Here is a 72089-nt window from a genome sequence, read left to right as displayed (position 1 = left end):
AGCCCATATCTCCTATGTCTTCTGCATTGGCAGGCAGATTCTTTACCACTGAGCCAGCTCCATGCACACATAAACTTGTAAATAAAACAAAGTGAATTTTGGAGAAAAAAAGATGATTTAAAGCATTAATGGAAAAATGACACATCTATTCATTCTCTTAGCAAAGTTTTAGGTGCCAGTAGGTTTTAGGTGCCAAAAATACAGTGAAGAATAAGAGAGAGAACCTATTCTCCTGGAAATTGGCATTGTAATGACAGTGATGTCTAAAAAAAATTGAGGTACACACACTTAGATGAATAGTTAAGATGCCTAAGGGTGCTTCCATGCTGGAGGGCAGAATTACATTAAAATCCTTTCTGTTCTTATTTTGGTGCTTTGAATAAGCTGTGGGTTTTTCGCTGTGGGTTTTAGAGGGATGGTATGGGGAGGGAGGAGGGAGGAGGGTTCAGGATGGGGAACACATGTATACCTGTGGTGGATTCATTTTGATATTTGGCAAAACTAATACAATTATGTAAAGTTTAAAAATAAAATAAAATTTAAAAAAAAGATAAATATCAACTAATAAACTAAAACACTATATTTTCTGTCTTTAGATTTATAAAGCTTACATATAGGAAGCACACATGACAAATGTTACAATCAGAACGTTTTCAGATAGTTTTTATGTTCATATGTGTAGCCATGATTTTAATCTGATAAAAAGTGTAAGGTCTAGCATAATGACAATAACCTGTTGATAGCTGAAAGTAAAGATGTGAAATGGGTACTAGAAATATAGAAGGTACTTATAAAAGGGCTAGTGATTTAAATGCAGATGTGATGCCTGGATGGCAGCAGCCATTTGTGACCACGTGGCAACAGTACTGATTTTAAAAAAAGGAAACGTGATGAGAACAGTGGAAATAAATGCAATTAACCCTTGAACACTGTTTGGGCTTGGGTGCCAGTCCTTCAGTGCAGTTGAAAATCCAGGTAACTCATAGTTTACCCTTATTGCTGTTGCTGTTGCTAAGTCGCTTCAGTTGTGTCCGACTCTGTGCGATCCCATAGGCGGCAGCCCACCAGGCTCCCCCGACCCTGGGACTGGCCTTCTCCAAAGTTTACCCTAAATAGATGTAATTCCTCTATATCTGATGTTCTGAAACTGGATTCAACCAACCTGGATCCTGTAGTACTGTAGTATTTACTATTGAAAAAAAATCATATAACTGAACCTGAGCAGTTAGAGTGTCAACTGTAGTCTCGTTTGTTCAGGGAACAGCCAGTATTTTCTTATTTGTAGATGAAGGCATTGGCTCTTCAGTATTACAGTTACCACGGGTGAAAAGCAAGGTTTGGATTAAGAGTTTTTCATACATTAACTTGGAGGGTGTTTAACATGATGATCCCCTGGAGGAGGAAATGGCAACCCACTCCACTATTCTTGCCTGGCAAATCCCAAGGACAGAGGAGCCTGGTGTGCTGCAGTCCATGGGGTCACAAATAGTCAGGCATGGCTTAGTGACTAAACAACAACACACCTACACTGGAGTCATGGTTTGACTGAATGAGAAGAACCTCCTACCAGTCCTATGGGAGAGAATCAGACTAGGATGCAGAGATAAGCAGCAGGCACAGAAAATAATGAGTGAGTTTTGCATGCAGAGTGAAAATGGCAATTCACTGTGGTAAAGGAAGTTCAGAGAAAGTCTCGCCTCTGATGAAAGTTTAAACATATGGGAAAAGGACAAATCCTTTGGCAGTGGTAATTCTTAAATTCCTGTTTCATTTCTATGCTCTGTACATCCAGTTAGGTGGCTAATCAAGTTTTCCTTTCCCTTATGTGTATTCATTTCTTCCTGGTATTAATTCATATGCAGCATTGATTGCATCAAGCAACAAACCTTCAAGCAGTAAGCATTATTTTCTAACAGGGAAAGAGTAAAATTAATTAGCACCTTTGGCATTTGAAGACCATAAAACTTGCCTGAGGTCACCAAAAATGAGCACTAATGGGTCTTTATTAGCAACTTTATGCCTAGTCCACTGGGCATCTGTAGGTCTATTTTTGTCAGAACTTTTAAAGAAATAAATTATTTATATCCTAATTATAAAAAGTAAACATTTCAGATGGTTATTAACAATGGCCCCAGGAAATATATCAACCTAAGAAGTAAACCTGAATTTACTGAACATAGAAAGATATAAGGTTGTTTTTTGTTTTTTTTTTCTTTTTTTGAGGAAAAAGTGAGATGATGGAATTTGTGAAGTTAAAGATATATATTAAAAGATACACTTTCAAAAAAAAAAAAAGGAAAACTAAGAAAGATCCTTAAGATGGCATGCTGAATTCTAGAGAGAATATTATAAAAAGAATTAATATAAGAAAGAAGCCATACAAATATCTCTTCAGTTCATTCTTAACAAAGCAATCACTGAATGCTTAAAGATTTTATAAATTGCTTCCAATAGCTTGACTGAATTTGACTGAGTTATAAGAATTAAGAATGTTGCAAATATAATGCAATCCCTAATAGGATCTTTCTTATAATGCAAGCTCCTTCTTTCAGGGATAGTGTCAATAATTCTGCTTTTCCCTAGATATGTAGCAAGGTAAAATCAGTTCCAAGTCTTCAACTTATTATTGATTTTTCTTTGTTCAACATATAAACTTGCCTGTTAAGAGCTTTCCAGAATGTCAGGTATTGAGTGAAGGGAACGACAATATAATATATCTATTCATAAAAGCTTTCAGTTAGAATTCTAGACACAATACCATTTGAGAACAATTCTAGACACAATACCATTTGAGAACAATATATTTAACTTAAAGAAGTAAAAGGGATACTCTTAGTAGATAAAAGGTAGAGTAGGAATTTAAACTGGAGAAGGCAATGGCACCCCACTCCAGTACTCTTGCCTGGAAAATCCCATGGACGGAGGAGCCTGGTGGGCTGCAGTCCATGGGGTCGCACAGAGTCAGACACGACTGAAGCAACTTAGCAGCAGCAGTAGCAGCAGGAATTTAAACAGCCTATAATTGATTGACAAGCAGTTGAAAAGTAAACAGTGCTCCCTTTTACAGCATCAGCCAAAATGAAATAGTCTGTAGGCTAGTTCTAGATGCATTCATCTGTATGACTTAGTCATTAGGAAAAAATTCATTTTATACAGGTGAAGGGAAAGTGTTAGTCATTCAGTCATGTCCGACTCTTTGCGACCCCATGGACAGTAGCCCTCCAGGCTCCTCTGTATGCAGAATTCTCCAGGCAAGAATACTGGAGTGGGTTGCCATTCCCTTCTCCAGGGGATCTTTCTGACTCAGGGATCAAATCTGAGTCTCCTGCATTGCAGGCAGATTCTTTATTGTCTGAGCCACCAGGGAAGCCCCTTTATATAAGAAGTGCTAAGTTATAAAACTATTTTTTATGATTTGGAGAAAATTAATTCAATCCATTGCATTTTTTAAAGTATATACCTAAAGATTTTCCTTTAAAAATGTTAATCCTATTGTTATTGCAACTGGCAAAACAATTCAAAAAAAAGTCAAAATACAAAACATAGCAACTAGCTAAATAAAATTTAATCATCTCATCCTGTGAGATACAATGCATTATTTAAAATGTTAGAGTTGATTTATTGATCAAGAAAGATGTGCACTGTATCTTACGTTAAAAAAAGATTATGTCAATAAACTCCTATTAAAGAGAGAGAGTCCAGTTTATGAGGAAAAAGAAAATATTGCCTGCCATTCAAGTTTTATAAGGATCAAGCCATTCGCCACCACAGTCACCCACTGATGCTGCATGAACCTGAGGCAAACAGGATGGAGAAAAATTTTTCCTTGCATCTCCCGTTTTCTATGGACCTTCCCTAGATTGGAAAGATGCCCTGGAGAAGGGAAAGGCTACCCACTCCAGTATTCTGGCCTGGAGAATTCCATGGACTGTACAGTTCATGGGATCGCAAAGAGTTGGACATGACTGAGTGACTTTTACTTTCTCATATAGAAAAGCACTACAACCATTAACTTGAAATTCTTTGTGATTAGCAGTAGTCTTTAGGTGTCTTTTTTTTTTTCCCCAACAACAACAACAACAATCATGTATATCCTGGCTCCCTCCTTACCTCTTTGGAGCAGTTCCTCTGAGGCTGTCTCCCAGGCTACAGTCCTTAATAAGATCCCCAAATAAAACCTTTACATTGTGCATTTTTCTTTCTGTCAATAGTTCATGTGTATGGTATTTCTGCATCCTTGAAATACATAAGAAAATACATAGAATAGTATACAATTTTAATAGTGATATCTTTGAGATTTTTGAGCAGATTTTTATGGATTTCTTTTTTTGTTTTTGACTTTGATAAAGAGAAATACAAATGCCATTAAAAAAATTAATAGTGTAGAATTCAAATTCAGAGAGAAATGAAAAGTTGATCTAGACCCTTCTTAGATGATATTAGAATAACCTCTGCATTATTCTTTCTGTGTGATAACTCAGCTTCTAGCTGCATGCCTCTGAACAAGTGTAGCTCACTCACTTCAATTTAGGCAGGTTGAATGGAAAGTTTCAAGCATGAAAAATATCTTTTTCTTTCCAATTCCACTCTTCCTACTTGTAACTCCTGTTTGGCTCTTCCTGTGCATAAGTGGTGCGAACAAGTTTCTTTCTTATTATAAAAAGCAGGCCTCACAGTACATCAAGAATGCTTAGTACTCTGAGTCCTTTCTTTCCCAGGTCTCTTCAATCTCTTGGCCTAAAGTGAGGGGAGCGGGTGGGGAAGCAGGGAGACTCAGCATTTGATGATACGGCTTGAGCAGACCACCTCTCCTAAGCAAGGCTCCAGACAGCCCCTCTTGCAAACAAACCACTTTCCACAAGCACTTTCAGGGGTTCCTTCACGTAGCTGGGGGATGAAGGATTAAAGCACCTTAAATGAGGGAGTGTAAATACAAGTGCATCCATCCTAGTCTAAGAACATGGAATGCTGACTCATCTTCTGCCTAAAGGAACATTTTTGTACCCAGACTTGTCCAAATGATTTTTAATGGACTTGCTAGGAAAGTAAGAAGAATTAGACATAGCACAATTGAAGACAGTACCTGAAGAAAAAAGAGAAAAAAATGATTCTTTTTAAAATCCACGACTGATTCCATGTATTTTAAATACTTCCACGGTTAGTCAGCTACTTGAGTCATTTACAGTACCTGACTCAGATTTTGCATGTGGTAATACTCAATGATATTTCCTATGCTTAACACATGTCTTACAATTAGAATCATACGCACACAGGTTTTTTTTTTTTTTTTGGGGGGAACCATAGCAGAAGTTTGACAAATATCCATATTGAAAGACAAGCAATCCATAGTTATCCTGATCAGTTGAAATATACACAGTACATAAATGAATTCATGCACAATTTATTCTATTCTATTTATTCTATTTGCTGTGGATGTGGACTTTAATATATTATAACATTATTAGTAAATCAGCTTAGAAATTAACTGAAGAAAATTCCCGATCTTATCTTCAAGAGATCTGATGGGTACCTGCCAGTTAAAGTTAGGCTTTTTAAATTACTGGTTGCTCTTAGTTTGGACTCTGATGTAAACAGCGGTTTCAAATCTTTTTGGCCAAGAACAAAATGTAGCAATGCAAGAGCAGACTCCAATGCAGCAGAAAATATGGAGTTAAAAATATAAGATCCTTTGAGGAGTATTAACTCATGTACATTATATAAGTAGGTAATAATTCAAAATGCTATTTTCTAGCATCCTCAAACCTCCCACAGAGGCCCCATTTATTTGGACTTTTAAAATAGCTCAGCATAGGTTGAAGCATGAAATGCATTTGGGCCACTGAAAACACAGGAGAACCACAGTGAGTCAGCAGTCAGTCACAGTCTTCTGTCCCACAGGTCAGAGATCAGTCTGTTCAAAACCCTATGAGTGAAAATTCCTGTTAGGTCATATAGCGTGAAAATTCTTCTCTCACTTAAACAGGAGGAGGGTGGTTCTCCACACGACTGTTTTAGTTCTGCTACTCACTGGTCACCTAGGGACATCACCAATTCAGATTCTGGATGGTAACTAGAGGAAACCTGTATCACTCACCCATGCATCCCATTACAGAGCAGAAATGGAGCAGAACCAAGCCTGATTCAGCAACTCAGCCTCATGCCTGAGAGCAAAGGCAGCTGCCTGAAGCCAAGGTAAAGCTGAATCCAGAGAAGAATAGAATCACACAGAGATAGATAAAAGGGTGAGAGAAAGACATGTAAAGATGGAAAAATAAATATACTCCCACATAGAATGCTATAGTAACACTAGATGTCTGCTCTTTCCTCCTTTAGCTGTTTCTATTTAGCCGTTTAATCTTTTTTTTTTTTTTTTTTTGCAGGACCTCTCAGAGCCTTTAATGATTGTCATGTATTTGTGATTTTTCTTTCCTTTTTTTATATTGCCGTATTATTGCTTTACAATGTTGTGTTAGCTTCTGCTGTATAACACTGTGAATCAGCCATATGGGGAGAGTGGGAGGGATGTCCATGGGGTTTTTAATTGCAATTACTATGCATACCACTTCTAGAAGTGCTTTGTCTGATTGATTTGGTTATTTATTTATTTATTTTGGTAGTCACTTATTCTCTGGTCATACTTTCATTCTTTTTTTTTCTCTAAAACATATTAAATGTAACTGTCTTATACTTTGATAATTCTTTTTGTGGGTCTATTTCAACTTTGTATTGTTCTACTTATTCTCATTTATAGAGTTTTGTTTTGTGATTTCTGACTCTAAGCAAAGCATGCCTTTAAACTTGATTTTTGGGAATTTGTGAAGATGTGAATTGAAATTGAGCTTCTCAGAGACTGTACTTTCATCAGCCAGTCTAGGGGACACTTCTAATGTAGTGAAGTGAAGTGAAGTGAAGTGAAGTCGCTCAGTCGTGTCTGACTCTTTGCGACCCCATGGACTGTAGCCTACCAGGCTCCTCCATCCATGGGATTTTCCAGACAAGAAGAGTCCCTCGCAATTTAATTATTAGCTTGAAGTTGTTAGTCTACTCTGGTTGTATGAATGTAGACCAAAACTGATGAAAGACACTCAGTGATACGGATTCTGAGTAGAGATCTCTTCAACACAGCTGAAAACTACAGCATGTTGTATCTCTCCACTTGGCAGGATTCAGTTCATCTTATACCAAGGGTAACAGCTTCTACTGCCTGTGTAGGAGTCTGGTTTCAGATTCCCCCATTGTGCCAGCATCCTAATTGTTATATTCCATTTTTACTACCCCATGCAGCTATCAAAAGAGTCTAATTTATCTCCTAGGAGTCTGTAGCTACATCATTTCTTATTCCAAATTTGAATTTTCCTTATTTTATTGTGCCTGCTCAGCTCAGCATTTTGTTTCAAACAAGAGGATAATTCAGGATACCCATCCCACTAAACTGCTGAAATAAAAATAAAATAAACTCAATTGAAAAGGTTCATGTTCTGATATGTTTCCCCCAGTGGACTATGTTAATAATCTATCTCTTTCCAGGACCTTGCACAAAGCTGACCCTAAGTGGGGCTAAATAAAACTTGGAGAGAAGAACAAATGCATTTCATGGCTTCTTTTGGTTGTTCAGATTAGTTATGCTCACTCCCATACCAAGAAACTTGCAAAACCTATTCCTTCTTCACCTCCCAACTTCAATCAATACAAACCAGAGATCTCTTACTTAATAACCCTTTCTAATGTTCAGAAAAGTTCATTTGCCTAATTTATATTTATGTAACTCTCTGTGTTTCTTTTTTTATGGTGTTATCACTAATCCAGGGGTGAGTTGTTTGATGTCAGTCTCGCTGTATCTTGTTCCTGGAAAAATCTCCAATGCCTGCCATGGTGCCTGATATAAAATAGTGCTTTGCTCATTTCCTGTTGAATGATTCTTAAAAGAATAATTTAAAAACATTTTACATACATACTGAAAAGGGGGATTGCATGGCAACTACTTTTTTACTTTTCACTTTAAATGTGTAACAAATGTGGGAATTAATAGTCATGTAGATGAACAGTGGTGTGTAACCAATTCTTCCTTCTAATAAGGCAGGCAGATGGAACACTGCCAGGAAGGCAGCTAGGAATTCCTTCCCCTTGTTCAAGCTCCAGGAAGCTATATTATTTACAATTTCAAGGGTTTAAAGGGGAAGGAGATGACAGAGGATGAGATGGTTGGATGGCATCACTGACTCAATGGGTATGAGTATGAGGAAACTCCGGAGGTTGGTGATGGACAAGGGAAGCCTAGTGTGCTGCAGTCCATGGGGTTGGAAGGAGTCAGACACGACTGAGCAACTGAACTGAACTGAAAGTGAAGAACAACACTTATGTGAAACCATTTATATGAGTTAAACTTTTAAAACCTGAAATTTATTTAAATCAAGACATTGCATGCTTAATGTATCTAATTATTTATATTTTGGCTTTGTAGTAGTCCCTGTAGGGTATTATAACAAAATTATAAATATAAAAGATAACTGCTGTGTGTATAAACAGGGGGACACACCAAAACTCTAGCTTCAGTAATCAAATGCATATTTTGCCCTTCACTGAATTGTATCATTGTAGGTATCAAATAAACCTTTATGATAATTTCACTTGATTTCTATTTTAAGCTTGAAACAAAACTTTAAGGAAAGAAAACTCCATAAAATAAAATAATGCTATCAAGAAATATCATATTTATTCTGGATTTCTTTAATGACATTTCTTTTGTGGTTTGATGAGAATAAGAAGCTCATCTTAAAGATACTGGGAATGAATTTATGCTAAAAGTCTAAAGCAATAGCTAAATATTCCATAACAAAGTTAATATGTGCTGTGTGCTGTGCTTAGTTACTCAGTTGTGTCTGATTTTTTTGAGACCTCATGGACTGTAGCCTGCCAGGCTCCTTTGTCCATGGAATTCTCCAGGCAAGAATAGTGTAGTGGGTTACCATTTCCTTCTCCAGGGTATCTTCCAGACCCAGAGTTGAACGCATGTCTCTTGCATCTCCTGAACTGGCAGGTAGATTCTTTACCACTGTGCAACCTGGGAAGTCCAAAGTTAGAATAATCACCAAAATAAAAATTCTATAAATATGAAAGTGAAAGTTGCTCAGTTGTGTCCGACTCTTTGCAACCCCACGGACTATACAGTGCATGGAATTCTCCACTCCAGAATACTCGTGTGGGTAGCCTTTCCCTTCTCCAGGGGATCAAACTCAGGTCTCCAGCATTGCAGGTGCATTTTTTGCCAGCTGAGTCACAAGGAAAACCCAAGAATACTGGAGTGGGTAGTCTATCTCTTCTCCAGCATATCTTCCCTACCCAGTAAACCAACCAGGGTCTCCTGCATTGCAGGAGGATTCTTTACCAACTATTTAACCTGAAATATCACATGCCAAAAGGATTCTTTGTTTTCTATTTTATTGTGAAAAACAAAATTAAAAGCAAACTCCTTAAGCCAAACAGATATAGATTTATATTGGAGTATTAATTTTTTAAAATATGGAAATGAATCAGTAATCTTCTTTTGATACATTTTCATACTTAGAAATTGTTAAAATTTTCTTTGTCAACAAAAGTAAAAATAAACAAATGGTACCACTTTTTGTTTAAAGAGAAGTAGATCACTTTTTTGTCAGAGGATATGACTATACCCAAAATTATATATTACGATAGATGCAGTAATTTCAAATAGCCACAGCCAAAAATTCACTTCACAGGGTCAGCAAATTCAACAGATTTTATTTGGCTGAAAGAAAGAAACCTAGAGTGATAACCGAACCTAATAGAGGCAATTCAGTGGGGAAAATAACAAGTAATGTCTGTGACCATTTCATGGCTTACAAACTACATACATAACTTACAAAATTCACATGTGATGACTCAGAGAAGGCATCGGTCCACCTTTTCTAAAAGGAAGGCATCTTACACAGAAAACCCCCTTAATTTTTTTTTTAAATTATAGTATAATTACTTTACAAACTTGTGTTGGTTTCTGTCACACATCAACATGAATAGACTATAGGTATACATATGTCTCTTACCTCTTGAACCCCCTCGTCTCCCTCCCCATCCCACCCTTCTAGGTTGCACCAGCTTTGGGTTCCCTCTGTTATACACCAAACTCTCACTTCTCATCTATTTTACATATGGTAATATATACGTTTCAATGTTATTCTCTCAAATCATCCCATCCTTTCCTTCCCTCACTGCGTCCAAAAATCTGTTCTTTATGTCTGTGTCTCCTAGATTGCAAACTCTTTTTTCTCAAGTTCAAAGAATAGAATCAAAACTGGAGAGCTAGAACAAATAATTTCACAATTTGTATGGAAATACAAAAAACCTTGAATAGCCAAAGCTATCTTGAGAAAGAAGAATGGAACTGGAGGAATCAACCTACCTGACTTCAGGCTCTACTACAAAGCCACAGTTATCAAGACAGTATGGTACTGGCACAAAGACAGAAATATAGATCAATGGAATAAAATAGAAAGCCCAGAGATAAATCCATGCACATATGGACACCTTATCTTTTACAAAGGAGGCAAGAATATACAATGGATTAAAGACAATCTCTTTAACAAGTGGTGCTGGGAAATCTGGTCAACCACTTGTAAAAGAATGAAACTAGAACACTTTCTAATACCATAAACAAAAATAAACTCAAAATGGATTAAGACCAGAAACTATAAAACTCCTAGAGGAGAACATAGGCAAAACACTCTCTGACATACATCACAGCAGGATCCTCTATGACCCACCTCCCAGAATATTGGAAATAAAAGCAAAAATAAACAAATGGGACCTAATTAAACTTAAAAGCTTCTGCACATCAAAGGAAAGTATTAGCAAGGTGAAAAGACAGCCTTCAGAATGGGAGAAAATAATAGCAAATGAAGCAACTGACAAACAACTAATCTCAAAAATATACAAGCAACTCCTACAGTTCAATTCCAGAAAAATAAATGACCCAATCAAAAAATGGGCCAAAGAACTAAATAGACATTTCTCCAAAGAAGACATACAGCTGGCTAACAAACACATGAAAAGATGCTCAACATCACTCATTATCAGAGAAATGCAAATCAAAACCACTATGAGGTACCATTTCACACCAGTCAGAATGGCTGCGATCCAAAAGTCTACAAATAATAAATGCTGGAGAGGGTGTGGAGAAAAGGGAACTCTCTTACACTGCTGGTGGGAATGCAAACTAGTACAGCCACTATGGAGAACAGTGTGGAGATTCCTTAAAAAACTGGAAATAGAACTGCCTTATGATCCAGCAATCCCACTGCTGGGCATCCACACTGAGGAAACCAGAAGAGAAAGAGACACGTGTACCCCAATGTTCATCACAGCACTGTTTATAATAGCCAGGACATGGAAGCAACCTAGATGTCCATCAGCAGATGAATGGATAAGCAAGCTGTGGTACATATACACAATGGAGTATTACTCAGCCATTAAAAAGAATACATTTGAATCAGTTCTAATGAAGTGGATGAAACTGGAGCCTATTATACAGAGTGAAGTAAGCCAGAAAGAAAAACACCAGTACAGTATACTAACGCATATATATGGAATTTAGAAAGATGGTAACAATAACCCGGTGTACGAGACAGCAAAAGAGACACTGATGTATAGAACAGTCTTATGGACTCTGTGGGAGAGGGAGAGGGTGGGAAGATTTGGGAGAATAGCATTGAAACATGTAAAATATCATGTATGAAATGAGATGCCAGTCCAGGTTCGATGCATGATACTAGATGCTTGGGGCTAGTGCACTGGGACGACCCAGAGGGATGGTATGGGGAGGGAGGAGGGAGGAGGGTTCAGGATGGGGAACACATGTATACCTGTGGCAGATTCATTTTGATATTTGGCAAAACTAATACAATTATGTAAAGTTTAAAAAAAAAACAAAACAAAACTGGAGGCAAGTTCTTTGTACAACAAAGAGGTGATTTCCCACAATACCTGGTGATTGAATTATGCCTGAGAAAAAGAACTATTCTAGCACAGCATGGAAAGATATGCTTCTGCAACCAAAATATAAAAGGTTAGATAGTATATAAAGGTATAATGTCAGTTTAATAGTGAAATAGATGAATAGAAATATAGGGTAGTGCGAAGGAACTAGCTTTAGTCTGTATTGTTAGACTGCAGTAGAAATATTATGCCAGGTTATGAGACCTATACTTTAGAAAAATTATAGATCAAGGGCCACTATTGATATCAGGCCTAGTCAAATCTGTCCCAGAAATGTTATTTTCTTAGCCAAAAACAAATAATGAAAATATTTGACAATGATCAAGACATGGAAGCAACCTAAATGTCCACAGATGGATTAATAAGATTGGTACACACACACACACACACACACACACACACACACACACACACACACACCCCACACCGGAATATTATTCAAACAGAAAAAAGAATAAAGAAATACCATTTACAGCAACATGGATGAACCTCAGTTCAGTTCAGTTCAGTCACTCAGTCATGTCTTACTCTTTGTGACCCCATGGTCTGTAGCACATCAGGCTTCCCAGTCCATCACCAACTCCCAGAGCTTGCTCAAACTCATGTCCATTGAGTCAATGATGGCATCCAATCACCTCATTCTCTGTCATCCCCTTATCCTGCCTTCAATCTTTCCCAGCATCAGGGTCTTTTCCAATGAGTCAGTTATTCACTTCAGGTGGCCAAAGTACGGGGGTTTCAGCTTCAGCATCAGTCCCTCCAATGAATATTCAGGACTGATCTCCTTTAGGATGGACTGGTTTGATCTCCTTGTGGTCCAAGGGACTCTCAAGAATCTTCTCCAACACCACAGTTCAAAAGCTTATATTCTTCACTGCTCAACTTTCTTTATAGTCCAACTCTCATCCATACATGGCTACTGGAAAAACCATAGCTTTGACTAGATGGACCTTTGTCAGCAAAGTAATGTCTCTGGTTTTTAATATGATGTGTAGGTTGGTCATAGCTTTTTTTCCAAGGAGAAAGTGTCTTAATTTCATGGCTGCAGTCACCATCTGCAGTGATTTTGGAGCCCAAGAAAATTAAGTCTGTCACTGTTTCCATTGTTTTCCCATCTATTTTCCATGAAGTGATGGGACCAGATGCCATGATCTTAATTTTTTGAATGCAGAGTTTTAAGCCAGCTTTTTCACTCTCCTCTTTGACTTTCATCAAAAAGCTCTTTATTATACTAAAAGGAGTAAGTGAGAGAAAGATAAATATCATATGTCACATATGTGGAATCTAAAAAATGATACAAATGAATTTATTTACAAAAAGACTCATGGACATAGATAACAAACTTTTAGTTACCAAAAGGGAAAAGGGGGATAAATTTGGAATTTGGAATTAAGATACACATTACTATTTATACAATAGAAAACTAATAAGGTCTTACTCTATAGCACAGGGAACTATACTCAATATCTTGTAATAACCTATAATGGAAAAGAAGCTAAAAAAGAATATATATATATGTAAACTGATGTATATAACTGAATCAATTTGCTGTACACCTGAAACACTATAAATCAACTATACTTCAATTAAAAAAAATTTTTTTTAATCTTGAAATATGCCTGCCTGTGAGGATTACAGACCTTGAGTGTCCAGGTTTCCTTGAGCATTATCACTCTCTAGTGTCTCATTTCCAGCAACTGTACACTTTCTCTTTCCCTGCCCCTGGTAGGGATTTGAGTTTCTAGACTACTGATATGAATAAACTAAGCAATTTTTCAAAATTGTGGCCAGGTGGTGAAGGGATAAGCTGTGTCATCTGAGGATAATTAAAGAACAGGGCAAGTCTAACTTGAGACAGAAAAGTCTTGATTATGTGAACAAGTAATATGAAATTTGATGGTAGATTTTTATCATGTCCTTACTGTGCTTTAAACCATGTAAATTTGTTTATGCCTCAAGGACAAAGGCCAAATGTTTGACAAGTCAAAATAATCCCTTTTCCCTGCAATCTGACCACACCTTAAATTCATTTTCTCTCAATGTAGGAAACTGCAGCAAAACGCTCTGAACCCAGTGGTCTCATGACTCCATATTCTTGCACAAAGCCCTCTGACTTTAACACAGTTGCTAGTCTTGTTTGCCTAAGCAAGTCACTTTTCTGCATTTCAGCTCAAACTTCTGTTCTTCTCAGAAGCCCTCCTAACCTTCTTGCAGAGCTAAGCTGTGTTCTTCAAGCTCAGTTATACTCTACAGTGTTTTCACTGTGGCTCACTTTTTCTCTTCCTACATTACTCCAGGAGACCTGTCAGGAAAGAGATTGTGTCGCCTTTATTTTTGAGCCCTTGTTTTTTAGTGCAGTGCTTGGCACATAAAAGGTACTCAAATAATGTTTATCAAATGATACTAATACCTTCTTTTCAATGTTTGAACACCTGGTGGGTGCAACAAGAAAGCATGATTACCCTACATTGATGGGGGCTAGAACTAGGGCCAGTGAGTGCAAGACATAGGAATGTGGATTTCTATTGAATGGGAAAAGATCTTTCCAACAAATCTGAACTCTTCCAAAGATACAAAGACCTCCCTGCGTGGAAAAATATGGAAGACAACCAAGTGTGTGAAGCATGAGCTGAGGACAGAATCTAGCCCTGATAAGTGGATTGATACAGTAGCCCTTTAAGTTTCTTTCAATTTTGAGCCCAGTAATTCTCTGAATGTTTTGTATTACTGGCCATGTGGAAAGCTGGCATGCACAGAAATACTACCCTTTAAGTTTTAGGAACAAGTCTCCTCCCTGGGGCTGTGAGTAGGAGGGATTTCTATTCAATCAATTGGATCTTAAGGAAAAAGAAAATAAGAAGGGTCGATCTGGTAATTAGTATGGTTCTGATGACTCTTGCTGAGGTTTTCAGCGTGTTCCCAAATCACCAGAGGGTTTCCCACAGAAACACTGCCTTCAATAAAACTTCCTTAAGTTCACCACCAGAAATAGAACCTACATTATGTTGAGGAAAAACATAATGATCTTTAAGGTTCTGGGAATCTGGCCACCTTGAATTAAAATTTATAAATAAACACCAAAAATACATATATTCTACAACCTAGAAATCATAGTCACTTGTATTTTTAATTTTTTCTTGGCTACTGTTAATTCTCTCTCAATTCTCTTTCTTTTACATAAGTTCTATTAAACTTAGGTCCTCTTCCCTCCCCAGTCTCTGCATCCATCTACCTATTTTTCTATAATCTATGTCAGTGTAGGTTATTGCTCTGTTCTCCAACAGTGTCATTCTTTCCTGCACATAGGTGTAGAAAGTGTCTCTACATTCCTTTCAGATTTCACTGAATTACAGAGACAAGACCCTGCCTAAAACTGTTCATTCTTCTAACACAGTCACAACAATTCTACCCAGAGAACACCCAGGTAGATAAATGGACAGATTTTAAATCCTGCTTCACACAACATCCTAAGTTTCTAAAGATCAAGAAGAATGTTTCAGATTTCTGCAATTTCTGGAAGTCACAGTTTTAAAAACTAGAGAAGGACAGAGGTAAGACTAAGAGCTGGCCTACGCAATTACAGTGAAGACCCATAAACGTTGACATGTGGCACTTAATGGGGCGACTCTTTTCAGAGGAAATTCCATGACCCTTTCTCTGAAGCAGGTGCTAGTGGAGGATTTAGCATAGCGATGCTGGAACCAGGTTGCTTGTATTCATGTAAAGGATTGACCACAATAGAAGCTGTGTGCTTACGGCTTTTATATTTTCCATATCTGTTTCCACATTTGCAATGATAATATTCCTTACATTATGTGGGGATTTTTTTGATAAGGATTAATGAAATGTATCCTGGTGAAATGCTTAGACACCTTGAGAGTTTAAAATACCCCTTTGAAAAAGTTGTTTCAGTAATAGAGTGCAACTGAGGCTAAATGACTTCAAGGTGTTGAATTCACTACAATCTGATTAATAGAATAAATCTCAGACCCTGCTGTACATTCAAGTATAAGCAATCAATTACATGAATTGTATGGCATTGTAAATGAATCAGTATAAAAATATCCCTACTAATATGCAGAAAAACTGCAAATAATCACATTAGGTATACATTCATTCATTCATTTATTCATCTGTAACTCACACATATTTTTGATTGCCACTTAGGATTTATATGAAGACCAGTTCTTTCCCAGAAAAGCTGAGGGAATGCAAACTTAATGTTTTCTTTTGCAACTGTGGGGCAAAATGAGCAAACAAGACCCAACTTATATCTTTATTTTAAATATACATTTCCAGTATGGTGGACCTAATGAGCCGTCCCCAGGTATCCTTTGGTATTTTTGTTTTCTTTGGTAAAAATAAGTTGATTAATATTATACAATAAAGTACCTATGAACAGTCAGGTATGAAGTGATGTAAGCAAATGAGACACAAGCAGAGGCCTAAAGAAACATTTTCACTATTCACACGTGGCTCAATTTTTATCATAGTCCAATGTGATTGCAGGGCCCAGTAGACATGAATGTCTAAATGATGTGTCCATGGAGGATGGGCAGGGAAGGTCCCACGAAGTTTTCAGAGTCCAAGTCCACACAAGTCATACAATAAGATGTCACAAACAAGATCCAATGTTTTCCCCACGCCTCTCTCATCACACACATACACAAATAAAAAAACTATTAGCCATGAGAGGAAAGCAATTGCTGGTTAGTTCTTCAGTTTCCTCTCTTTCTCTCATACACAGACACAGATACACACATACACACACATAAATAAAAAGTGTTTGCCATGAGAGGGGAGCAATTGCTGGTTAGCTCTTAGATTCCTGAAGAATTCCTGGATTTAGATTAGAAATATTTTAATGAAAAATTGTATTCTCTCCAGTGAACATTTCCATTTCAAGAAATTTTCTGTAGATTGTTAATATTTTAAAAAGTTCATTCTATAACTATAATGAATGATTCCTGTTATCCCAGTAATGCCAGTGATTCTGTTTTACTTTCATTTTCTTTTGACTTAAGCAAAGCTTTCAAATCGAATACCAAAATTAAAATCTAGTAGTTTCCCACCTTACAAATAAATTTTCATTAGAGCTGCCCTATCTTCTTAACTCTACTCCAGTTCTTATAGATTTTCACTTCCCTTTGACTTGAATGGTTGATAAATTATCCTAATAATGCTGTGTTAAAGTTAATGATCTGTCTAAAGGAATTAGAGACTTATTTTACAAAGTGAGAAATGTGACTACCAAAAGAAAAGGCAAGATAAACTCTGAAATGACAGCTTTTGTGCTGAACTGTGATTTTTATTTTTTTTTTCCCCTTAGATTGGCTAAAATGCCATCTGACTAGCAGTTATAGTAGATATGAAAAGTGAGCTTCAGTATATTGAATAAAATATTCGGTTAAAACAGTACACCAAAGACAGAGCTGTAAACAATGAGAAATGAAAGAGATAAGTGTCTCATGCAATTTTACACAAAAGATCAAATTAGATTTGCTTTAATACATAAGATATTGAAATCTAAAAAAAAGTGTGTCTTTGTGGTTTAGATATACTGAAAAATGTTTTGTTTTTAACAAAAATAAAAACAATTTCATCCGAGTGATGCATGAAGCATTGTTTTTTATTCAGAGTGATTCTAGATGATTCTTTGTATAACATATTTCAAAACTTGGCCACATCATTCTGTTCCCTTGATGAATACAACTTCAATGTTTTTCAGCTGAAGACTCAACTCAAAATACCAACATCAAAAATAAATTCCCAGCATCAACATATATACACTACCATGTGTAAGACAGAGAGCTAGTGAGAATTTGCTTTATAACACAGGGAGCCCAGCTTGGTACTCTATGATGACCTAGAGGGGTGGAATGGGTACAAGGGAGCGAAGCTCAAGAGGGAAGTGATTTATGTATAGTCATGGCTGATTGTGTTGTTGTACTGTGCAAACCGTGGAAGAAGAAATAGCAACCCACTCCAGTATCCTTGCCTGGAAAATTCCATGGACAGAGGAGCCTGGTAGGTACAGTCCATTGGGTTGCAAAGAGTCAGACATGACTGAGCAACTGAGCACATAGCACAACACTAACACCATATTGTAAAGCAAATTTCCTCCAATTAAAAAATAAATTGAAGAAAAATTAAAAATAAATAAATTCCCTCTTCTTCAATCCCATATTTTTTGTTTGAAAAAAGAAGTCGCTCAGTCATGTCTGATTCTTTTTGACCCCATGGACTGTGGCCTACCAGGTTCCTCCATTCTTGGGATTTTCCAGGCAAGAGCACTGGAGTGGGTTGCCATTTCCTTCTCCAGAGGATCTTCTCGAACCAGGGATAGGACCCAGGTCTCCAGCATTGTAGGCAGATGCTTTATCATCTGAGCCACCAGGGAAGCCCTATTTTTGTTTAGGACAAATTAATTTTGGTGTCCACAGATAAAATTGTGAAAATTAAACTATCTTAACATTTGGGTAATTTGACTATTATAGTATGAGGAAATTTCAACCTCTAAAGGAAAATAACTGAAATAATGCAAAAAAGCAAAACTCTTAAAAATCTACTTTCTAATGAACTCAATTGAGAAAAACCTATGCTGAATATTTATAGTTGATGTTCAAAGGAAGAGTGTGAAAGATCAGATATTTTAATTTAATGTATAACAGGAAGTTGATAAACCTAAGTGTTGGTAAATAAATGCAGATCAAAACTTTTAAATGCAGCCTATACTCTGTCAGTCAAATCCATAAAGCTTGCTTTTTGGGGAGTGTGAGAACATGTTATTTTTGATCTGAAATCTCAACAAGTGTCCAGGTTTGACAGTTAGAAGAGTATGATCTCTCAGACCCCAAAATATCCTTTTTTTTTAAAAAAAATTAAATTTATTTATTTTAATTGGAGGCTAATTACTTTAAAATATTGTATTGGTTTTGCCATACATCAACATGAATCTGCCATGGGTATACATATGTTCCCCATCCTGAACCCCCCTCCTACCTCCCTCCCCATACCATCCTCTGGGTCATCCCAGTGCACCAGCCCCAAGCATCCTGTATCCTGCATTGAACCTGGACTGACGATTCATTTCTTTTATGACATTATACCTGTTTTAAAGCCATTCTCCCAAATCATCCCACCCTCTCCCTCTCCCACAGAGTCCATATACATCTGTGTCTCTTTTGCTGTCTCGCATACAGGGTTATCATTACCATCTTTCTAAATTCCATATATATGCATTAGTATACTGTATTGGTGTTTTTCTTTCTGGCTTACTTCACTTTGTACAATAGGCTCCAGTTTCATCCACCTCATTAGAACTGATTCAAATGTATTCATTTTAATAGCTTAGTAATACTGCATTGTGTATATGTACCACAGCTTTCTTATCCATTCGTCTGCTGATGGACATCTAGGTTGCTTCCATGTCCTGGCTATTATAAACAGTACTGCGATGAACATTGTGTCTCTTTCAATTCTGGTTTCCTTGGTGTGTACGCCCAGCAGTGGGATTGCTGGGTCATATGGCAGTTCTATTTCCAGTTTTTTAAGGAATCTCCACACTGCTTTCCATAGTGGCTGTACTAGTTTGCATTACCACCAACAGTGTAAGAGGGTTTCCTTTTCTCCACACCCTCTCCAGCATTTATTGCTTGTAGACTTTTGGATTGCAGCCATTCTGATGGCTGAAATGGTACCTCATTGTGGTTTTGATTTGCATTTTCTGATTATGAGTGATGTTGAGCATCTTTTCATGTGTTTGTTAGTCATCTGTATGTCTTCTTTGGAGAAATGTCTATTTAGTTCTTTGGCCCATTTTTTGATTGGGTCGTTTATTTTTCTGGAATTGAACTGCAGGAGTTGCTTGTACATTTTTGAGATTATTTGTTTGTCAGTTGCTTCATTTGCTATTATTTTCTCCCATTCTGAAGGCTGTCTTTTCACCTTGGTTACAGTTTCCTTTGTTGTGCAGAAGCTTTTAATTATAATTAGATCCCATTTGTTTATTTTTGCTTTTATTTCCAATATTCTGGGAGGTGGGTCATAGAGGATCCTGCTGTGATATATGTCGGAGAGTGTTTTTCCTATGTTCTCCTCTAAGAGTTTTATACTTTCTGGTCTTATGTTTAGATCTTTAATCCATTTTGAGTTTATTTTTGTGTATGGTGTTAGAAAGTGTTCTAGTTTCATTCTTTTACAAGTGGTTGACCAGATTTCCTAGCACCACTTGTTAAAGAGATTGTCTTTTCTCATTGTATATCCTTGCCTCCTTTGTCAAAGATAAGGTGTCCATAGGTGTGTGGGTTTATCTCTGGGCTTTCTATTTTGTTCCATTGATCTGTATTTCTGTCTTTGAGCCAGTACCATACTGTCTTAATGACTGTGGCCTTGTAGTAGAGCCTGAAGTCAGGCAGGTTGATTCCTCCAGTTCCAGTCTTCTTTCTCAAGATTGCTTTGGCTATTCAAAATTTTTTGTATTTCCACACAAATTGTGAAATTATTTGTTTAGCTCTGTGAAAAATACTGTTGGTAGCTTGATAGGGATTGCATTGAATCTATAGATTGCTTTGGGTAGTATACTCACTTTCACTATATTAATTCTTCTGATCCATGAACATGGTATATTTCTCCATCTATTAGTGTCCTCTTTGATTTCTTTCACCAGTGTTTTATAGTTTTCTATATATAGGTCTTTAGTTTCTTTAGGTAGATATATTCCTAAGTATTTTATTCTTTTCGTTGCAATGGTGAATGGAATTGTTTCCTTAATTTCTCTTTCTATTTTCTCATTATTGGTGTATAGGAATGCAAGGGATTTCTGTGTGTTGATTTTATATCTTGCAACTTTACTATATTCATTTATTAGTTCTAGTAATTTTCTGGTGGAGTCTTTAGGGTTGTCTATGTAGAGGATCATGCCATCTGCAAACAGTGAGAGTTTTACTTCTTCTTATCCAATTTGGATTCCTTTTATTTCTTTTCCTGCTCTGATTGCTGTGGCCAAAACTTCCAAAACTATGTTGAATAGTAGTGGTGAGAGTGGGCACCCTTGTCTTGTTCCTGACTTTAGAGGAAATGCTTTCGATTTTTCACCATTGAGGATAATGTTTGCTGTGGGTTTGTCATATATAGCTTTTATTATGTTGAGGTATGTTCCTTCTATTCCTGCTTTCTGGAGAGTTTTTATCATAAATGGGTGTTGAATTTTGTCAAAGGCTTTCTCTGCATCTATTGAGAGAATCATATGGCTTTTATTTTTCAATTTGTTAATGTGGTGTATTACATTGATTGATTTGTGGATATTTGAAGAATCCTTGCATCCCTGGGATAAAACCCAGTTGGTAATGGTGTATGGTCTTTTTAATGTGTTGTTGGATTCTGATTGCTAGAATTTTGTTAAGGAGTTTTGCATCTATGTTCATCAGTGATATTGGCCTGTAGTTTTCTTTTTCTGTGGCATTTTTGTCAGGTTTTGGTATTAGGGTGATGGTGGCATCACAGAATGAATTTGGAAGTTTACCTTCCTCTGCAATTTTCTGGAAAAGTTTGAGTAGGATAGGTGTTAGCTCTTCTCTAAATTTTTGGTAGAATTCAGCTGTGAAGCCGTCTGGACCGGGGCTTTTGTTTGCTGGAAGATTTCTGATTACAGTTTCAATTTCCGTGCTTGTGATGAGTCTGTTAAGGTTTTCTATTTCTTCCCGGTTCAGTTTTGGAAAGTTGTACTTTTCTAAGACTGTCCATTTCTTCCAAGTTGTCCATTTTATTGGCATATAATTGCTGATAGTCGTCTCTTATGATCCTTTGTATTTCTGTGTTGTCTGTTGTGATCTTTCCATTTTCATTTCTAACTTTATTGATTTGATTTTTCTCCCTTTGTTTCTTGATGAGTCTGGCTAATGATTTGTCAATTTTATTTATCCTTTCAAAGAACCAGCTTTTGGCTTTGTTGATTTTTGCTATGGTCTCTTTTGTTTATTTTTCATTTATTTCTGCCCTAATTTTTAAGATTTCTTTCCTTCTACTAACCTTGGGGTTCTTCATTTCTTCCTTTTCTAGTTGCTTTAGGTGTAAAGTTAGGTTATTTATTTGACTTTTTTATTGTTTCTTGAGGTATGCCTGTATTGCTATGAACTTTCCCCTTAGCACAGCTTTTAGAGTGTCCCACAGGTTTTGGGTTGTTGTGTTTTCATTTGCATTCATTTCTATGCAATTTTTTATTTCTTTTTTTGATTTATTCTGTGATTTGTTGGTTATTCAGCAGCGTGTTGTTCAGCCTCCATATGTTGGAATTTTTAATAGTTTTTCTCCTGTAATTGAGATCTAATCTTACTGCATTGTGGTCAGAAAAGATGCTTGGAATCATTTCAATTTTTTTTGAATTTGCCAAGGCTAGATTTATGGCCCAGGATGTGATCTATCCTGGAGAAGGTCCTGTGTGCACTTGAGAAAAAGGTGAAATTCATTGTTTGGGTGTGAAATGTCCATAGATATCAATTAGGTCTAACTTGTCTATTGTATCATTTGAAGTTTGTGTTTCCTTGTTGATCTTCTGTTTAATTGATCTATCCATAGGTGTGAGTTGGGTATTAAAGTCTCCTACTATTATTGTGTTATTGTTAATTTCCCCTTTCATACTTGTTAGCATTTGTCTTACATATTGTGGTGCTTCTATGTTGGGTGCATATATATTTATAATTGCTATATATTCTTCTTGGATTGATCCTTTGATCATTATGTAGTGTCCTTCTTTGTCTCTTTACACAGCCTTGTTTTAAAGTCTGTTTTATCTGATATGAGTATTGCTACTCCTGCTTTCTTTTGGTCTCTCTTTGCATGGAATATCTTTTTCCAGCCCTTCACTTTTAGTCTGTATGTGTCCCCTGTTTTGAGGTGGCTCTCTTGTAGACAGCATATATAGGGGTCTTGTTTTTGTATCCATTCAGCCAGTCTTTGTCTTTTGGTTGGGGCATTCAACCCATTTACATTTAAGGTAATTATTGATAAGTATGATCCCATTGCCATTTACTTTATTGTTTTGGGTTCGAGTTTATACACCGTTTTTGTGTTTCCTGTCTAGAGAATATCCTTTAGCATTTGTTGGAGAGCTGATTTGGTGGTACTGAATTCTCTCAGCTTTTGCTTGTCTGTAAAGCTTTTGATTTCTCCTTCATATTTGAATGAGATCCTTGCTGGGTACAGTAATCTGGGCTGTAGGTTATTTTCTTTCATCACTTTAAGTATGTCTTGCCATTCCCTCCTGGTCTGAAGAGTTTCTATTGAAAGATCAGCTGTTATCCTTATGGGAATCCCCTTGTGTGTTATTTGTTATTTTTCCCTTGCTGCTTTTAATGTTTGTTCTTTGTGTTTGATCTTTGTTAATTTGATTAATATGTGTCTTGGGGTGTTTTGCCTTGGGTTTATCCTGTTTGGGACTCTCTGGGTTTCTTGGACTTGGGTGACTATTTCCTTCCCCATTTTAGGGAAGTTTTCAACTATTATCTCCTCAAGTATTTTCTCATGGCCTTTCTTTTTGTCTTCTTCCTCTGGGACTCCCATGTTTCAAACGTTGGGGCATTTAATATTGTCCCGGAGGTCTCTGAGATTGTCCTCATTTCTTTTAATTCATTTTTCTTTTTTCCTCTCTGATTCATTTATTTCTACCATTCTATCTTCTAATTCACTAATCCTATCTTCTGCCTCCGTTATTCTACTATTTGTTGCCTCCAGAGTGTTTTTTATCTCATTTATTGCATTATTCATTATATATTGACTCTTTTTTATTTCTTCTAGGTCCTTGTTAAACCTTTCTTGCATCTTCTCAATCCTTGTCTCCAGGCTATTTATCTGTGATTCCATTTTGATTTCAAGATTTGGGGTCATTTTCACTATCATTATTTGGAATTCTTTATCAGGTAGATTCCCTATCTCTTCCTCTTTTGTTTGGTTTGATGGGCATTTATCCTGTTCCTTTACCTGCTGAGTATTCCTCTGTCTCTTCATCTTGTTTATATTGCTGAGTTTGGGGTGGCCTTTCTGTATTCTTGCAGTTGTGGAGTTCTTTATTGTGGGGTTTCCTCACTGTGGGTGGGGTTGTACGGGTGGCTTGTCAAGGTTTCCTGGTTAGGGAAGCTTGTGTCGGTGTTCTGGTGGGTGGAGCTGGATTTCTTCTCTCTGGAGTGCAATGAAGTGTCCAGTAATGAGTTATGAGACGTCAGTGGGTTTGGAGTAACTTTGGGCAGCCTGTATATGGAAGCTCAGGGCTGTGTTCCTGTGTTGCTGGAGAATTTGCATGGTATGTCTTGCTCTGGAACTTGTTGGCCCTTGTGTGGTGCTTGGTTTCAGTGTAGGTATGGAGGTGTTTGATGAGCTCTTGGTGATTAATGTTCCCTGGAGTCAGGAGTTCTCTGGTGTTCTCAGGATTTGGACTTAAGCCTCCCACTTCTGGTTTTCAGTCTTATTTTTACAGTAGTCTCAAGACTTCTCCATCTATACAGCACCTTTGATAAAACATCTAGGTTAAAGAAGAAAAGTTTCTCCACAGTGAGGGACACCCACAGAGGTTCACAGAGTTACATGGAGAAGAGAAGAGGGAGGAGGGAGTTAGAGGTGACCCGAATGAGATGAAGTGGAATGAAAAGAGGAGAGAGCAAGCTAGCCAGTAATCACTTTCTTATGTGTGCTCCATAGTCTGGACCACTCAGAGATGTTCACGGAGTTATACAGAGAAGAGAAGAAGGAGGAAGGAGACAGATGTGGCCAGGAGGATAAAGGGGGGAATTAAAAGGAGAAAGAAAAACCCAGCCAGTAAGCAGTTCCCTAAGTGTTCTCCACCGTCTGGAACATGCAAAGAGATTCACAGAGTTGGGTAGAGAAGAGAAGGCAGAGGGAAGAGATAAAGGCGACCTGGTTGAGAAAAAGGAGAGTCCAAAGAGGGAGAGAGCAGTCAAGCCATTAATCTTGCTCCCAAGTAAAAATGGGTACTGAAGACTGGGTTCTTAAAGGTACAAAATTGATAACAAATACCAAAAATCAAAGATTAAAAATCTAGAGTAGAGGTTGGATTTTCAAAAATACAATATTAAAAAAAAAAAAGTCACAAAAATTATAAATATATATATATATGAAGTTTGCTTTAAAGAATAGGGTCTTTTTTTTTGTAATAGTAATAGTAGGTTATAAAGTAATAGTAGGTTATAAAAATGAAAATTAAAGGAAAAATAGAGGACTTAAAAATTTTTTTTAAATAAAAAAATAAATAATGATCATAAAAATATATCTAGGACTTTCTCTGGTGTTGTTGTGGGCAGTGTGGGGTCAGTTCATTTTCGGATAGTTCCTTGGTCCGGCTTATATTTCTCAAGATCTATAGGCCCCTTCCTATGTAGTCAATACTAACTACAGGGTTTTAATCTATTGCACCTGTCACTTTCAAGGCAGTTCCCTCTGTTTTAGCTTTTTTTGTTTGCTGGTCTCTCAGTGTCTGATTTCTGCCCTGACACAAGGGGGCCGGTAGTGGACAATTTTTCAGGCTCACTTGTTCAGTCGCGCTGTGGAGAGGGAGGGGTGCTGCAAACAAATAACACTGGCGTGTGCTCGCAGTGTCTCAGCCACACTGGGCCTGCCCCCACTCACGGCGCATGTGCCCTCCCTGCCCACACTGCTCAGGCTCTAGGTTGCTCTGCCGAGAACTGTCCGAGGCCAGCCCTGGGCTGCATGCACCTCCCACTTCTAAGCTACTCAGGTTCAGTCACTCAAGCAGTCCTCAGAGGCACAGACTCGGTTGGGCCTGCGTTTTGTGCCCTTCCCAGTTCCGAGCATCTCAGGTGATGAGGTGTTTGGCAAGTGCAATCGCTGCGACTTATCACCTCCCCTGTCCCTGCCACTCGGTTTTCTGGGTGTACAACCTACACACCTTCTCAGGTGGATGTTGACTGTCCAGAACCCCAAGAAGTCTTAGTTAGCAAAGAAGCCTGCTTTCAGTGTGGTTGATAATGTCTCTCTAGGGCTGTGATTGTCCCCTTCTGGCTCTGGCTGCCTGTCACCGGAGGGTCTGCAGCCAACTAGCTCTGTACAGTCCTTTGTTCTGTAGCAGGCCTGGTGGTGTCTTAAGTTAGGGCTTTTCACGTGGTATCTCTCCCACAGTCTGGTTTGCTAGCTCAAGTTAGTTCCCTCAGATTGCCCTTGGGACGTTCAGGCCCGGTCCTTACTCTAAGCAATGCAGCCCGTGCCTCCCTGCCCAGCCCCTGCTTGCTAGTGGCGGGTGCAGGCGTCTGTGCTACTTCTCTGCTGGGGGAGTTACCGTTGGGCATGTAATCTGTGGGGTTTAATTATTTATTTCTTTTTCCTCCCAGTTATGTTGCCCTCTGTGGTTCCAAGGCTCACCACAGACTCGGCAGTGAGAGTGTTTCCTGGTGTTTGGAAACCTCTCTTTTTAATACTCCGTTCCTGGGATGGAGCTCCATCCCTACCTCTTTTGTCTCTTTTTTTGTCTTTTATATTTTTTCCTACCTCCTTTCAAAGACAATGGGCTGCTTTTCTGGGTGCCTGATGTCCTCTGCCAGCATTCAGAAGTTGTTTTGTGGAATTTACTCAGCCTTTAAATGTTCTTTTGATGAATTTGTGGAGGAGAGAGTGGTCTCCCCATCCTATTCCTCCACCATATTAGGACTGCCCCCAAAAAAATACCCTTCAGTATATGCCCCGTGATAATGGTACTCCTTTAAGCATCTCTCCTTTCCAGTGAGCACAAAGTTAAACTTTCTAAGTAAGAGGTGCTGGCAGGATTTGAAAGAACAGACTCCCCTGATGACTCTGTCTGGTACTTGGTGAGTCTGTCATGTGTGTATGAGAACATCTAGTGGAACTTTGTCCTTGAGAGTAGTCCCCTAATGGTGGTCCTTTGGTGAACTTGCAATTTGTGCTGATTGAACTCAGTCACTCAGTCGTGTCCAACACTTTACAACCTTTTGGACGGTAGCCCACCAGGCTCTCTGTCCATGGGATTTCCCAGGCAAGAATACTGGATAGGGTTGCCCTTTCCTTCTCCAAGGGATCTTCTTGACCCAGGGATCAAAGCAGAGTCTCCTGTGTTTCCTGCACTTCAAGCATTTTTTTTTTTTTTTTTTTACCTGCTGAGCCATTGGGGAAGCCCCAACTTGCAGTTTGGTCTGACAATAACCAGTCAGTAGATCTCATCCCAGAAACCATCATCCCAAAGGGTTCTTATCCTGAATGTTGTCCAAACCGGCTCCATATTACACATTAACACTCAAAGTCATATCAAGAGTTCTAGCACCACATTCCCAATGCAAGCTTTCTCACAGTCTGCCTCGCTTAACTTCCCTACGTTCCCATTGAACCTCTGTATCCTCTGTAAGCCCTGTGCACCTTGTCTGTGGCTTGAAAAGTTTCTGACCACCCTGTTCCATGCCTGTGCTCCAGATCACTACCTGCTTAGCCAGTAACTATATATCAACCCCACACTAGCCAAGCCAGCAAACTTCTTTGCTCTCCAGTGAGTAGAAGCACACCTTCTCCCACAAGCTCTGAAAATCTACCAAGGATATTCTTCCTCATTCCCAAGATACTATATTGAGTTTTCTTATCTCTTAAGTTTACTTTTACCATGCTTAAATGGTTATTTATACTAAGCTTATCCTGTTTAATCTACTCTAGGGTTTCTGTTTTCTGAGTGAATCTAGACTTATCCATCAGAATATACAGCACCTATTTGTATATCCATGTTAGAAATAAAAATAAAATCATATGTCAAATTCAGAACTTTCCAAATAGGCTTCACTGGGTCTCTTCTGACTTTTCAAGATTCTAATACTGAAAGGTGTGTCTATTTCTCTTCCCATGAAAAAAATCATCTGATATAAAATTTACATGACAGAGAAATTTGCCAGTGTCTTACTTACTACGAAAAATAATGACCTATGAAATTTTGCATATGGTCACAGTATTAGATTTGTTTTTCTACCATAAACAACTAGAAAATTGGATAAATTATATGAAAAGCCTTTTTCAAGCTTTGGACAGCATGCAACACCAGAGTTTCATGTGTAAGAAAAGGACAACAAATGATATAGGTCCTATAACTCTGATTTTACACTTTGAAGCAATTTCAGACCTCAGTATAGGGAGAGGTAACTCAGGCAGAAGGTGTCTCCTCACTGACTTAAGGACACAGAAATCAAGCACAGGAAGACCAAGATGCCAAAATGTATGAGTCATTATATATGGGATGTATACTGTGAGAAAGCTCCAGAAATCTGCCTATGGATCACAGTGAGTCTACTGTACATTCCAGTTGCACATATATTGAATAAAACTCCACAAGGACAGGCAAAGAGTAATGGATGCCTATGAATTTAGCAGGTCCTAAAACTTATGCAGAGCTAGTATGCATCGAATTTACAGTGAGTCAGAGTGAAGATATTTAGTAAAATACTTACATCATTCAATTAAGATAGGTGAATCACAACGTAGTAGAATGGATAACTTACTCAAAGCAAGATTTCATAGACTTCCTCTATCAAATCTTAAATATAAGCTTTGATGGAATCAAGATGATCTGCAAAAAGCTAACAACCTGCCAAAATAAACTCTGATATTGCTTAGAAGAACATAAAAAAATCAATGCATCCATAAAACTAATAATACCAATGTTCCATATCTAATAAAATTATTAAACATGAACAAAAGGGAGGTGAATATTATCATTAGTTTTAAAAGAATCAGTTCTATTAAGAAACAGACCTAAAAGTAAAGAGAAAACATCAGATAAAAACTATAAAACATCAATTATGCCCCCAAAAGATAAAGGAAAACATATATATAATGAGGAAATAAATACAAGAAAAAAACCATCAATTAAGATAACCAGTAATGAAAAATTATCTGAAATGAAAAGCCATTAGATAGGCACCAAAATGAGAAAAGATCAGTAGATACATGATAAAAATGCTGTGAAATGAACAACATTGAGAATTTACAAAGTTCAATTTTAAAATTAAATTTCTTAAGATAATACACAGTTATTATGCTTTTGTGAACAAAGATTATTTATATTTTGTTAGGGAAAAAGTTAGATTCAAAATATGAAATCAAGGATTACTGTTTCTAGTCTATTTGGATACATAAATTTTTGCTTTAATACAATCATTTTGTTTCAGGCATTTAGCAATATAATATTTGAAATGTATACTTGTAATGACATAATAGGTCTTTAAGATAAAATTCATAATATTAAGGACTTCCCTGGTGGCTTAGTGGTAATGAATCCACGTGTCAATACAGGAGATGTGGATTTAATACCTGGGTGGGGGAGATCCCCTGTAGAAGGAAATGGCAACTCAGTCCAGTATTCTTGCCTGGGAAATCCCACCAACAGAGGAGCCTGGCAGGCTACAGCCCATAGAGTTGCAAAGCGCTGGGCATGACTTAGCAACTAAACAACAACAATAATATTAATAAGATTTACCAAGACTGTGTAAAAAGATATTACACAAGTAACAATTCAATAAATGAAGGGAGCAGGGTAAAGCAGAGTACAAACTTTTAGATTATAAATTTTAAAATAAGTACCTCTATGTAAAAACACACAGAAAACATGAAAACTCACTATAATCTCACCATTTTCCATGACTCATATTTTGCTCGAAATTTCCATGGGAATTTGGAAGAAGGAAAATTAAGCAATTGTGCTCGCAAAATTATCTCAATCATAAAAATCTGAACATATCTATTTTTAGAAGTGATGATATTTCAAAATAAGAACACAATAAAACAAACCATAGCAAAAAAGAATGAACTGCCATTCTTCAGGCACTAGGACCTTTATACAGAGTGAGAAATTGAGATTAAAAAGAGAACGAATTATAGCAAAAAAGGTCTTCCCTCTGAGCTGACTAACATAGTTCCACGCATCTCTACAGTAGTTATTGTTTTCAGGAAGGAGAAAAAATCAGATTATCCTCTGTCATTTCTTACAGCATGACTTCCAATTCAGGTTGCAGTCTTATAAGAAACCTTATAAGTCTTATAAGAAAAAGAAAAAGAAAAAAAAAGCACTGTATATCTCTCGTCCAGCTAACTAGTTAAGAAGAGAAGGAAGTCCATGCCTTCTCTATCCATAGTGAGCAAGGGACAGAAGACAGAGTTAAGGTTTGGGCAGAGTACATTCTAAAAAGGTTAAAGTGTTAGTTGCTCAGTCACGTTGAACTCTGTGATCCCATGGACTATAGCCTGCCAGGCTCCTCTGTCCATGGAATTCTCCAGACAAGAATACTGGAGTGGGTACCCATTCCCTTCTCTGGGGGATCTTCCCCACCCAGGGATGGAACTAGAGTCTTCCTCATTGCAGCCAGATTCTTTACCATCTAAGCCACCAAAAAGTCCCTACATTCTAATATAAAGTTAATAAAAATGACACTGAAAGAGAACTTGAGGTCAGGAAAGACATCAGTAACCTTTGAACAAAATATAATCAATTATTGGCAGAAGGATTGCAAGTCATATGTAAAGACTGTGAATCTTATACGCCAAGTCCTATATTGTAGGCGCTGCTATTAAAAACAAAACAAAACAAACTAATCAATTCTGTGTAAATATACTTGATCTATCTAGATGTTCAGGCAACCAGAGCCTGAATAAAAAAGAAAAGAAAACCAGGCTGCTCTGTCCGTGGAATTCTCCAGGCAAGAATACTGAAGTGGGTTGCTATTCCTTTCCCCAGGGGATCTTCCTGACCCAGATTGAACCCATATCTCCTGCATTACAGGCAGATTCTTTACCATCTGAGCCAGCTTTAGAGAGGTGAAAGGAAGATAAGAAGACCACACAGCAAGGAAGGGCTTCTGGGTGGGCTGAGCCAAGCAACTGTGAGAGAGAACTGTTCAAGTGGAACACACTAACTAGCCTAAAAAATATCTGTGGGGACTTCCCTGAAGGTCCACTGGTTAAGACGTCGATTTCCAATGCATGGGGTGCTGGGTCAGTCCCTGGTTGGGGAGCTAAGATCCCACATGTCTCGCAGCCTAAAAACCAAAACATAGAACAGAAGCAATACTGTAACAAATCCAATACAGACTTTAAAAACGTCTCACGTTTAAAAAAAAAGAAAAGAAAAGAAAAGAAAAAGAAAACATCTGTGTGTACATCTCGATTATGTGGTCAGTGAAGTTATATAATCATTTATAGATGAAAGATTAGAGTGGCTATCCAATATTAATCTCTTTTCCTTACAGGGTGCAATTTTAGTTTTACTCCTGGAAGCTTTAAATAAACAGATGCTGAAAAGTTCTTTGAAACAAATGAATGTGAATATTCACAAGAAGAATTGAGGTGGTAACTGGTAAATGGGGATTTGTATTTTCTCTGATTTTTTGAAGTCACTTTCAAGGATGGAGATATTGTTAATGGAGAAATAGAGTAATGAAAATGTTGTAGGAAAGGGGACCCCCTTCCAGGGCCCGAAACTAGGCTCTTGTCTAACACTCAGAAGTGAATTGTCCAAGGAGACACATGTATTGACAAAGCAAGAGATTTTACTGGGAAAGGGTGCCCGGGCAGAGAGCAGGAGGGTAAGGGAACCCAGGAGAACTGCTCTGCCACGTGGCTCACAGTCTTGGGTTTTATGGTGATGGGATTAGTTTCTGGGTGGTCTTTGGCCACTCATTCTAATTCAGAGTCTTTCCTGGTGACGCACGCATTGCTCAGCCAAGATGGATGCTAGAGAGAGGGATTCTGGGAAGTGGACGGACATGCAGCGTCTCCTTTCAACCTTTCCGTAACTCTTCTGGTTGGTGGTAGCTTATTAGTTCCGTATTCCTTATCAGGATCTCCTACCATGGTGCCTGGCCAGGGTGGGCAGTTTCAATCAGTGTACTTCCCCTAACAAAAAGACCACAGATAAAGATAATCAAAGGATTCCCTCTCCAAATCCTTGATACTCCCATGTATCCACACCCCGAGAGAGTTACAAGGATCACACCAAAACCATATCCATGACCCTAGGTACATTTCCAAATGACAAGACAGAAATTATAAAACTTGTATAGATTTCACTTGACTAAATTACTTATATAAAGGAAATGAGGACAAAGTATAACATTTAAAACTTTCAAAATTCTAGGGCAGCAAATAACAATAAACTTAATACTTACATGCATTTGTTAGTAAGTCAGATAAAAGGCAATAATCTATAAGGACAATAGGCTCACCCACTTGGATTTTACAGTGCTACCAAAAGGAGACCTAAATACGTGGATGATTCTCTCACCACAGTTGTGTGCTGTAGAAATGGAAGGAACCAACGAGTACTGACATCAGCTTGGCCATTGTGTGTTTCTGAAGTGGGGACCATTCTGACAATGACTTTTCGTCTTGTTCAGTGGGAGGGACTGCCATGACCCTGCAGAAGGATGAATGCACAAGAAAAAAAGTGATTCGACATCCAGCTCTAAGGAAGGAGTTAAGTAAAAATACCCTATATTTTAGCTAATCTCTTGAATTCATAAGTACATTTCAACGATTCTCAAATTGCAACAAAGTGAGACACTTTACAGAGGAGTTTTATAAACAAAATATAATGTAATATATTTGTTTATATAAATACAAATATATTTGTATATATTTGTGTTTATATAAAATATAAACAAAACAAAATGATGTAAAATGCTGTTTTTCACAGACCATAAAATTTTGCTCTGTTGAATCTGGTCAAATCACATTTGTTTCTATTTCTAAATGATTTCTCTTATTATAGGGGAATCTTTTTTGTGGATACAAAATGAAACTTTAAATTATTTTGCAGTCATCACCTTTAATTGTGTCCTCCTGGCCTTACATAGCAATTAAATAGTTTTTTTTTAATGGTATCTCAGACGGATTTTATAATTCTTTCATCTCTTTCAGTGTTCACACAAACTCACTTAACTTGCTGAGAGTTGGTCTTCCTCATTTAAATAGCAGTCTCATATCTGATTGAAATTCTTTCTACTCCTTTCCTGAAATCCCTCCCTGATCATAGCATCTTGGAATGGAGTGAAAAAGACAGGAGCTTCTGGCATGCATTTCCTCCTGCTCCTTCTCTAATTTAACCTCTGAAGTTGAGACTGCTCAAAGTCAATTCCATGGAAATTAGTTGGCTTAAAATCAGTTTACCAAAAACCAATTCTCCCAAAAATCAGTTTGCCAAAGAATTAATCGAGTGAATAACCTATTTCTTTCTATAAACTGTATATATGATTTTTATAATTCATATTAAATGCTAAATTTTCATAGATTTGAGGTTTTTATGAAGATTATTTGAATGACTTTCATGTTTTTCTTTTTATATTTTTCATTTTTATATCATTTTAAGCTTACCTATGATGTATTGTTTTGCAGATTTTTGACTACAGGGCACTCAGAAAGAGAGAGGGTAGTGCTGAAATTTGGTATATTCTCTTTCTGGCCATGAGTGGGTGGGCCTGATTTCAACTGGAAGGAATGATTTTTAAAAAATGATTTAGAAAGTAGTGTGCTCTATGGAGCAGTAGTAGGTGCTGCGTCATTGAGAAGAAGGTGGGAGAAGGAAGATCCTATGTTTGTAGCAAGATAAAGCATCATTTAGGTCTCCTAAAACAGGGGATAGGCTGGTGGACAAGAGAAGCTTAATTGAGGAACCAAAGACAGTAGGAGATGAAATTAAGAAGATGTTAAGAATGAGGGCCTAATAGGGAGACAGAGAATTAGGAAGCAGATGTTTCTTATCAAGTGGCATTCCTCTTCTTGTCTGGTCTGATGTGGACAGGTGGTGGCCAACTTGTCCTGCTGAGAAAGAGGTTCATTCCTGTGACCTGCTTTAAGCACTGTGGGTTCCCTTGGCTTCAAACTGGTTGCATCACATGACCTTTCTCTGGTGTACAAACTTCTTTGGCAACACAAGGTTGCAGTTCTGGCAATATGGTAACTTCCAGTCTCATCCAATCTGCACAGTCAAATTGTCAACCATTGGGAAGGAGAAGGATTCACCTCCTATTCCTCTCAACAGTCTTACTTCAGGAGGATCAGTCTCAGTCCGCATTCTGTAGGCAGTCTGCCTGCCATTTGATCTTGCACAAGTAGCACAAGAGAAGATCACAGTATTTCCTGGTCAATGAGCAAATCAATGCCAGCCTTTTATTTTTCAAAGCAATCTCCATTCAGTCTTTATAAGTGATTAGTTTTGATGGGAAGAAATTGCGGTGCACGGGGCTAATATTTGCTCTACTAATATTCTCCTGACATTGTTGGAGGGAAAAAATGACAATATCATTAACTTTAATAGCTATACTGATTTTTTATAACTAGCATCCATTTGAGATAGCCAGTGCTGTGCCAGACTGGCTAACAAATAAATATCATTCCTGGTGAAATTTATTCTCTAAGCTTGCACGTTTCAACAAATCCTGTGAGAAGATTTCTGGCCCTAATCACAAATGGGCCTCAGAATTTACAGATTGGGATATACGTTTCCTTTGGTCTCTACTTTTGGGTTTTGATAACAATTCTAGGACCCAAGAAAAATCCCACTGAGCCCTTCTAAACCATTCTTTAATAATGCTGCTATGATGAAAGGTATTTTATTGCCTTTTTAAATGAGCATATGGTTACATTATCCAATGCTTTCTTTGATTGGTAGTAAAGAGCATGTGGTGATGCTTATCCATTTTATTCATATGCTTATAAAATATATATACTCTTAATTTGTATGATGCTCCAGACACTAAGATAAACAAAAATGAGAATAAATAAATATAATTAGAACCATGAAGTCAGGAAACTAAGTTTTTAGGGGAGAATAAAAAAAGGACCTTAACATGTACAGATAAAATACAGCAGCAGTTAAACGTGGGAGATTACCCATACATGATGGAGCAGATAAATTTGATCTGGGTCTTGAAGTAAAAATAGAAATGGGAACCAAAAAAATAGAAAGAAGATGTATGAACGTATTATCAAAACATTACCCTCTCTTCTAAAATATAGTTGATAATAACTTCCAACTCTGAATTTTTTTATTGAATTCTTATAAAATCTTAAATCTGTATATAGACTGACTTGGGCATTCTCAGTAATATCATAGAATTTTAAGAAACCAATTTCACTCCTCTACATTTTAGCCTAATTGTTGAGTACCTGATAATCTGTGCCTATCAGGAATAAAAGATACTCTTTACCTTCAAGAATTCAGTCTAGTAATAAACAAGTATAATAAGTGATTCATACCATTCCATTCAACTTTTCAATTTGAATGAGAAAGCAGGCAACCTGTAATTAAGATGATCCTTCGTATGTCAGAAAGTATCTGCATTTTACCCTCCTTGAATTAGTTTGTTCACAACTCTGGGTGATGACGAATACTTTCTTTTCATCAGGAAGAAATAGAAACAATAATTGTTCACATAAAATTTTTATCAATAGCATATAAGTAAGTAACACAAACTATTAAGAGAAATTAAGCTTACTGCTGATTTTTTAAAGATTCTTTTTATTTTCTAAAATTTCTAAAATGTATACATATTACTTTTATCATCCCAAAATAATATTTGTTATGAAAAGCTGTAAGCAATCAATTTCCACATGCCCAATTTTCTAAATGAACAATTTTGAAGATTTTGGAAGAATTTCATATATATTTTATTTCTCTTATTTTGTTGTTATGATTTTTTAAAACAAATTCCAGCCATCATTTAATGTTATCTCTATAAACTTCAACATATACCTTCAAAAAGTATGAACAATTTCCTGTGTAAAGTGAATGGCTTTTTCATACATAACAAGATTAGCAAATTCCTTTATGTCAATTAAAATTGAGCATGTAATAAATTCCTCAGATTTTTTTAAAAACTCTTTTTCATATATACTTTGCCTAAATCAAGATTCTGAAAATTCATATGTTAGTCACATTTGCTTATGAGGATCTCTTTTGATACAGAGCAGTCCTCACTAACTGTTTCTAAGCCATTGATTTGTTTCAGAAATAAGTTCTTTTTAACTTCTAGGACATTCCTATTTTTAACTTCCTCTCTGTGGCTTGTGCTAGTCATAATTATAGTCATGTTTATGCCACCTAGACTATTAGTCTATCTATAAAGATTTCCTTCATTTCCTTGTTTTCATTTTAGAAGAAATTCCTTCAATCAAGGATTTATTTCTGTTTTATTTTCTCTGACATATTTAGAGGAGTCTGATTCCCAATATCATTTAGAAAGAAAGAAAAATGTTTTCTTTATAAAAAAGTGGTGCTTGTTTTTTAATTCAGGAGATGCAACCAGAGAATACTGAATTTGAAATATTTGTTCTAATAGTCTTGTTCTTTAAGATACACAGCTGGTGGAGAAAATCGGCACTCCAAATGGCTAAAAATTTTGTTTTAAAAATTTCTGTCTTGTTACTTTTGACTGATTAAAATCTTATTTTTTTCTTTCCCAGGACTGATTTTCTCTGTAATAATTTTAGAATATATATCTTGTGAACTTGATTACCTTTTGCCTATTTTTCCTTTGTGTCTTTTCCTTCAAATTTATTGTCTATGATTGATACTAGGAAGCATATGCCTATGATTAATATGAGCTTAGGTAACATATGCAAATGAGTATTAACCTGATTTTGTTTTTGAAGGATGAACCTCTTGCTAAATATTTTAAAGTATTAAATATGCCAGTATTTCAATTTCATATTTCAAAAATAACTTTAATAAAGACAGAACAATTTATAATCTGAGCTTTTATGGATTTTAAATATTTTTTTATTGTTGTTGCTTGAAAAAAGTCAGGTACAGATTTTTGCTTTTCCTCTGAACCTATGTGAGTAAAAATCAACTCTGATTTCAGCAGGATTTCCAACCTAGCTTCATCTTCTTTCCTTTAAAATCAGATTTGGCTCCTATGAAGAAAACAGGGCAGAGTAAGGCAGATCCAACAGCTTTTTTTTTTTTTTTTTTATAATTTTATTTTATTTTTAAACTTTACATAATTGTATTAGTTTTGCCAAATATCAAAATGAATCCACCACAGGTATACATGTGTTCCCCATCCTGCTTTTTATGACCATCCTGTCTCCTTAGAGATTGCACACCCTTTTGTGTATGTGTTTAGTTTTGATTGAACATATATTTGTTCTGTGTAACTATGTGGGATTGTATTGTTTGAGAAACATACATAGTACAATTAAAAAAAAAATACAAAGTACTTCTTTCTGGTTTTTTATCCCAAGAACAATTTTCCACTGAGATACTCTTTTACTCCAGGATCATCATAATTTTTCCTGATCCCAGGCACAAAGGCCAATGGTTGTTGATCCATCTGCTGGAATAATTCATCTCTTTATACCTTATATTAATGAAGGTTTTTTCTTTTTATATATGAGGTGCTCATTCATTCAGTCATGTTGGACTATTTGCGGCCCTATGGACTATAGCCTGCCCATGGGATTTTTTAGGCAATAATACTGGAGTAGGGAGCTATTTCCTTTTCCAGGGAATCTTCCTGATTCAGGGATCAAACCCAGGTCTCCTGCACTGGCAAGTGAATTCTCTACCACTAGTACCACCTGGGAAGCTCTTCAAATATATAAGACTCAGGAATAAACCAAGAGAGGATCAATTGGAATTAAATTTTTTCTTCTATTTGGATCCAAAGACCAAATTTACATTCCTAATCTTGCTGTAACACTAAGACACATTGAGCAAATTCCTTTTCTTCCGTGGACTTTGCAACCTCTTTGCCAACGATTCTTTTTCCATATAGCCAAAAGTGCAATTTATTTAGCAGTCTCAGTTACCCCCTGGTGCCTTCATATGTGAACCTAAGGGACAGTCTTGGAAGAATGAAGGATTATTTAAAAGACAAGAATATTAGAAATGTTCAGATGCAAACTGTTTAAAGTTATTTGTTATTAGCATTTTTTAAAATTCACCCACCTATTCAAGTTTTCTTTTTATTGCTCATCTCTTTATCTAAATTGCCTTAGTAGCATCTGTCAGCATCTGCAACTTTGGATTGCAAATTCCCAAGAGATAGATTATGTCTGTCTAACTTTGTGTGCACAGCAACTAATAAAGCATGTTATGAAGATAAATTTGCAATGTGTTTTGATGGTGATAAATTTTACTGACTCCATTTTAATATCTCATTCCAGATACTTTTAAAAGGGAAACATCATTATCAGTATACCACACAATTAACCCTAATGCATTTGAAAAGAAAGCCAAGATATGAAATGTTTTTCAATTTTTTTTATATCTGACTTAGGTGAACTGTATTAATTTTGCAGCAAAACTTTTTTTATATGATATAATCCAAATGCCATTGAGAAGAGAGTAATTTAAAAATATCTATGAAGATTAGTTTTCTATTATTATCTAGTTAATGATCCAATTATTTCATAAGGAAATAGCTTAATTTAGTCTTTATTCATTTAAAATTTTGGCTCAAAGCTATTGTACGTTTTTATTGGCTGATACCAATAATTATGTGACTCTCGAGTGATCAGCATGCTGCTGATAGTCTCAGTTTATTTTAAGGTTACAGTTGTAAACAGAAATGTAGCAAAAGACCTCACTTATAAAACAAATAAAGACACATCACAAAATTATTATCTGAAATCAGTGTTTCAAATTATACTCTGATGAATTTAGGAACCCATTTTCTGCCAAATTTGCAAAGGGATTTTTATTTTAGAGAATTTTTTTTTAAACCAACAGCTTAGTGTAATCACAAAAAATAATTTTTGGACTTAATTTTAGCACCAAGTCATCATACCCTATGCTTAACTTATTTGAGCTTCAGAAAAATGTCTACCACAAATTTTTCAGAAAAATGACACATCTATTAGTTTTGCAATACACATTTCCAGGAGGTATTGTTCACCTTTTGGTTGGAGATGAGCTAAGAAAAAGCTCCAGAGTTCTTCCATAATCTAAGTCCTTCAGCGTCACAAATAAAACACACTTTTTTTCTAATTTCAATATAAAAGCACAGTCCAAAGGGAATTAAATCATTTTGAATAATCTAGAGTTGCTCCTCTTTATTAGTTCAGTTAATTTAGGAGTGAAAACAATGTATAGGATATTCCAAAATCAGGATCTCTTATCATTTTGTAAATCAAAGGTGAAGCTTCTGAAACTTCTGAAACTCTGAAGGTTAAGCTCTTGGGGTGCCTTTTTGATCTCTCCAAGCGCTGATCCCCTCATCACACCCGGAGTATTCTTCACCATACCCTCCTGAATTAAAGTAGTTAGACACTTGGGTACCCTGAGAAGGCTACATTTTCCCCTGAGTTAGTGTTGCTCAGTTGTCTCTGGCTCTTTGTAAGACCATGGGGACTGTAGCCTGCCAGACTCTTCTGTCCATGGAACTCTACAGGCAAGAATCCTGGAGTGGGTTGCCATTGTCTTCTCCAAAGGATCATCCCAACCCACTTCTCCTGCACTAGGAGGTGGATTCTTTACCATCTGAGTCACCTGGGGAGCCCACCATAGCTTTTTCTGGTCCTTTTCTTGGAATGTTTTATTTTCTGTTCTCAGGACTGATTTCTTTACAACTTGTACAAGTTTTCCTTTCAAATCTTACCTTTAACTTGAGAGTTTCCTTGATCAGTCTTGTTCACAATTCCCTCAAATTATTCCATAACTCATTTATTTGACAATTGCAAAGAAAATGTCCTGTGACAATCTCATTTTTGTTCCTTACCATTTATATTAGTGATAAGCTTTGCATGTTGCAAAACTTTTCTGTAGAAGGTAGTCAGTGAATTAGATGTCTATGTATTCCTTTCATTGCCAAGGAGAGTACAAAAAGAGTATGTATGATGAAAAGAACAAAGGAAGAAGGTGAACAAAGGGAATGACCTTCAGCGCTCTCTCAAACTGAGTTAACATTGTGTAGCTGTACGAAGTTGTTTGATTTGGGTAACACCAGATGTGAACTTCAATAACAAGAGTAAAAGGACTTGTGGACTGATGCTGGGTAAGCAGAACTCTTGTGCATGTAACAATAGTTGATTAAATTCTGTGAAGAATGTGGTTTGCTACTAGACACAACTATGTCTTTGATGGATTAAAACTAGTCATATGTCCAGAAATCTTGGCAAAAACACACTTTTATAAATTGGACAAATAATTTAAAATAACATTTCTTTTATAAGGAGAGGTTGAGTGAAAATGAAAAGAATAGAGTAGTCACAATTGAATATTTGAGAAATCTGATTCAGCGTATACTTTAACTGGCCAGCACTATCTATATTCTTTTTTCCCTATTAGAAATGAACATTCCTATAACTGAATTTGATGGTCAAGGAAGTTACAGAGAAATCATTTTCTTTTTTTATTGAGAGGTAGAGCTTTGCCAGTTTAGGGTTTCTTGCTTGTTTACATTGTTTGCTTATTTTAACTAAAATATTATAAGCATATATGTATACACACCCAAAATAGACAAAACTGAAATGGCTACAAGAAAAAAAAAATGCAAAAGTTAGTTTTTGAAACATTTTTGTTCTGTAGTTTTATATATATATATATATATTTCATATATATATATGAAATAATACAACATAGGAGAAATACAATAAAGAATATATATATTAACATATTTGTGTATATATATATATATACACAAATATATGTAGCATTAAGAAGAGAGATAAATTGTAAATTGACCTTATTTTTGAAGTCCTCTTTCTTGTTTTAAGGGTTCTTTGAATACTATAAAATCTTTTTATAAGTTTTTTTTTAAGTCTTATTGAATTCATCACAACAATGCTTTTGCCCTGTGGTTTTTATTTGGGGTGGGGGGTGTTTTGACCATGAATTATATGGAATCTCAGCTCCCTGACCAGGGATTGAACCTGCACGCCCTGTACTGGAGGGCAAAGTCCCACCCACTGGACCACCAGGGAAGTCCCCAGAGGCCTTCTTTTACAACCTTATCTCCACTTAGATTTTGAATCCAGAGCTGCTATGTCCCTCAGAGCCCTGCGTAGCTAAAGAAGGCTCCTTTCTTACTGCTTCTGTGTTTTCTTATAGACCTTGTAGAGATATATTAGGTTTCTCCTTAGTTAAAGAAAGAAAGAAAATGTAGTAACATTTCAAGGGAAAACTGATTATTTTCTTCAATAATTTTCATATTTTGCAAAGAAGGACTAACTGAATTTTGTCTCAGGGCTGGTAACTTTGCGAAAGTCCTTGTATTTTTCAAACTGGGGTTAGCAAACACATTTTCCGGCTCTTCAAGCTATATGAAAGTGAAAGTAAAAGTGTTAGTTGCTCTGTCCAGTCTGACTCTTTGTGACCCATGGACTATAGCCCACCAGGCTCTTCTGTCCATGAAATTTTCCAGGCTATAATACTGGAATGGGTTGCTATTTCCTTCTCCAGGGGATCTTCCCAACCCAGGGGTCGAACCTGGGTCTCTTGCATTACAGGAAGATTCTTTACCATCTGAGCCACTAGGAAATATCCTACGTACAGAATTTTTAAATACTGAATATTATTTTATTTTCAGTAATAGTATATAAAAGAAAAAAGAAACTGAAAATAAGCTGAAGTGTTCCATAACCCACTTTTCATTGTAGGAAATATCCTACGCACAGACTTTTTAAATACTGAATATTATTTTATTTTCAGTAATAGTATATAAAAGAAAAAAGAAACTGAAAATAAGCTGAAGTGTTCCATAACCCACTTTTCATTGGCTGTTACAATTACCATGACAGAGCAGCAAAAGGAATCAAAAGTAAATTTCACTTTTTATTGGCATGTTTAGAGGACACCAATATCAATCCAACTTATAATTCAAAATAATACTCCATGGAAAAGCTTGCTCCCAATCCTCTAGCTTCCAGTATTGCTTACACCTCTCAGCCTCTCTCAAAATTGAAGTTCTCTTATTAATCCTCACCTAAGCCCCTGCACATATCATGGACCTTTTCATTTTCTCCCTTTTCTTTCCCACTTTTCTTTCTTTCTCATTCTTTATTTTTTTTCTCAGGCAACTGAGCATTCTCTTCCTCTTTTTAGTATTTCTTGCCCACATCTTGACTATAAGCAAAGATAACTTTAATATAATTAAGTAAAAATTAAATAAAATCTGTACAATAGCCAATAGGAGCAGAAGGTGAAATGCTTAGGTGGTAAGAAAGAAAAGAGGCATGAAAAATAATTTTTGTGACCCTTAAGCACATTCCAACCTCATTAGGCTCTGAGTTACAGTATCATTTGTATGTGATCACATAAATTAAGAATAATTACATTTAAATTACATGTTTAAATATTTCAGACTAAGGACTGAAGTTCTCAAGAAGTCCACAGTGATTTTTCAATAGCCCTCAAATATTTACATTTGCAAATAAGCTTTCTGAGTTGAAAGTAGGATGAACTCTCTAAGATGGGGTAGATTGTTGGATAGATTTGCACAGTCCATGTGAGATAGAAGCTTATGAGAATAAAAGTGAATAAAAAAGTGAAAACTTCAGGTGTCACTGGGCCTACAATGCCAAATATAGATATTTGGCCAATTAAATAGAAATAAGAGAGGTGCCAAGTGTGTCCTCTTAGAACAATGAACAATTTCTATAGCCTTTCAAGCTGACTGCTTTGGACAAACTCACTGTGGAAATTCATTGAATTAAGGGAGCCAATTTAATAAACATTTAAAAAATATGTAAAATATGTATCTATACCTCAATAGACAATTATATTAAAGTTTTAAAAATGTTTTATTAGAATAAAATATGCACAGAAAATAACACACAACTTAATTGGCAGCTTAATAAATTGTCACAAAATGAACACAACCATGTAACCATAAACAGAGAAGGGAACCACAATGAGATACTATACAGCACACACTAAGATGGCTATGATTGAAAAAAGAGACAAAAGAAATGAAAAATAACAAATGTTGCCAAGAATGTAGAGAAAATGGTACCCTGATATATTGTTGGTAAGAGTGTAAAATGGTACAGTCATTGTAGATGATGGCTTGGCATTTCCTCAAAAAGTTAAACACAGAATTACCATGTGATCCAGAATTTCTATTCTTACACATATACCACCCAGTTGAAAACAGATACTCAGATATTTCAAATAATCATAGCAGCAGTATTCACAATAGCCAAAAACTTCAATTGTCCACCATGGACCAATGTGTAAACAAATTGTGCTTTTTACATATATTTAAAATGGAATATTAGTCATGAAAATGAATGAAGTACCAAATGCATGTTACAAAATGTATGAACTTCAAAAACATACTAAGTGTAAGAAGTCAGACACAAAAGGTTTTATATGATTCTATTCATAAGAAGTATTCAGAATAGGTAGATCCATAAAAACAGAAAGCAAATTAGTGGTTGCCAGGGCCTTCAGGAGGTGAGGGAATAAGGAAGGACTGCTTAATGGGGATGAGATTTTTTTTACTGAACCAAACTTAGATTACTTACCCAAAGCCTAGCAAAGCCAATCTATTGACATCAGGCTGAAGTGAAGGAAAATGCAGAGTTTATTGCAAGGCAACCAACATAGGGCTAAGTAAGAAGAATGAGCAAGTTATGCTTCCAAGTCTCCAACACCCTCAAGAGTTTGGGGAAAGGGTTTTTAGAGGCAAGGTATGGAATAGGATCTCAGAGTGCCTGCTCAGCTTATGGACATTTCTTCTGACTGGTTTGTGATGAGGCATCAGTGTGGTGTATCAGGAGTTAACAACATCAGCCTTCTGGTTCCAACTCGTTTGAGGTCTATGTGCTTGCAGTCATCATGCAGATAACTTTTTCCACTGGGTAAGGGTTTAGTGTTTACAAAACAACTCAAAAATACAGCCTAAAATATTATCTATGGCCCTTAAGGATGAAATAAAGGTCCTCGAATTTGTTTTGTTTATTTTATCTTACTTGACTATTTTCCTTTGCTTCTGCATTTTCTCACATCTCCAATTAAATTTGCTCTTTGGAACTCAGAGAAAGCCTAGGAAACTATAGCTTCCCTACAACCAAAAGACAGGCAGGGGATAAGGGAGTCTAGCCCTGGGACAGCCCCACAGGTCCTTCTTGGTTTCATCTTCTTTAGTTGATAAAAATGTTTGGAATTTGATAGAGGTTGTCATTTCACAACTTTGTAAGTGTACTAAATTTCACTGGATTATATACTTTAAAGTGTTTAATTTTATATTATATAAATTTCACTTATTTTAATATAATATATTAAAAATATTCAAAGATATTTTTAATGTATCAGATTAGAAAAATGCAAAAAAAGTTTGATAAGGCACAAACGACTAAAATGTGAAAAAAGTCATCTATTCACATTGCAACTGGACATGCAAATGAGCACAAATATTAAGGAGGGCAATATTTTTAAATATAGAGTTTGCAATTACCTATAATCACAACATTATGCATAATAAGAAGATAAAGTAAATTCAAATGATTAAATAAAGCATGATGTAGTCATACATTGGAATGCTGTATGAGGAGCAACCCCACCTCCAAGGACTGGTGGCTGTGCGGGCACAGGAGGGCCTAGAGGAGCTGTTTCACATTCAAGGTCAGAAGGGGCGGCAGTGAGGAGATACCCCTCGTCCAAGGTTAGAGAAACCCAAGTAAGACAGTAGGTGTTGCAAGAGGGCATCAGAGGGCAGACACACTGAAACCATACTCACAGAAAACTAGTCAATGTAGTCACACTAGCACCACAACCTTGTCTAACTCAATGAAATTAAGCCATGCCTGTGGGGCCACCCAAGACAGGAGGGTCATGGTGGAGAGGTCTGACAGAATGTGGTCCACTGGAGAAGGGAACGGCAAACCACTTCAGTATTCTTGCCTTGAGAACCCCATGAACAGTACGAAAAGGCAAAATGATAGGATACTGAAAGAGGAACTCCCCAGGTCAGTAGGTGCCCAGTATGCTACTGGAGATCAGTGGAGAAATAACTTCAGAAAGAATGAAGGGTTGGAGCCAAAGCAAAAACAATACCCAGTTGTGGATGTGAATGGTGATAGAAGCAAGGTCCGATGCTGTAAAGAGCAGTATTGCATGGGAACCTGGAATGTTAGGTCCATGAATCAAGGCAAATTGGAAGTGGTCAAACAGGAGATGGCAAGAGTGAATGTCGACATTCTAGGAATCAGCGAACTAAAATGGACTGGAATGGGTGAATTTAACTCAGATGACCATTATATCTACTACTGCAGACAGGAATCCCTCAGAAGAGATGGAGTAGCCATCATGGTCAACAAAAGAGTTTGAAATGCAGTACTTGGATGCAATCTCAATAACGACAGAATGATCGCTGTTCGTTTCCAAGGCAAACCATTCAATATCACAGTAATCCAAGTCTATGCCCCAACCAGTAACGCTGAAGAAGCTGAAGTTGAATGGTTCTATGGAGACCTACAAGACCTCGTAGAATTAACACCCCCAAAAGATGTCCTTTTCATTATAGGGGACTGGAATGCAAAAGTAGGAAGTCAAGAAACACCTGGAGTAACAGGCAAATTTGGCCTTGGAATATGGAATGAAGCAGAGCAAAGACTAATATAGTTTTGCCAAGAAAATGCACTGGTCATAGCAAACACCCTCTTCCAACAACACAAGAGAAGACTCTACACATGGACATCACCAGATGGTCAACATCGAAACCAGATTGATTATATTCTTTGCAGCCAAAGATGGAGAAGCTCTATACAGTCAACAAAAACAAGACCAAGACCTGACTGTGGCTCAGATCATGAACTCCTTATTGCAAAATTCAGACTAAAATTGAAGAAAGTAGGGAAAACCACTAAACCATTCAGGTATGACCTAAATCAAATCCCTTATGATTATACAGTGGAAGTGAGAAATAGATTTAAGGGACTAGATCTGACAGATAGAGTGCCTGATGAACTATAGACTGAGTTTTGTGACATTGTACAGGAGACAGGGATCAAGACCATCCCCATGGAAAAGAAATGCAAAAAAGCAAACTGGCTGTCTGGGGAGGCCTTTCAAATAGCTGTGAAAAGAAGAGAAGCAAAAAGCAAAGGAGAAAAGGAAAGATATAAGCATCTGAATGCAGAGTTCCAAAGAATTGCAAGAAGAGATAAGAAAGCCTTCCTCAGCGATCAATGCAAAGAAATAGAGGAAAACAACAGAGTGGGAAAGACTAGAGATCTCTTCAAGAAAATTAGAGATACCAAGGAAACATTTCATGCAAAGATGGGCTTGATAAAGGACAGAAATGGTATGGACCTAACAGAAGCAGAAGATATTAAGAAGAGGTGGCAAGAATGCACAGAAGAACTGTACAAAAAATATCTTCATGACCCAGATAATCACGATGGTGTGATCACTCACCTAGAGCCAGACATCCTAGAATGTGAAGTCAAGTGGGCCTTGGAAAGCATCACTACGAACAAAGCTAGTGGAGGTGATGGAATTCCAGTTGAGCTATTTCAAATCCTGAAAGATGATGCTGTGAAAGTGCTGCACTCAATATGCCAGCACATTTGGAAAACTCAGCAGTGGCCACAGGACTGGAAAAGGTCAGTTTTCATTCCAATCTCAAAGAAAGGCAATGCCAAAGAATGCTCAGACTACCACACAATTGCACTCATCTCACAAGCTAGTAAAGTAATGCTCAAAATTCTCCAAGCCAGGCTTCAGCAATACATGAACTGTGAACTTCCTGATGTTCAAGCTGGTTTTAGAAAAGGCAGAGGAACCAGAGACCAAATTGCCAACATCCACTGGATCATGGAAAAAGCAAGAGAGTTCCAGAAAAACATCTATTTCTGCTTTATTGACTATGCCAAAGCCTTTGACTGTGTGGATCACAAGAAACTGTGGAAAATCCTGAAAGAGATGGGAATACCAGACCACCTGACCGGCCTCTTGAGAAATCTGTATAGGTCAGGAAGCAACAGGTAGAACTGGACATGGAACAACAGACTGGTTCCAAATAGGAAAAGGAGTTCCTCAAGGCTGTATATTGTCACCCTGTTTATTTAACTTATATACAGAGTACATCATGAGAAACGCTGGACTGGAACAAACACAAGCTGGAATCAAGATTGCCGGGAGAAATATCAATAACCACAGATTTGCAGATGATACCACCCTTATGGCAGAAAGTGAAGAGGAACTAAAAAGCCTCTTGATGAAAGTGAAAGAGGAGAGTGAAAAAGTTGGTTAAAACTCAACATTCAGAAAACGATGATCATGGCATCTGGTCCTATCATGTCATGGGAAATAGATGGGGAAACAGTGGAAAGAGTGGCAGACTTTACTTCTTTGGGCTCTAAAATCACTGTAGATAGTGATTGCAGCCATGAAATTAAAAGGTGATTACTCCTTGGAAGGAAAATTATGACCAAACTAGACAGCATATTCAAATCAGAGACATTACTTTGCCAACAAAGGTCCATCTAGTCAAGGCTACGGTTTTTCCAGTGGTCATGTATGGATGTGAGAGTTGGACTGTGAAGAAAGCTGAGCACTAAAGAATTGATGCTTTTGAACTGTGGTGTTGGAGAAGACTCTTGAGAGTCCCTTGGACTGCAAGGAGATCCAACCAGTCCATTCTAAAGGAGATCAGTCCTGGGTGTTCTTTGGAAGGAATGATGCTAAAGCTGAAAGCTCCAGTACTTTGGCCACCTTATGCGAAGAGTTGACTCATTGGAAAAGACTCGATGCTGGGAGGGATTGGGAGCAGGAGGAGAAGGGGATGACAGAGGATGAGATGGCTTGATGGCATCACTGACTCGATGAATGTGAATCTGAGTGAACTCTGGGAGTTGGTGATGGACAGGGAGGCCTGGCGTGCTGCGATTCATGGGCTCTCAAAAAGTCGGACATGACTGAGTGACTGAACTGAACTGATGATGTTGCTATTAATACAAAAAAAAACAAAGAACTCTATGATATGTGATACAAGATATATTATTACGTATAAAATAATCATGATTCAGGTACATTTGGTGTGAGAAGAAGGAAAATTGGATTCTATATCTGTGTTGTTTTTGTATACATATAACAACAAAATCTTAAGGATAAAATTATGGAAGCTAGCGGTAAGAAAAATGTTTACATATAGGTCTTCACTTCCTTCCTTCCCTAATCTCCCAAGCCCATTCCAACCTGGATTCTGTTATTTCCTAACACTTAACTGAATCTTCTTGTCAAAGATACTCTATTTCAACAAAATCCTCATATACTTCTCTGCCTGCATCCTATAAGAGCTCTGTGTCAGCAACTCTTGACAAGACAGGAGGATCTTCTCTCTTGAAAGCCTCCCAGCATCAAGGACACCATACTATTGTGATTTGCTTATTGGCTTGTTTCTCCTCTTTGCCTCAACCTCAAATGATTGGATTCCTCAAAGTTTAGTCTTAAGGCCTCTACTCTTTTCACATAGAATCCTAGACCTTAAGAAATCTTATCTACCCATAATAATGAGTTTAAATATCATTAGTTCAGCATGGGTTCCTTGTATTTTCTGTTTCATAAGTTCTAGGTTCCTATGCCCAACATCTACTTTTTAAAATTAAACGTGTCTCTCTCTAAGAACATTTAAGTTTTACTCTCTTATACTTTCTTAGTAAATTCATCTCAGCTCAGTTCAGTCACTCAGTCGTGTCTGACTATTTGCGACCCCAGAAACCACAGCATGCCAGGCCTCTCTGTCCATCATCAACTCCTGGAGTCCACCCAAACCCATGCCCATTGAGTTGGTGATGCCATTCAACCATCTCATCCTCTGTCGTCCCCTTCTCCTCCTGCCGCCAATCCCACAAGCATCAGAGTCTTTTCCAATGAGTCAGCTCTTTGCATGTGGTGGCCAAAGTATTGGAGTTTCAGCTTAAACATCAGTCCTTCCAATGAACACTCAGGACTGATCTCCTTTAGGATGGACTGGTTGGATCTCCTCACAGTCCAAGGGAGTCTCAAGAGTCTTCTCCAGCACCACAGTTCAAAAGCATCAATTCTTCAGTGCTCAGCTTTCTTCACAGTCCAACTCTCACATCCATACATGACTACTGGAAAAATCATAGCCTTGACTTGATGGACCTTTGTTAACAAAGTAATGTCTCTGCTTTTGAATATCCTATCTAGCTGGTCATAATTTTCCTTCCAATGAGTAAGCATATTTTAATCTCATGGCTGCAGTCACCATCTGCAGTGATTTTGAAGCCCAGAAAAATAAAGTCAGTCACTGTTTCTACTGTTTCCCCATCTATTTCCTGTTAAGTGATGGGACTGGATGCCATGATCTTCGTTTTCTGAATGTTGAGCTTTAATCCAACTTTTTCACTCTCCTCTTTCACCTTAATCAAGAGGCTTTTTAGTTCCTCTTCACTTTCTGCCATAAGGGTGGTGTCATCTGCATATCTGAGGTTATTGATATTTCTCCCGGCAATCTTGATTCCAGCTTGTGCTTCTTCCAGCCCAGCATTTCTCATGATGTATCTGCATATAAGTTAAATAAGCTGGGTCACAATATACAGCCTTAATACACTCCTTTTCCTATTTGGAACCAGTCTGTTGTGCATGTCCAGTTCTAACTGTTGCTTCCTGACCTGCATACATGTTTCTCAAGAGGCAAGTCAGGTGGTCTTAGTAAATTACACAATTTCAATTATACAATACAGTGCTGTCAATGATACACCACATTATACCTTATATCTTCAGACCTTATTCACCTCATAAGTGAAATTTCATACCATTTTTACCAACTTCCTCCTATTTCTTTTGGCAGCCTCTTTTCCCTTCCCTTTTCCTATGAACATCTACTCTTAGCTATGATAGAAATATCTCAAATTTAGCATGTCAAAATGGAACCTCTGGTTTTCCCCATGCCTTTCTCCCTCCATCTTTTCCACTTTAGCAAAAGCACTGCATCTGCTTTGGTGTACTAAGAAAAGAAAACATAGAAGTCATCTTAGTCCTCTCTCACTCCTCCTCAGGTCTTTTCTAATATACCTCCAAAATAGATCTGGGTTCTCGTTTTTTCCCCATTTTTAATCCCCCCACCCATCTCTCCCCTCAGCAAGCACAAAAGTACTCTCTTTTCAGTACTTCCTCTTTGCTTCTTCCGAGCCATTCTCCACAAAGCAGCCAGCATAATATTTTAAATGTGTAAATTGTATCATGTCACTGGCTCACTTAAGAGATTTAGTTAATTGGATCCTAATTGCATTTAGAATAAAACACACATTTCTCATCATCCTGTTAAGCATGGCGTGACCTGACCATAACCAGGCTAACCCCTGGTTTTCTGTACCTTGATAAACTGACTTTTAGTCACACTGGCTTCTTTCATTTTTTGGATCTATTTATTTTACTTTGATTTATTTCTATTTCTTTGGAATAGGAATGTGTGTGTTTCTGTCTCTTTGTATGGCTGTCTCCTTCTGTTGTTTCACTTCTGGGCTTAAAGATCTCCTTCCCAGAGAGACTTCCTCTGAACATGCCTGCATGGAAGTAATGCATTCTTCCTCCTCCATTATTCCGTATACAACTGACCCTGCCAATTTCATTTATTACAAATTCTATATTTATTACAAATTCTATATTCATTTGTATATAATTATTCTCTCTCCAATATTGGACTGTAAGTACCAAAGATTTTTAATCTGTCTTTTTCAGCATGCCTTTTAGACATTTTCCAAGAAAAACTCGTAAATGCAGGAAATTGGGATGCAGCTAAACAAAGGAAAATTCAGGGTATCTCATGTCTAGCACTGCTTATACTACATATTATTTTCCTGATAACTATTCTAGCCAGGGAATCATTCGTTGTTGAATTATTACATATCTGGCACTCAGTGAGGAACTGGGGACTAAACGGTGAACAACAGTTTATAGCCTTATTCAGATAACTGATAAGTAAAATATCAAATTAGATCATGTATACTCCAATAGGGGTCAGTGTATAGTGATATTTGGAATCTATTTCTCCATTTCCTTGAACTGGGTGAGCCGTGCATCCAGTTCCAGACAGAAGCTCTTAACTGATCTGGCAGCTTGTGCTTCCTGCCTCCCTTAAGAAACTAATTGTTATGTAGTGAGGCAATCCTCATGGAGAATCTACATTTAAGTGTTCCAGTCCAAGGCCATGCCATGTGAATACTCTCTTGGAAATCTTGGTTTCAGCCAAGTCTTCGGATGACTCAGATCCCAACCACCATCTGTCTGAATGTGACTGCAGGCAAGATCCCAAAGAACTGCCCAGTTGAAACAAGCCAACTCAGAAATCTGAAAGAAACAATAATGACTGTTGTAAGCCACTAAGTTTTAAGTTTTGTTTTTTGGGTTATTTTAAACAGCAAAGGATAACCTCAACAGTGACTACAGGGTATCTCTGAGACAGTGCAGGTTTAGTTTCAGACTAGTGCAGTAAGACAAATATTGCAATAAATTGAGTCACACAAATTTTCGTTTGCTTCTCAGTGCATTTATAACCCATGTTTATGTTATACGGTAGCCTTCTATGTGTGCAATAACACTATTTTGAAAATATACATATTTTAATTAAAATGGCTAATAAATGCTTTATAGCTAATAAAAGCTAATCATCATTTGAACAAGTCTTATTGTTCAATCACTCAATCATGTCTGACTCTTTATGACCCCATGGACTGCAGCACGACAGGCTTCCCTGTCCTTTACCATCTCCTGGAGCTTGCTCAAACTCATGACCATTAAGTTGGTGATGCCATCCAGCCATCTCATCCTCTGTTGTCCCCTTCTCCTCCTGCCTTCAACTTTCCCAGCATCAGGGTCTTTTCTAATGAGTCAGGTCTTCACATCAGTGGCCAAAGTATTGGAGTTTCAGCTTCAGCACTAATCCTTCCAATGAATATTCAGGACTGATTTTCTTTAGGATGGACTGGTTTGATCTCCTTGCAGTCCAAGGGACTCTCAAGAGTCTTTTCCAACACCACAATTAAAAAACAATTCTTCAGCACTCAGCCTTCTTTATGGTCCAACTCTCACACACATACATGACTACCAGAAAAACCATAGCTTTGACTAGATGGACCTTTGTTGACAGTCATGTCTCTGCTTTTTAATGTGCTGTCTAGGTTAATCATAGCTTTACTTCCAAGGAACAAGAGTCTTAATTTCATGGCTGCAGTCACCATCTGCAGTGATTTTGGAGCCCAGGAAAATAAAGTCTGTCACTGTTTCCAGTGCTTCCCCATCTATTTGCCATGAAGTGATGGGACCAGATGCCATGATTTTCAGTTTTTATTTATTTTTATTTTTTTTTCAATTTTTAAATGTTGAGTTTTAAGCCAGATTTTTCACTCTCCTCCTTCACCTTCATCAAGAGTCTCTTTAGTTCCTCTTCTCTTTCTGCCATAAGGGTGATATCATCTGCATATCTGAGGTTATTGATATTTCCCCTGGAAATCTTGATTTCTGTTTGTGCTTCATCCAGCCTGGCATTTTGCATAATGTACTCTGCATGTAAGTTAAATAAGCAGAGTTACAATACACAGCCTTGATGTACTCCTTTCCCAATTTGGAACCAGTCCATTGTTCCATGTCCGGTTCTGTCACTTCTTGACCTGAATACAGGTTTCTCAGGAGGCAAGTAGGATAGTTGGTATTCCCAGCTCTTTAGGAAGTTTCCACAGTTTGTTGTGATCCACACAGTCAAAGGCTTTAGTGTATTCAATGAAGCAGAAGTAGATGGTTTTTCTGGAATTCTCTTGCTTTTTCTATGACCCCATAGAGCAAGTCATAGGGAAACCATAAGCATTTTCCTGCTGGAGGGTCTTCCCATGATGTTTATGATTACTGACTGATCAGGATTGTGGTTGCTGATGATTGGAGTGGCTGTGGCAATTTCTTAAAATGAGACAACACTGAAGTTTGCTGCATCAATTGACTCTTCCTTTCATGATTTATTTTTCTGTAGCAGGCAGGGTTGTTTGGTAACATTTTGTTCAAAGTAGAACTTCTTTCAAAATTGGAGTCAGTCCTATCAAATTCTGTCACTGCTTTATCAACTGAGTTTATGTAATATTATATATCTTCTGTGGTTATTTTAACAATCTTCAAAGTATCTTCACCAGGAACAATTTCCAACTCAAGAAGCCACTTTCTTTGATCTTCCATAAGAAACAACTCCTCATCCATTCAAGTTTAACATGAGATTGCAGCGATTCTGTCACATCTTCAAGCTCCACTTCTAATTCTAGGTCTGTTGCTATTTCCAACACTTCTTCAGTTATTTCCTCAATGAAATCTTGAATCCCTCAAAGTCATTCATTAAGGTTAGAACCAACTTCTTCCAAGCTACTTTTAATGTTGATATGTTGACCTCTTTGCGTGAATCAAGGATATTCTGAATGGTATCTAGAATGGTGAACCATTCCCAGAAGGTTATCAATTTATTTTACCTAGATCCATCAGAAGAATCACTACATGTAATACCTATAGTCTTAGGTAATGTATTTCTTAAATATTAAGACTTAAAAGTGGAAAGTATTTCTTGATCCATGGGCTACAGAATGGGTGTGGTATTAGCAGGCATGAGAACAACAAGAATCTTGTTGTACCTCTGGATCTGACTTTTAGATGACCGGTTATATTGTCAACAAGAAGTAATATTTTGAAAGGAACCTTTTTTTTTTTTTTTTTTCCTGAGCAGGGTGGGCTGAAAATATTCAGTAAACCATTTTGTAAATAGATGTGCTCTCATCCAGACTGTATTGTTTCATTTAGAGAACAGAAGTTGAATAGATTTAGCATAATTCTTAAGTCCCTAAGATTTTCACAGTAGTAAACAAGCATTGACTTCAACGTAAAGTCACAGGTGCACTAGCACCTAACTAGAAAGTCAGCTTGTTTGTAGCCAGGTATTGACTTTTCTTCTCTAGCTATGAAAGTCTTATATGGCAAATTCATCTCATAGAAGCCTATTTTGTCTACATTGAAAAATCTACCATTTAGTGTAACCACCTTCATTAAATTTCTTGGCTAAACCTTCTGGATAGCTTATGCATCAGTACTTGATTCTTCATCTTGTATTTTGATGCTATGGAGACATTTTCTTTCCTTCTACCTCATGAAAGAACCCTTGCTAGTTTCAATTTTTTCTCCTGCAGCTTCCTCACCTCTCTCAGCCTTCACAGAATTTGACAAGAATTAGGACTTTTCTCTGGATTAGACTTCCACTTAAGGAAACATTGAGGCTGTTTTGATCTACCCAGAGCACAAAAATTTTCTTCATATCAGCAGTAAGGCTATTTCACTTTCTTATCATTTGTGTTTTCACTGGAGTAGCACTTTTAATTATTTCAAGAACTTGTCCTTAATACTCACAACTAGAGGTCTAGCTTTTGACCTATCTCTGCTTTCGACATGCCTTTTCTCATTTCTAGCTTTTAATTTCAAGTGAGAAAAATGTGACTCTTCCTTTCCCTTGAACCCATTGTAGAGTTACTAATTAGCCTAATTTCAATGCTGTCATGCCTCAGGGAATAGGAAGGCCTGGGGAGGAGGAGAGAGATAGGGGAAAAAGAAAAAAAAAAAACTAATCAGCTGGAGCAATAAGAACACACACATTAAGCTTGCCATCTTATATGGGAATTTGTGATGCTCCCAAAACAATTACAATAGTAACATCAAAGGTCACTGTTGATGGATGACCATAACAAATACAAAAACAATGAAAAAGTTTGAAATTTACCAAAATTTCATAAATTTCACATTAATTACCAAAATAGGTTACAGAGATACAAAGTGAGCAAATGCTGTTGGAAAAGTATTGCTGAAAGATTTACTCCATGTAGTGTTGCCACAGACCTTCAATTTGTAAAGAAAGCAATATCTGTCAAGCACAATAAAATGAGGCGTGGTTGTACATTTTCATTATAGTATTTTTAGCCTGTATTTGTTAATAACATAACAAGAAAAGAAAAGAATATAATTGCTTAACTGAGGGCAACTGAGGCTACAGAAAACATACATATCAGACTCTGCTTTGTTTAAACTCAGGTCTATTTAACACTTCCGAAGATACCTTTCTCTATGTCAGTCTATACATCCACACATTCATTCTTCCAACTCTATCCATTTTCTCTTCCATCCATCTACTCATCACTCCATAAATCCATTCATTTAAGATTCAGTTCAGTTCAGTCACAAAGTCGTGTCCAACTCTTTGCGATCCCATAAACTGCAGCATGTCAGGCTTCCCTGTCCATCACCAACTCCCGGAGTTTACCCAAACTCATGTCCACTGAGTCAGTGATGCCATCCAACCATCTCATCCTCTGTCGTCCCCTTCTCCTCCTGGTTCCAATCCCTCCCAGCATCAGGGTCTTTTCCAATAAGTCAGCTCTTTGCATTAGGTGGCCAAAATATTGGAGTTTCAGCTTCAACATCAGTCCCTCCAATGAACACCCAGGGCTGATCTCCTTTAGGATGGACTGGTTGGATCTCCTTGCAGTCCAAGGAGCACTCAAGACTCTTCTCCAACACCACAGTTCAACAGCATCAGTTTTTTGGTGCTCAGCTTTCTTTATAGGCCAACTTTCACATCCATACATGACTACTGGAAAGACCATAGCCTTGACTAGACAGACCTTTGATGACAAAGTAATGTCTCTGCTTTTCAATATGCTGTCTAGGTTGGTCATAACTTTCCTTCCAAGGAGTAAACATCTTTTAACCTCATGGCTGCAGTCACCATCTTCAGTGATTTTGGAGCCCCCCAAAATAAAGTCTGACACTGTTTCCACTGTTTCCCCATCTATTTCCCATGAAGTGATGGGACCAGATCTTAGTTTTCTGTATGTTGAGCTTTCAGCTAACTTTTTTTACTCTCCTATTTCACTTTCAACAAGGGGCTCTTTAGTTATTCTTCACTTTCTGCCATGAGGGTGGTGTCATCTGCATATCTGAAGTTACTGATATTTCTCCCAGCAATCTTGATTCCAGCCTGTGCTTCCTCCAGCCCAGCATTTCTCATGATGTACTCTGCATATAAGTTAAATAAGCAGGGTGACAATATACAGCCTTGACGTATTCCTTTTCCTATTTGGAACCAGTCTGTTGTTTCATGTCCAGTTCTAACTGTTGCTTCCTGACCTGCATACACATTTCTCAAGAGGCTGGTCAGGTGGTCTGATATGCCCATCTCTTTCAGAATTTTCCACAGTTTATTGTGATCCACACAATCAAACATTTGGCATAGTCAATAAAGCAGAAATAGATGTGTGTGTGTGTGTGTTTTCTGGAATTCTCTTGCTTTTTCGATGATCCAGCAGATGTTGGCAATTTGATCTCTGGTTCCTCTGCCTTTTCTAAAACCAGCTTGAACATCTGGAAGTTCATGGTTCACGTATTGCTTAAGCCTGGCTTGGAGAATTTTGAGCATCACTTTACTAGTGTGTGAGACGAGTGCAATTGTGTGGTAGTTTGGGCATTCTTTGGCATTGCCTTTCTTTGGGATCAGAATGAAAACTGACCTTTTCTAGGCCTGTGGCCACTGCTGAGTATTCCGTATTTGTTGGCATATTGAGTGCAGAACTTTCACAGCATCATCTTTCAGGATTTGAAATAGCTCAACCGGAATTCCATCACCTCCACTAGTTTTTTCATAGTGTTACTTCCTAAGGCCCACTTGACTTCACATTCCAGGATGTCTGGCTCTAGGTGAGTGATCATACCATCCTGATTATCTGGGTCTTGAAGATTTTTTGTACAGTTCTTCTGTGTATTCTTGCCACCTCTTCTTAATATCTTCTGCTTCTGTTAGGTCCATACCATTTCTGTCCTTTATCGAGCCCATCTTTGAATGAAATGTTCCCTTGTTATCTCTAATTTTCTTGAAGAGATCTCTAGTCTTTCCTATTCTATAGTTTCCTCTATTTCTTTGCACCGATCACTGAGGAAGGCTTTCTCATCTCTCCTTGCTATTCTTTGGAACTCTGCATTCAAATGGGTATATCTTTCCTTTTCTCCTTTGCTTTTTGCTTCACTTCTTTTCACAGCTATTTGTAAGGCTTCCTCAGACTGCCATTTAAGATTATGGAGCTCTTATTCTGAAGCAAGTCCTTTAATAGACAATAAGAATATAAAATTGAATGAAATATTTTTGATTCCAAAGAGAATGTATCTTATTGGAAACCATTATTTAAAACAAAATTTCAGATACATGGTGAAAGTTATAAAAATAGAAGATGCACCTTTTGTTTGTTACTGTTTTGTTTTGGTTATTTCAAAATGGTTATTTCTCCTAGAGTCTCAGATCATTCTCAGTTACATGAAAGCCTCACACACACTTCTCTGTTTTTCATATCTACTGAAAAAAAGAAAACAAGTCTTAGCCGATAATTGAAAATAGTTGAGAATCTACTGAGGAAGATGGCTTGCTATAGGAGCTAAGTCTGATAACAGAACAGAGTAATTGAAAAAGAGATTCTTGCATCACCCTTTTATCCATTGCCCTCCAAGAAATTCCAGCAGATGCAGGAGAAAAAGAGCCAGAGAAATAAAGTAACAATTGTCTGGTTGTCTTTAGACACATCAGGTGTCCAATCTATATTGATTATAATTTCTAAATTTTTATCAGCATTTACTTAACTTTATACATACGTGACCTAAGTCTGTATGGTACCAATTATTAAAGTACGTGAGTTATTTGGTAACTCTGTGTCTACTTTATCAATGTAGGCTACATAATAGAGTTAATAATAATTTGGGGGTCATACTTGATTATTTGCAGTATTATATAGACTTCATTTCCCATAGATTTTTAACATGTGTATATCCTTCTTCAGTGACAATGAGAGTATCTAATGCATTTTGATCTGATTATAAATCTCTTTGCATTTTATTTTTTGTCTTTTCTTTTTGTCCAGTGTTTGTTTTTTTTTTTTTTTTCAACCGATATGTTTATCTTTGGTAGTCAAACCATGCTTCATGCAGTTAACCATAAAAAATTCATGTTTCTCGAGTTCACTTCAAAAGCACTACCTGATCGGTCAAAGTTTATTTTAAAATGTCATAATGCCTTTCCATTATGCCTTTATTTGGAGCTGTGGTGCTTTAAAGTCCCATTCTACAGAGGAAAAACACAGATTCTTTCTACTTCAGAAGGACAAGTAGCAACACATTGGTATATGGGAGGACACTCACAAACCAGCAATGATTTAATAATTTTTGTTGTAAATTAAGTAAATGGAGGAGAAGGCAATGGCACCCCACTCCAGTACTCTTGTCTGGAAAATCCCATGGATGGAGGAGCCTGGTGGGCTGCAGTCCAGGGGGTCGCTAAGAGTTGGGCACGGCTGAGCGACTTCACTTTCACTTTTCACTTTCATGCATTGGAGAAGGAAATGGCAACCCACTCCAGTGTTCTTGCCTGGAGAATCCCAGGGATGGGGGAGCCTGGTGGGCTGCCTTCTGTGGGGTCGCAGAGAGTCGGACACGACTGAAGTGACTTAGCAAGTAAATGGACATTCAGACCTTGGGGAAAAACACATTTTCAAAATCTGAGATAAAAATTAATCACTATGATGTTTCAGTTGTTAAAGATAAAGTTAACAAGGTTAACCCCTCATTGTTAATTTCGAAGGTGTGTATTATTTAGCAAAATTTCTCTATATAGCTAAGGATGAAATTCTGAAAGTTTCAGGCTTCATGTGTACTTTCATATGAACTTGAATTTGAAGTATGAAATAGTAGAATTAATATCAAAGGAAATGGTAAAGAATTGTGGAAGCTTCATTCTGTAAGCAATGGTTACTCAACTTGATGTACAGTTTAAATATGTCATATGACTGCTAAACTCACTTGTTTCCTGTCCCAGAAGAGCTAGTTAGTTTTGTTCAGGTTTCTAATCTTAAGGGCATCTAGCACCTTAACCTCAATTTTATAATCTATTAGAAATTCTATGTCATAAGGAATGTATATTGCATATATCAATACAACTTATCATTATAGAAGAAAAAAAATAGTCTCTATAACTGAAGTTACACATGTGCAAATTCACCATCATTCTTGCATGAATGTCTTAATTGTCTATCAGTTCAGGTCACTATAGTTACTAATATTAAACAAAGGTTTGTATTATGTGACAAACATCGTGATGGAGTTGAGGGCCTTGTAGCTGGAAAGCAATATAGACATGTTGCCTTCCTATCTGGACCATCTAATCTAGTAGGAAAACATAATGAAGAGGGAAGTTTAGAAACCTTAGCCTCAGGTTAGGACCTTAGCATAAGGTCCAAGCCATCTATGCTCAGTTTGCAACAACCTACTTCAATAAATGCCTTGCTCTATGATTTCTTGCCTTATGAGGGAAAAAGAGAGTCCTAGAATACAGCTTGAATAAAAGAAACTTAGTATAAAGTGACACAAGATAACTATTTAGTCAGCTCTGGTGTACAGAGCTACCCTGGGTCAAGTCCCACTCTCCAGCTCCAATCTCTGGTGATCCCTCATTTCAGTCACAGTGGCTCCATAGGGGAATACTCTTCAGGGGCCTTAGAAGTGGACACTCATGAGCTTCATAACGTGGCTTCTCTCATTTCTCAGCTCTGTGCATATACAGGTTAATCATTCATGGAATCTGATAATTAAAACTTTATGGAAAAGAAAAAAAAATGCAGTTCTTTCTTTGAACTTATTTTTATTCTGTGAGGACATGCATCTTCCCTATTCTGTGAATCATTTTGAGACAAAGAAGAGCATAGTGGGCACTGGGCAGACTCACATATGTTTTTCATGTGGAGTCTTAACTCTGTCTTCCCCTTTCTCTCCCACGCTGTAACCCTGCCACCAGCTGGGGCTGCCTCTTCTTTAAGAGATTTGTATTGTATGCAAATTCTTACCCTTCACTTTAGCAAAGTCCAAAGACCTTCCTGAAATTTCTGTGACAAAGGCACTTAAGGTCACCTGGTCCCTTCTGGTTCTGAATCATCATCTTTGCTGAACTCTGGATTTCACACATTTTTCAATTCCTACAGCTGTTTATTACCTTCTCTTCCATGCTCGCCCCATTTCTATGCCTACTTCTTTTCTTTGGTATCTCCCAAGATAACTTCATTTGTACTTATCTGTATGTATAACAGATTTCATTAAACATTTTGAAGTTAGAGATGAGCTTTAAACACATTCAAAGTACTTAACTTTAAAACTTTGACCATCTTTCTCTAAGTGTTATGGTTGCCATTTCCTGCCAATGTGTGCAACAATCTGTCTCCTGCAAAATTTCAATGTCCTTTGCTTTATTACACAGAACTAACTCCGTCTCCCCAGTTCACTCAGGCTCACCTACTATGATAAAGTACTATCTGCTCTCAACATCAATCTAGGATCACAGAGAACTCCCCCAATCTGTGCTTTTTATTTGAAAGTGAAAGTGAAAGTCACTCAGTCGTGTCCAACTCTTTGCTACCCCATGGACTATATAGAATTCTTTAGGCCAGAATACAAGAGTGGGTAACCTTTCCCTTCTCCAGGGGATCTTCTCCACCCAGGGATTGAACCCAGGTCTCCCGCATTGCAGATGGATTCTTTACCAGCTGAGGCATTTTCTTTATCTCTTACTAATCAATCTCTGCTATAGGATAGATCAGAAGACATTCTAAAGTGATTAACCTCCCACTAATAAGAACAGTTAGAACTGGACATGGAACAACAGCCTGATTCCAAATCGGGAAAGGAGTACGTCAAGGCCATCCATTGTTATCCTGCTTATTTTACTTATATGCAGAGTACATCATGAGAAATGCTGGGCTGGATGAAGCATAAGCTGGAATAAAGATTGCTGGGAGAAATATCAATAACCTCAGATATGCAGATGACACCACCTTCATGGCAGAAAGTGAAGAAGAACTAAAGAGTCTTTTGATGAAAGTGAAAGAGGAGAGTGAAAAAGTTGGCTTAAAATTCAACATTCAGAAAACTAAGATTATGGCATCTGGTCCCATCACTTCATGGCAAATAGATGGGGAAACAATGGAAACAGTGACAGACTTTATTTTTGGGGGGCTTCAAAATCACTACAGATGGTGACTGCAGTCATGAAGTTAAAAAACACTTGACCCTTGGAAGAAAAGTTATGACCAACCTAGACAGCATATTAAAAAGCAGAGACATTACTTTGCCAACAAAGGTCCATCTAGTCAAGGCTATGGTTTTTCCAGTAGTCATGTATGGATGTGAGAGTTGGACTATAAAGAAAGGTGAGCCCTGAAGAATCGATGCTTTTGAACTGTGGTTCAGTTCAAAAGACTGAGAAGACTCTTGAGCGTCCCTTGGACAGCAAGGAGATCCAACCAGTCCATCCTAAAGGAGATCAGTCCTGAGTGTTCATTGGAAGGACTGATTCTGAAGCTGAAACTCCAATATTTGGCCACCTGATAAGAGTTGACTCATTTGAAAAGACCCTGATGCTGGGAAAGATTGAGGGCAGGAAGAGAAGGGGACAAAAGAGGATGAGATGATTGGATGGTATCACTGACTCAATGGACATGAGTTTGAGTGGACTCCGGGAGTTGGTGATGGACAGGGAGGCCTGGCGTGCTGCAGTCCATGGGGTCGCAAAGAGTCGGACATGACTGAGCAACTGAACTGAACTGAATTGAAATGAACTATGCTGTTCACAAATGGAAGAGAGCTGTGATTAAATCTGCACTGGGTTTTAAATAATTTTTCACTTTATTGCAAAATTTTACTTTGAGTCTGAGTTAGGTAGCTCCTGTGCAGTCCCTACAAAATTCATCAGGACACAGATTATGCGATCAATTTAACGGTCTTTATCTCCCACTAGGCTGAGATTTCCACAAGCAAAGAAACCCTGCATTTTTTTTCATTGTGTGTATTTTTTTTTTTGTAACACCCAGCTTCAACTAGAAGTAGCTATTCAACAAATAGTTGTTATGTGAATGAGTGAACAGCATCATATCTCTGACAAGACCTTGATTTTTGGCATTTGCTACCTCTTTTTGTTATACACATATATTTTTTGCATATTCTTTTCCATTAGAGTTTATCATAGAAAGTTGAAAATAATTCCTTGTGCTGTACAGGAGGAACTTATTGTTTATCCATCATGTGTATATAATAGCTGGCATCTGCTAATCCCAATACTTCCTTCCCTCTCTTCCCCCTTGGCAACCACAAGTCTGTTCTCTATGTCTGTGCATCTATTTCGAGATCATAGTTTCTCATTCTAAAGTTGAGGATGCTTTGACCAGAGAAGAGAAGCAGCTTGGCTTCATTTTGTTACACTGCAAGAAATGTGCTGTTCATAGAAATCAGACTTCCTCTTTCTCTGGCTCTGTGCCTTCCCATTACACCACAGATACACCCGAGGCATCAGGCATTCTTCATCTCTGAACCATGAATGGAGGAGCAGTGCACAGCTTTCCAGGGACCAGCATTGTTCGCTTCAGCATCCCTTTACAGGTAGTGTGGGATATGTAGAAGTCTCCCCACTCCTGGCAACCTGAGATGTCTTTTCAAGTTTAGGAAAGTAACACAGGAATTCCATCTTTCTTGGCAAAAAAAAGTACATGGGCTTTCCAAGGGCATTTCAGATTTTCAAAAACTGGTTTTTGACTCTGGAAAAGTTTAGTTCCAAGAAAGTGGTTTAAGTGCTTCCTCTGGGCATGAAAGGATTAAGAACTGTAAGGGAAATCCATTTAAGAATAAGAAGAATTAACTTCCAAATAATTCTTGCATTTATTTGTTCTGCTGATATATCTCCTAGCAAATTTCTTCATTGCATGGGACAAATGAGAATAGTTGGAAAAGAATTGATAACCCATAGATTAGACAAATCTCCTTGAGAACAGCCATTAGATATTTAATCCCCACTGTGTCCCTTTTCTCACTTCTTTACAGTTTCCATGCATCTTGTCTATCTCTTTGACCTCACCCCCAAACTCTTCATTCACATCCTGCATACAAGCTACAGAAACATGGCTGGAATATATTATTAGAGACACAATATACCAAAAATTGCTTCCATTTCAATCCTTGCTCCATCACCTTCTGGTTATGTCACATTTCTAGCTGTGTTGACTGTTCCATTCTGTTTCTCCCTCATTTGAAAATTAAAAAAAAGAAGGAGAGTAATAATTAGAGAGTTTTTTCATATAAAATACTTGCCCAGCACATAATAATTCATCAACAAATGTTACCTACCTTTGACAAAATCTTGTTTGCAATTCTACAGACTTCAATGATAAGTTTTATGTAGTTCTTTTGTAACAAACCTTTAACCCAACTTGAGTTCATCTGACAGTAAAATTCAACTGGAACTGATGTGAGACTGTGTCTAGTCTATATTTATTTTAATTAGTACAAATATGATTCAGTTCATTTCAGTCACTCAGTCGTGTTTGACTCTTTGCGACCCCATGGACTGCAGCACGCCAGGCCTCCCTGTCCATCACCAACTCCCAGAGTTTACTCTAACTTATGTCCATCGAGTTAGTGATGCCATCCAGCCATCTCATCCTCTGTCGTCCCCTTCTCCTCCTGCCCCTAATCCCTTCCAGCATCAGAGTCTTTTCCAATGAGTCAACTCTTCTTATGAGGTGGCCAAAGTACTGGAGTTTCAGCTTTAGCATCAGTCCTTCCAATGAATATTCAAGACTGATTTCATTTAAGATGGACTGGTTGGATCTCCTTGCAGTCCAAGGGACTCTCAAGAGTCTACTCCAACACCACAGTTTAAAAGCATCAATTCTTCAGCACTCAGCTTTCTTCACAATCCAAATCTCACATCCATACCCGACTACTGGAAAAACCACAGCCTTGACTAGACAGACCTTTGTTGGCAAAGTAATGTCTCTGCTTTTGAATATGCCATCTAGGTTGGTCATAACTTTCCTTCCAAGGAGTAAGCATCTTCTAATTTCATGGCTGCAATCACCATCTGCAGTGATTTTGGAGCCCCAAAAAATAAAGTCAGCCACTGTTTCCTCATCTATTTCCCATGAAATGATGGGACCAGATGCCATGATCTTCATTTTCTGAATGTTGAGCTTTAAGCCAACTTTTCACTCTCCACTTTCACTTTCATCAAGAGGCTTTTTAGTTCCTCTTCACTTTCTGCCATAAGGGTGGTGTCATCTGCATATATGAGGTTATTGATATTTCTCCCAGCAATCTTGATTCCAGCTTGTTCTTCTTCCAGCCCAGCGTTTCTCATGATGTACTCTGCATATAAGTTAAATAAGCAGGGTGACAATATACAGCCTTGATGTACTCCTTTTCCTATTTGGAACCAGTCAGTTGTTCCATGTCCAGTTCTAACTGTTTCTTCCTGACCTGCATACAGGTTTCTTAAGAGGCAGGTCAGGTGGTCTGGTATTCCCATCTCTTTCAGAATTTTCCACAGTTTATTGTGATCCACACAGTCAAAGGCTTTTGCGTAGTCAATAAAGCAGAAATAGATGTTTTTCTGGAACTCTCTTGCTTTATCCATGATCCATTGGATGTTGGCAATTTGATCTCTTGTTCCTCTGCCTTTTCTAAAACCAGCTTGAACATCTGGAAGTTCATGATCCACATATTGCTGAAGCCTGGCTTGGAGAATTTTGTATACAAATGTGATTACTTTAATGAAGAATTTGATTAGTTTGATTACAGGGTGCTGTTCCAGACCCCACTGGATATTATAGTGAATTAAAGCTCAGTATTGTGTTTCTCACTTCTTATAAGCTTTAAATTCTGAAACACATTGAGACCCAAAAGTTTTGTGTAAGACACTATTGGTTTCAGGTTTATTTATCATATTATTATATATTATTATTATCTCAATATAAGTCACCAAATCAGCTATGTTTGCTTCACATACCTCATCTCTCACTTACCCTTGTCCTATTGATTCAGGGAAACCCAGGTCCAATGTTTGTAGGGCTCTGTGGAACTTTCTTCACTATTCTAATCACTGGGACCATTTTTTTTGTTCCTTAATGGTTCTTAACCCTCTACTCCATACAGTTTTCTTTCCTATATTTTGTGAATTGTATCCCAAGAAAATTAGATAGCACTTAAGAGAACAAATAAATTATACCCAATGAGTATTTTCTGTTTACACTATTACCTGATGAAAAATAATCATGCAATATTTTAAAAATCTATTTTAAACATAAAATGAAATGCTAATATTTTAATGATAAAATTAACTATGTGAATAGTAAAATATTTTTTTCTTTCTGGTTTGAAAAAAATAAGTTGCTATTGCTATGAAATATGTCCTAACAAGTACTTACACATATTCATGAAAACACATGAAAACCCCACTGCCAACAGAAGAGCAGGCTTCCTGTTGCCAAAGGAAAAACTATTCCTTTTGAGAACTGAACAATCACAGGTGTTTCAATGATACAGTATTTTAGATAGTTATAAGGGAATAATTTCAACAAGATATCAGAGGGCATTTTAAACCTTTATGGATCTAAAAAGTCATTATACACGATAATCCTTAAGACTTTATGTCAACATATTTTGAAAACTTGTTATTTTATTATAGTTTTACATCCCTATTACAAAAATACTATGTCTGTTGTAGAAAACTTAGAGTATATCTATAAGCATAAAGAAGAAAACATGTTTGCTAATACTCTTCACTAGCCAAAATTAATGCTATTTACATATTTATGATGTTATTTACTTAAGTATGCATATGTAAATAGTATATGTGTTTGTGTATTGTAGATCTGCTATGTTTTAATTATAGTGAAAAAATCATAGTATACTGCAAATGAAGCAATTATACTATGGAATTTCTAGATTTAATTAGATATGGTTTGAAATAGCAAAAAAACAAATATAGAATTATCGTGGCTTTCCATGAAGGAAACTTACAGGGGGCTGAAATATAGGGGAATAGGGAATAGAGTCATTAGGGCAGAAACTCTGAAAACTTCCAAAGACAAAGTGTCTAGAATACTGGGCAGAGAGTGAAACAAGATGAAAATGTAGAGCTTCATAGAGACCAGATCATGAGGTGCCCCGTGGTCCATTATAAGGGTATAAACTTATTTTGATAAACAGTGGAACAGCATCAGTGGGCTTGCTGCAAAGAGACTGATGTGATTTGGCCAAATCTGGGCTATTCTGCTTCAGCACTATTGACATTTGGGGTCAGATAACTCCTTGTTTTGGAAGACTGCTCTTTGCATCGTAGTATGTGTAGTAGCATTCAAAAAACTAAGATCATGGCATCCAGTCCCATCAGCTCAGCTCAGTTCAGTTCACTCGCTCAATCGTGTCAGACTCTTTGCGACCCCATGAATCACAGCATGCCAGGCCTCCCTGTCCATCACCAACTCCCAGAGTTCACTCAGACTCACGTCCATCGACTCAGTGATGCCATCCAGCCATCTCATCCTCTGTCATCCCCTTCTCCTCCTGCCCCCAATCCCTCCCAGCATCAGAGTCTTTTCCAATGAGTCAACTCTTCGCATGAGGTGGCCAAAGTACTGGAGTTTCAGCTTTAGCTTCATTCCTTCCAAAGAAATCCCAAGGCTGATCTCCTTCAGAATGGACTGGTTGGATCTCCTTGCAGTCCAAGGGACTCTCAAAAGTCTTCAACACCACAGTTCAAAAGCATCAATTCTTTGGCGCTCAGCCTTCTTCACAGTCCAACTCTCACATCCATACATGACCACAGGAAAAACCATACCCTTGACTAGACAGACCTTTGTTGGCAAAGTAATGTCTCTGCTTTTGAATATGCTATCTAGATTGGTCATAACTTCATGGCAAATAGATGGGGAAACAGTGGAAACAGTGTCAGACTTTATTTTTTTGGGTTTCAAAATCACGGCAGATGGTGATTGCAGCCATGAAATTGAAAGATGCTTACTCCTTTGAAGGAAAGTTATGAGCAAAAGAGACACTGATGTATAGAACAGTCCTATGGACTCTGAGGGAGAGGGAGAGGGTAGGAAGATTTGGGAGAATAGCATTGAAACATGTAAAATATCATGTATGAAACGAGATGCCAGTCCAGGTTCGATGCACGATACTGGATGCTTGGGGCTAGGGCACTGGGACGACCCAGAGGGATGGTATGGGGAGGGAGGAGGGAGGAGGGTTCAGGATGGGGAACACATGTATACCTGTGGTGGATTCATTTTGATATTTGGCAAAACTAATACAATTATGTAAAGTTTAAAAATAAAATAAAATTTAAAAAAAAAGAAAAAAAAATAATAAAGAATCTGGATGCTTGATGAGTAAGTGAGCTGCTGCTATTATAGTTTTCTTACTATTATGGGATAAAATATATTAAAATAATAGGTTTAACAGAGTGGAGGGCAATGATGGGAAAGCCAAAGTGGAAATGGAAGAGTAGTGGGTTTGAGTGAAGAGTACTAGTGGCTTGTGTAGGAGATGAGAGTACCTTGGACCGAGGAGATCTGTCTTGGAGCTGTGTCTTATGGTGTCTTGAAATTGTGGCTATGGAGAAGTTGTAATAATCAAGATTTTTTTGGAGCTAGAACAGACATGATTTGAATTAGTACTTCAATCTGGGTATCATCCCATTCTTTTGCTTCATTTCAAGCAAAACTTCTCACAAGAGTTGTCTGTTTTCCAGAAGGAAAAAAAAAAAAAGAGGCAAAGTTTTATATAGTGTGTATACTATCTTGGTATAAGACTGAGGTTACGTATAAGCCAAATGGCACACAATTAACTGTTTAATACATGTTGAAACAGACGGCATTCTGAGAAAAAAATTTTAAATAATGGATTTCCTACAGAATGCCTCTAAAAAATAAAATTCAGATTGATAAAAGACATAAATTTGCAAAGTAAAATTTTAAAACTATGAGAAACAATATAGGAAAATGTTTCCTAGAAATGTCTTTTGGGGATTGAAACATATTTATTAATGATATAAAAGCAAATCTCACAAAATAAAAATATAATTATATGTATTACAACAACAAGAAAACAAATTTTTTGTCTTCTGAAAGACTTTAGAAACCAAAAGTAAGGTACGATATAATCTGAAAAATAGACATTTCTCCAAAGAAGACATACAGATGGCTAACAAACACATGAAAAGATGCTCAACATCACTCATTATCAGAGAAATGCAAATCAAAACCACTATGAGGTACCATTTCACACCAGTCAGAATGGCTGCAATCCAAAAGTCTACAAATAATAAATGCTGGAGAGGATGTGGAGAAAAGGGAACCCTCTTACACTGTTGGTGGGAATGCAAACTAGTACAGCCACTATGGAGAACAGTGTGGAGATTCCTTAAAAAACTGGAAATAGAACTGCCTTATGATCCAGCAATCCCACTGCTGGGCATACACACTGAGCAAACCAGAAGGGAAAGAGACACGTGTACCCCAATGTTCATCGCAGCACTGTTTATAATAGCCAGGACATGGAAGCAACCTAGATGTACATCAGCAAATGAATGGATAAGCAAGCTGTGGTACATATACACAATGGAGTATTACTCAGCCATTAAAAAGAATACATTTGAATCAGTTCTAATGAGGTGGATGAAACTGGAGCCTATTATACAGAGTGAAGTAAGCCAGAAGGAAAAACACAAATACAGTATGCTAACGCATATATATGGAATTTAGAAAGATGGTAATGATAACCCTGTATACGAGACAGCAAAAGAGACACTGACGTATAGAACAGGCTTATGGACTCTGTGGGAGAGGGAGAGGGTGGGAAGATTTGGGAGAATGGCATTGAAACATGTAAAATATCATGTATGAAATGAGATGCCAGTCCAGGTTCAATGCACGATACTGGATGCTTGGGGCTGGTGCACTGGGACGACCCACAGGGATGGTGTGGGGAGGGAGGAGGGAGGAGGATTCAGGATGGGGAACACATGTATACCCGTGGTGGATTCATTTTGATATTTGGCAGAACTAATACAATTATGTAAAGTTTGAGAATAGAATAAAATTAATTAAAAAATATTTTATAATATTTAGGTGCAAGATTTATATACAGAATGTATAAGAAACTTCTTTATCACTTCAGTTCAGTCACTCAGTCATGTCTGACTCTTTGCAACTCCATGAATCGCAGCACGCCAAGGCCTCCCTGTCCATCACCAACTCCCAGAGTTCACTCAGATTCATGTCTATCAAGTCAGTGATGCCATCCAGCCATCTCATCCTCTGTCGTCCCCTTCTCCTCCTGCCCCAAATCCCTCTCAGCATCACAGTCTTTTCCAATGAGTCAACTCTTTGCATGAGTGGCCAAAGTACTGGAGTTTCAGCTTTAGCATCATTCCTTCCAAAGAAATCCCAGGGCTGATCTCCTTCAGAATGGACTGGTTGGATCTCCTTGAAGTCCAAGGGACTCTCAAGAGTCTTCTCCAACACCACACTTCAAAAGCATCAATTCTTCAGCGCTCAGCTTCCTTCACAGTCCAACACTCACATCCATACATGACCACGGGAAAAACCATAGCCTTGACTAGACAGACCTTTGTTAGCAAAGTAATGTCTGCTTTTCAATATGCTATCTAGGTTGGTCATAACTTTCCTTCCAAGGAGTAAGCGTCTTTTAATTTCATGGCTGCAATCACCATCTGCAGTGATTTTGGAGCCCCAAAAAGTAAAGTCTGACACTGTTTCCACTGTTTCCCATCCCTTTCCCATGAAGTGATGGGACCAGATGCCATGATCTTCATTTTCTGAATGTTGAGCTTTAAGCCAACTTTTTCACTCTCCTCTTTCACTTTCGTCAAGAGGCTTTTTAGTTCCTCTTTTATATCCCCCCAAATAAAGAGACAATGCAATTGAGATAAATGTTGAGTAATTTCTAAAATGGTATCACAAATGCTCCCATCCATATGTAGTTCTCTAATTCCACTACTAACTAAAGAAATCCAATTCAAAGCAAAACAGTAACTACATTCACAAAAAGTATACCCACAAAGTATATGACAAAAAAACAATGACAATTTCCAGTTGTGTTAAACAAGTGGAATATAAAATCTTACAGGTTCTAGTAGGAACAAATTAGGATTTTTTTTTTGGTCTAAATATTGAGTAGAGATTAAGATATGCTGATTCTAAAAACATGATGCAATTTAACTTCTGGGTATGTGTGTGCCTTGGAGCAATTCTGTGCAAGTATACAATGAGACATTGCATTATTTACAACAAGAGAAACAAAGTTTTAATGTTCACACAGTGAATAATCTTAAACAATAAAAGTGACAGAAATAGGTTCATACAGTATCAAGCTAGAACTGAAAAGTAAATGATGGTTATTATAAATAATATTTTATTGAATATTCTGTGCATATGTATAAATATATATATATGTATATATATATATATATATTGTTTTGTTGTTGTTGTTGTTGTTGAATATTCACCTCAAAGTGAAATTGGTTGTTTGGAGGGTATAATACATTTTGCTTTAGCAGATTAGGTCAGTAGATTTAGCAGTTCATATTCGTTTCAATGGTTTTCAAAGTGGCAATGCCAATTTAAATACTCAACAGTATGGAAAAAACTAGACATAACCCCATATCAAAAACAATAGAATGTACCATTGTAGCACATTCATAAAATTCTTTTGAAAGTAAAAATAAAAGAATCAGTGTTCCAAATTAAAGAGAGAAATCTCACAAGAAATAATGCTGAAGGAAATATGACCCCATTTATTTAGAGTTAAAGCAATAACACATCTAATCCATGATGACAGAAATTAATTAAGGGCATGAGGACTGAATGAAGACTCCAGAGCAGCTTCCTGGGCTGGTTTCACTTACAATCATGAACACATGATGTTCTAAGGGCCCATAATTTGGTAAAAATTTATCCAGTCCAGTTCAGTTCAGTTCAGTTCAGTCGCTCAGTCGTGTCCGACTCTTTGCGACCCCATGAATCGCAGCACACCAGGCCTCCCTGTCCATCACCAACTCCCAGAGTTCACTGAGACTCACGTCCATCGAGTCAGTGATGCCATCCAGCCATCTCACCCTCTGTCGTCCCTTTCTCCTCCTGCCCCCAATCCCTCCCAGCATCACAGTCTTTTCCATTGAGTCAACTCTTCTTATGAGGTGGCCAAAGTACTGGAGTTTCAGCTTTAGCATCATTCCTTCCTTTTTTTTTTTTTTTTTTTGCTAATGACATTACTTGCTGTTTATTTTATATTTATTTTAGACTAGGGAAATGATGTTAGACAAAAAGCAAATTTGAGCTATTCCTTCCAAAGAAATCCCAGGGCTGATCTCCTTTAGAATGGACTGGTTGGATCTCCTTGCAGTCCAAGGGACTCTCACGTGTCTTCTCCAACACTACAGTTCAAAGGCATCAATTCTTCGGCGCTCAGCCTTCTTCACAGTCCAACTCTCACATCCATACATGACCACGGGAAAAACCATAGCCTTGACTAGATGGACCTTTGTTGGCAAAGTAATGTCTCTGCTTTTGAATGTGCTATCTAGGTTGGTCATAACTTTCCTTCCAAGGAGTGTCTTTTAATTTCATGGCTGCAATCACCATCTGCAGTGATTTTGGAGCCCAAAAAAATAAAGTCTGACACTGTTTCCACTGTTTCCCCATCTATTTCCCATGAAGTGATGGGACAACTTCGCACTTAATATTTATGCACATTCTGTATGTTTGAATTCAACAAAAAAATTTTTAAATATAATGTTAGTTTTTAAAAAGTGAGATAAAATATGACTGATAGAATATACCAATGTACAGTTTTCAAAGGTAAACACAGCAATACTACGCATATTCTCTCTCTCTCTCTCTCTCTTTATATATATATATGTATACACACACACACACACTTGTGTGTGTATATGTATGTATGTATGTGTTTGGACTTCCCAGGTGGTACTAGTGGTAAAGAATATGCCTGTCAAGACAAGAGACATTAGATGCAGGTTTGATTCCTGGGTTGAGGCTATTCCCCCTGGAGGAGAGCACGGCAACACACTCCAGTACTCTTGCCTGGAGAACCCATGGACAGAGAAGTCTGGTGGGCTACAGTCCATAGGGTTGCAAAGAACTGAACATGACTGAAGTGACTTAGCACATGTATATACATACATATATATGTA

This window comes from Bos indicus, chromosome 9 (genome assembly GCF_029378745.1).
Source record: "Bos indicus isolate NIAB-ARS_2022 breed Sahiwal x Tharparkar chromosome 9, NIAB-ARS_B.indTharparkar_mat_pri_1.0, whole genome shotgun sequence".
Taxonomy (NCBI): Eukaryota; Metazoa; Chordata; class Mammalia; order Artiodactyla; family Bovidae; genus Bos; species Bos indicus.
The sequence above is the reverse complement of the archived record's forward strand: the minus strand, read 5'-3'. Positions refer to the sequence as shown.